At 39.3% G+C, this 72,089-nt stretch overlaps 6 protein-coding genes and 1 long non-coding RNA gene across 12 annotated transcripts in view; 2 read left to right on the top strand and 5 right to left on the bottom strand.

The window, feature by feature from the left end:
* Nucleotides 1-450, bottom strand: part of LOC124302801 (uncharacterized) — a 1,035-nt gene extending 585 nt beyond the window's left edge. Inside the window, exons 1-2 of the long non-coding RNA XR_006907782.1 lie at nt 400-450; nt 1-247 (exon numbers count right to left, since the gene is read on the bottom strand). The exon at nt 1-247 is cut by the window's left edge and continues 585 nt beyond it. This is a non-coding gene — a long non-coding RNA (uncharacterized LOC124302801). The remainder of the gene's footprint in view (nt 248-399) is intronic.
* The window catches only part of LOC124302903 (uncharacterized), a 592,781-nt gene extending 568,525 nt beyond the window's left edge, over nt 1-24,256 (bottom strand). Inside the window, exons 1-5 of the mRNA XM_046759472.1 lie at nt 24,133-24,256; nt 21,414-21,956; nt 9,718-10,124; nt 8,730-8,829; nt 8,513-8,617 (exon numbers count right to left, since the gene is read on the bottom strand). Of these exons, the coding sequence (XP_046615428.1) occupies nt 8,513-8,617; nt 8,730-8,829; nt 9,718-10,124; nt 21,414-21,536 (735 nt within the window). The 5' untranslated portion in view covers nt 21,537-21,956; nt 24,133-24,256. The remainder of the gene's footprint in view (nt 1-8,512; nt 8,618-8,729; nt 8,830-9,717; nt 10,125-21,413; nt 21,957-24,132) is intronic.
* On the bottom strand, nt 10,767-18,568 carry LOC124302760 (uncharacterized). Of its 6 annotated transcripts, none has more exons than XM_046759278.1 (6): nt 17,951-18,568; nt 16,384-16,455; nt 13,477-13,693; nt 12,475-13,295; nt 11,631-11,800; nt 10,767-11,417 (listed from the first exon to the last, which is right to left on the bottom strand). In XM_046759278.1, the coding sequence occupies exons 3-6, from the start codon at nt 13,676-13,678 to the stop codon at nt 11,375-11,377; spliced, it is 1,236 nt and encodes a 411-aa protein (XP_046615234.1). In that variant the 5' UTR covers nt 13,679-13,693; nt 16,384-16,455; nt 17,951-18,568; the 3' UTR covers nt 10,767-11,374. The 6 variants fall into 6 exon arrangements, 5 of the variants coding, with proteins under 5 accessions (XP_046615234.1, XP_046615231.1, XP_046615232.1 ...); XM_046759275.1 differs by having other exon boundaries at nt 11,014-11,417; nt 11,631-11,787; nt 17,951-18,554; XM_046759276.1 differs by lacking the exon at nt 16,384-16,455 and having other exon boundaries at nt 11,014-11,417; nt 11,631-11,787; nt 17,951-18,554.
* Nucleotides 24,257-35,626: 11,370 nt separating the features above from the next.
* LOC124302790 (odorant receptor 46a-like) lies at nt 35,627-47,327 on the bottom strand. Its single transcript, XM_046759351.1, has 5 exons — nt 47,090-47,327; nt 46,102-46,201; nt 45,884-45,988; nt 43,990-44,148; nt 35,627-35,740 (listed from the first exon to the last, which is right to left on the bottom strand). The coding sequence occupies exons 1-5, from the start codon at nt 47,218-47,220 to the stop codon at nt 35,684-35,686; spliced, it is 552 nt and encodes a 183-aa protein (XP_046615307.1). The 5' UTR covers nt 47,221-47,327; the 3' UTR covers nt 35,627-35,683.
* A 9,983-nt stretch (nt 47,328-57,310) lies between these two features.
* Nucleotides 57,311-58,256, top strand: LOC124302788 (uncharacterized). The gene is made up of 2 exons (XM_046759349.1): nt 57,311-57,763; nt 57,863-58,256. The coding sequence occupies exons 1-2, from the start codon at nt 57,541-57,543 to the stop codon at nt 58,231-58,233; spliced, it is 594 nt and encodes a 197-aa protein (XP_046615305.1). The 5' UTR covers nt 57,311-57,540; the 3' UTR covers nt 58,234-58,256.
* A 2,428-nt stretch (nt 58,257-60,684) lies between these two features.
* LOC124302902 (uncharacterized) lies at nt 60,685-66,410 on the bottom strand. The gene is made up of 4 exons (XM_046759470.1): nt 66,346-66,410; nt 64,848-64,972; nt 61,335-63,917; nt 60,685-61,253 (listed from the first exon to the last, which is right to left on the bottom strand). The coding sequence occupies exons 1-4, from the start codon at nt 66,408-66,410 to the stop codon at nt 60,685-60,687; spliced, it is 3,342 nt and encodes a 1,113-aa protein (XP_046615426.1).
* Nucleotides 66,411-69,998: 3,588 nt separating this feature from the next.
* LOC124302901 (uncharacterized) lies at nt 69,999-70,667 on the top strand. Its single transcript, XM_046759469.1, has one exon. It carries the CDS (start codon nt 69,999-70,001, stop codon nt 70,665-70,667), a length of 669 nt encoding a protein of 222 aa, XP_046615425.1.
* The last annotated feature ends 1,422 nt before the right edge of the window (nt 70,668-72,089 follow it).

Here is a 72,089-nt window from a genome sequence, read left to right as displayed (position 1 = left end):
GGTCAAGCAAACTACGTTACACAATCCGCTTACTGTGATTCTCAATCTTCCATTCGTCTGGTATATTCGAGTCATCGCCGCACAGCATATGAATGAAAAGATTCTTCGATGCAAGTTTCAGATTGGTTTTCCGTGTCTTCACTGAACCCGGTTTATTTAAAATGGAATTAATTACCTGGGCTTGTAGTAAGTGACTAACTGATTGTTGTGCTAAGCTCCTCATTTTATAAGTAGTATCTGGATACATCTGCAACGATCAAAGTTGCCTTATTATAGTATTTGATTCGTTATTGCATAAATTTCATCTTTATCTGGAAGACATTGAGTTAATTTTATATTTCTGTGAAAAACGCTCAATAAATTTTAGATTCACAATTGGTATTGCAGATTAATAATTACATCCTTGACGAATCATTTGCTGCATCCTGAAATGAAACAGGCTGTCCGGCACGGATGATCGCTATCACTCTTTCTAACGTGATATACCGTGAGTTTCTGTATACTTATATGTATACGTGTCCCTGCGCCTGACCACTGAGAAAGGCAACTGGCAATAATTTTTTAAATTTAAGTTGAACTCCGCGTCCGGTGCATTGAATTTGAAAAACAATAATTGACGTTTGGATGCGGTACTCAACCTGAATATGAGTGATAGTAATTCCAGTTGCTTTTTTCAGTGCATCAAGCGCACGACTGTTCCGCATATACGGAAACTCACGGTATACCACGGATTGGAAATCTACAACATCTTTTGGCCCTGAAAATGGAACAAAACTGTACTTCAATATATGCTACACGCTAGTATTGAGCTAAGCTATATTTTGACTGGACGAACTGCGTGCATAGAAAGGTCGGATTTTTCTCGAGATTTTGTTAGCTCAAACGCTGTTGCGGTGCCAGTTGACAGATTCTACACGGCCTAAATCTCACCGTGGAGCGTATTATAAGTATAAATGAAAATGTTCGCGACGACGTCGCACATTTCTTTCTGTTTCAAGATGACATATATGTACCAAAGATATAGCGAGATTCGTCAGTTGAACAAATGAAAAAATAATCAAGAAGGTAGTGATTTGATCGTTTGTCGTTTGTTTGTACTCAGACGCCACAGATTAGTCCGTACACCATTGAATTGGGTATTTGCATGGTTTTTATATTTCTTAACTTTTGATGTTTTTCGATTCTATAAATTTTTTTAGAATTTTTGAAAAAAAAATATTTTGTTTTTGTTTATAAGTATTTAAATAATTTAATAAATAAAAAAAAGGCAATATTTAAATGAATAAGTAGCTCCATCTCGCGTATGTGACGTCACAATGCTGAATTTTTTTGAAATTTTTAGCGCCAAGTTCTCCTGTAAGCACGCCGTACGTGTAATCAGCTGTTGCTCTGTGTTGTGATTGATGAAAAGAACGTCTGATAGTGCTGTTTATTATAAACTAAAGTTATTAAATTATTTAATATGTTATTAAAAAACGATTTTTGTTGGTGTATAGTACCATTTTGTGAAAATACTCAAACTAATGCTTGCTTAACATTCTTAGTATAATAACATTGACGTGATCATAACCTCCACACAATTATCCGTGTGAGTTAAAAAAAAAAAAACACCACACAAAAATTGATTTCTATTTTAATTATTTTCACCGAAGTCTGACATTAATTATACAATGTATCAAACTTAAAGTTTAAAAAACTTACTTAAAATTTTTTTAGCGCTAGAAAATATTGTACATTACTCTTTGAGGATTCAAATAAACGCGCCAGTAGCAGCACAATGACGTCAAACCAATCACATTCCGTTTTATGTCACGTGACTTTTATGTGATTTAGGACCACTTTTATTTATTAAATTATTTAAATATTTATAAACAAAAACAAAATATTTTTTTTTCAAAAATTCTAAAAAAATTTATAGAATCGAAAAACATCAAAAGTTAAGAAATATAAAAATTATGCAAATACCCAATTGTAGAGAATTTTCCATCGTCAAGTTTGTTGGTTCGACCGTTGACTGAAGACTGTAAAGACAGTTACCCCTGGGTAAATTTTTGTGTACCAGTTTTCGACGGGCAAGTGGGCCCAGGTGGGTCTGGGAGCGTAGGAGGTTTCTGCTCTATCGACTCTACCTAATGGGCTTCTACCGACATTCGGAGCAGCCAAAGTAGCGTCGGTATGGAAGCTTCAGATTGAGACGGTACGAAGTGAGTACGTAAAACTATGTACCGATTGTGAATGCTAGTAAGATATCTTTATCGACACAGTCATTATTTTATTCCAATAATACGGATATGCCTTTCCAATGTGACATAATTTTCCTAAAATCGCTTGCCCTTATTTCTCTGTATTCGACCAAAATGCCTTGCAGAATTAAATACAGCGAATTAATATGAGACATGAAAAATTTTCATAATTATCCAAATAATTATATTTGTTACAATCATTATATAAAAACAACAGTTTCGATTCCTGGCTCCGTCGTTAATTTTTCAAATCACCAAAAATTTTCGAATTTACATTCTCTAGCTTTTCTCTTCTCGCTAAAATGGATATGACGTATTTTCGTATCACTTCATAGACGGCCGGGACCGTCTTATGTGGCTTTTAACAAGTAGTGTCATACACTTGTAAACATGTCACATACGCACAAAGATTTATAATTGTGCTTTTTGAGACGAATTTCATAATGTATACTTATTATTAGTTCCTTATTCATCTGAATTGTATAATATAAAAGATCATGCAATAGATTGTGAGGTAAATACTTGAAACTTATAATTGTGATTACTGTTTCGCATATTGATGACGTACTTATGATGTCAATTATTAGCTACTCGTTTGCTCTCGAGCATTTCCAGGGGACGCCACGAGGAGGCCAACTGACATTGCCTCCCATAGGTCGATTAGCTCGATCATCCCCGTGAGGAGACGTGAAACCGCGACCTAAAAATGTCGATCAGGTGGGGGGGGGGGAAATTTCTTTTTAATATCATAATTAATAACTCCTATTGATTTACAGAATTCCCATTATAAATTGCGAATATTCCGAGATTTCTTTTTAATATCATAATTAATAACTCCTATTGATTTACAGAATTCCCATTTTAAATCGCGAATATTCCGAGAACAGTGATGGATAAGGCGAGTTCTATTTCCAGCACCACTGAGAGAGTTACGTAAATGTTAACAACTGCAATGAATTCAACGTGAAGAAAATACGTATGTAACATATTTTCAAAAAAGTTGATTGTTCAAGAGCCGTTTAACAAGTTACATTGACGGGTATCCCTCGAATACTAATAAGTATTTTCAGTAAAAATTAGGACAAATCAAGAATATAGTGTAAGGATTATTATCATTTTTATTTTGTTACATTTTACCAAGAAGATTATGAGAAAATTATAAACAATTATAGAAATTGTATTAGCGCATTGATAGCTACTGAATTTAGGTTTGCGCGAAAAATGAAACAAAATATTTTATTGTAAACATGACAAGTTTAAAAAATTTTAGATAAAATAAAATTACAATTGCCATTACATTTAATAAAAATGTTATACTCACCGTGCACAAATAGTAAGATAGCTTTTTAACTTCCCGTTTCTCTGATTTGAGAGAAAATAGGAAGTTATTGTAATCACCCCGAAAATGAAAAGCTGAGTTCTCACTAGATCACCACGTTTTGAGGTCCGGAGAATCACCTCCAATCATTTTCAAATGGACGTCTGTGTGTGTGTTTGTATGTACGGATGTATGTAAGTATGTAGTACGTGCGCGATCAATTTTTTGTCCGATATTTCGGGAACGAGTGGTTAGATTTTGATGAACTTGGTCTTAATCGACGCACCTCTTTCAGACTTAGACCTGACTAGATTTTGGCTGTGATTGGTTTAGTGGTTTTCGAATATTTTGAAATACCGAATTCTTTTTTTGTGATTTTCATATACAATATCGAATGGGCGTCAATTTTGGTACAAGAAATTATTATAACGTCGAATAATGTGCACTGAGAGAAATTTTTAATTCAGGTTATCGCTCACTCCTTAACTATTTTTATTTTTTACCGCAATCGAAAAATATAGTTCTAGGTAGAGAAAGAAAATTAGATTTCTAGCTGTTACCGGAAAGTCCAGTATACGTTACTATTCTTTCTCATTGCGACCACTGTTAGTATATTTTCTTGCAACTGTTGCGAAAATTGAACGCTTGTGCAACGATAAATCGACGTTACAGCCTAGTTTAGCTAAAAAAGTAGAGTAAACCGGACAAACTGATTTTGAGTTGCAATAACCAAAAAAGGAGCGACGATAGCGCAAAATGGTTAGGCGTACCTCGTTTTTCGTAATTCCGGCAATATTCAAACAGTTTTTTTTTTAACGATACCTGTTTCACAGAATTTTTCTAGTTACTGTAACAAACGAAATTTTTCTCAGTGCATAATCAAAAAAAGCGATGAGCTTTTTGCTGAGATTCGGTCTGCTGCTACTATATACCTTCCATTCGTCGTATTCTTACATGCGACAGTCTTTATTACAAACAAATCGAGTCACTGAAATGATTTAATTAGTACAATGACAACTAAAAAGGCCAATCGGTACTGTTAGAATGGTTGGGAAAAAACGAGACTCCAATAATTCTATTGGTATATTTATTATACAGAAATACGTTAAGTTAATATTCGAATATTCGGGACAACACCTGACATTCGTGGCGCTTTCTCTGCGATCTTGTTTTTGACTCCGTGTACGGAAAAACAACACTCTTGCTTCTCACACACTCACTCGGTATTAGAATACATACGTGTAGGTCAGATTCGGTTTCCGCAATGTCAGTATACATTACAGAGTGTAGATATATGTGTGTACAATATAAATGTATAGTACATACATCAACAGGTACAATAGAACAAAGTTGAATCTGAATATAATACAGTATACTGGTTTCGTCGACATTGTATAATAACTTGTAAGATACTTGACGTTTCATTTTTAACTACAAATGCACCAGCAGCAAATTTCTTCCCATATTGAGATTATGAGAACTTTACGCCAAGGTTTGAGTGAAACTCGACAACGAAGCGGAACTCATAATTTACGTATCGATCACTTATTTCCCAGCACGGCGTTAATTTTGCAGCCCTGATATTATTCTTCAAAGTAACAGGTGGCGAGGGTGCGTAAAGTGAGAAAATTATCATTCGCCGATCTGATTGACCGCTTTTTAAACTTGTCGACTCTGAAGAACGCCTGACAGACAGGCTATGATCAGGGCAATACAGGCGAGGCTCTTGATGCCAAGGACGCGATACGATCTAAGGAAACATCTGGCCCGTTAGAACATGACCATTATCAGCGCCGGCGACTTCTCATAATTTCTAGTGTGGAGCTGCGGCACGCCGGCGGGGGGAAGAGGAGTCGAATATTATTTTTTGGGTCTTATTTCTTTATTGCGAAGGTAGAACTTCTGACGGGGTTTTTCAATATAAATTCATCAATCATTTTATGGATGCTCAGATTTCCTGCGATTTCTCCATGTATATGGAGAATCGCAACGCTGTTCAAACGGTACTGCAGCATGGTTGACCTGAGATACGTTTTTAGTCGACCGAGAGCGGAAAAGGACCTCGATCACCGCACTGCAAGATGATGCAGGAATTGTTAGCGGAATTCTAATGAATTTCGAAAATGACGTAAGAATGTCGGCTGCAGATTTATGTTCTTTAAAAAATGTGACGACATCTTTCAAATTACGGACTTTCAAATTTCGAGTTTCAATTAAGTCGAGAAACATTTCGCGATGGCGTTGCGGCATGTCTCCATCAAAATCGTCTTTGTAAAATTCAACAACTTCTGCTACATTCTTTGTTCTGGCAGTGACAAAGTCTTCGCAAGTATTCAAAAATCGCATTGTTTCTGAACGATACCTCAATTGCAACGAAGTAATGACTTGGTCAAGAATCTCGTAGAAAATTTTTCGGTTGTATTATTCAGGTGTCTTAAACACGTGCACTTGAGCTTTCTCCAAACGTTTTGGGGCTCTACGGACGCGCGGTAATTTGGGTTCCTGCAAATCTAGATCTTTTGCCTCGTCTATCGCTTTTTTCCATATCGAATCAAGCAGGAAAAGCAAACAGAAAATTGTTATGATCATACTTGTGTAATTCAATGTGAGTCAGGAGAATTTTTGAGTGTGGAATTTCACACTCCAGGCATTTCGAGTGTGGAGATCTCCACACCTTCCACATAAGTGTAAGTCGCCTGCGGTGACGATTATATCTTCAAGTTTCTGGTAAATGGAAAGGCGTAAAAGAAGGAAGATTGACCGATTTTCCTATCCTTATATGTGCGCCTAATAACACATCAAATTTGCGGCCCAATGAAAATTTCGACACCGTAACGTTTTTACCAGTGATCGGCCAATTGATGTTCGTACGTAATGTGTAACTAATTTCGGTATATTTCACGCTGTCGAGTTTCTTCAATAATCTGTCGGGTTGCACCGAATCTGAGTCATGCTCGAATACAAATATCGTCCTGGTTTTATAGTTATTATTATTTGAACCGGACATACGGCAGAAAATCACGAAGGACGCAAATTCATGTCATGAGATACCGTCATTCCGGGAACGTTTGACGAAAAAATTCTTTCTTGTTTGTTATTACGCAGAATGATTTATATATAAACATGTAATTGTATTTTTTTCAGAACCTTTGGTGAGAAAATCTATTGTTTTCGATCACTGATTCGTCTTTGGTAGCTTCTCATATATTATGATCATATGTTCACGAAATGATATCAATGCTCGCGAATTGGCGAAACATGAAAAAACATTAATTTTTGGCGGTACATTCAAAATGTACAAACGTTTTTTACCACACCTAGCACTATTTATGATTGTTACGGTTATTCATTCTTCCTAAGGTTGATGCGTACCAACTACTGTAATCACGTGAGACCAAGTTACATTCGATATTTCAGGTTCCTGTTATGTTTTATTGAAAAGTATCGTTACAATACACCGGCTATTCCCCAAATGTTCACCAAGCAATTCAAAGACGAATGAAAAATTTGAACCGTCTGCTTTTCCTCTTATACCTCAGACTAGGTGGGTATGATCACCTCGTCATGTGAAATGAAATCGGAGAATCACAGTCGAATGAAATTTTCGATGCCCGACTGCTGGGTTTGAATTACTAGACCAGCGGATATACAGAAAATTGGGTACATGGCGTGATGCAGCAAAATCGTTGCGATCCTGCGGATTATCTGCTTCCGTATTCACTCGCCGAAAATAGCGAGAAGCGTTGCGATATACGAGAAAGCGGTTGATAACCCCTGGAATAAAGAATGGAAATCAGCAGGTTGAGCTAGTTTGTGAAAAAGTGAAAAGTATCCTGCAGGCTCGTCATGTACGTACAACTCCAAACGTTTCCAGGTTCAAGGGAGGAAGCAAGCCGTCGACTTTGATTATGACTGGATCATTGGCCCTCTGCATCATAATCAATACCGTGCGTTGCATCTTAGGCGATTTGCCCAGCCACTGGCCATGTAAAACGGATTCCGATACTCGTTGACTCTTCGGGGGAATTTGAAATTTATCATCGATTTCAATGACTAACCAACGTGCAGGTAATAACAACACATCGGTAATTCGATTGAGCTAAAAAAATGGTACGCAAAATTTTTTGATGATTTTTGAAGTACGGCAGAAAAATTGAAACAAGATATTCCATAAGTATCCAAGGTGGTCATGCCCCAATAAAATGACCGAAGGTGAGCTATCCTGTTTATTATCACTATCATTATCACGATCATTTTCGTTGTCGTTATTGTTACCATTATTATCATCATTGTTACATATGTGCCAAACGTGCTGCCGCAGAGCACAATTGGCCAAGTGATGCAATTGGCTGATTGTTGGAATTTTTCAGTTCACACGTGTACAAGTATTTCTGCCAATATTGCGAATTGGTTTCTTCCGGTGAACCTTGCAATTGGATTCTTCGATCGCAATCCGGGGATCGCCAGACTTCACAATTCAGCTGAGCATCAGCGCTAGTTTAGTGTTTGAATGAATATCACCAAGGTTGTTCCGTGTGATTGCTGTACCCTTATAATGATTACCCGATTCGTATACGCGCTACCCAATGCTCAATAACCAAAAACTGGTAATCCGGTACGTTCTCCGATGTGTAACGACTCACATGTATGTTTACGTCCATTGGTCACAGCACCGTGAATGTATCAACAGTGGAGGTTATCGCGTCGGATATTGATACAAGCTTTCATCTTTCGCAATAAAATCGAAAAAATGCCTCACCGTTGACACAACTTTCTCACATTCTCCTGATTCCCGTGAACAATGTCAAATTCTCTGATAGTTTCATGTTTATCCTGACTGTGGACACTGTTGTTGGATGACTGACAATATATTTGTACACATCCAACATTATACTCAACTCTTGCCAGACCTGATTAGAGAAACTCGACAAGAAAAACTGAAGTCACTTACCAACTCAGCCAAGTAGTCCGCTGGCCAGGCGTACAGAAAAAGATGGACCATGGACATCATCTCGAAGGCGATCACCTTGACGAAATCAAGTGAGTAGAATTGCCTCTGTATTGACATGGAATGCACAATAAAATTAAAAAATTTGACCCACTGCACAGATAATAGGCACCCAACGTTTCGGACCATATTAATTTTATGCGTCACAAATCAATCTTACAAAAGTGATCACGACTCCTCCAAACATAACGGCAGCGAAGTTCGATGCGGCCACCGCTAAAGCCATACGACCCACAGTCTTCGACAGTCTGCTCGCAAACCTGGATATTGTAAAAACGTTATCTAAACCCATTTGATTTTCTAGGAAATATCAACATTTTCAAGCTGGTGGCGTAGTAACAAAAGAGTTGACAACCTTTTTTTTCAACGCGACATCGATCATTTGAATTGCCCATGATTCCTCATTTCACCTGCTATACGAATAAACCGAAAAGACAAGCTGAACGCTTGTTTCGCAAAAACTAAAGTGTGTATTTCTCCGCAGAAAATAAAACTGCGAAGCAGGGAAATGTTGGAGAACACGCTTTTAATGTTGAGGCTTACATTGATGCTCTACTGCAGAATGCAGGGAAAGGTAATCGGCCTCGGAATGTAATTGCTGGAGATCTGTGACTTTTTCATTTTTTATGAAAAAATATCAAACTCACGAATGAATGTTTCTCGAGGTTTCATGCACCTGTCAAAAGTATTCCAGAGGGCAAAAGAAAAGAGGATGCTTCCAAACGACGATATTTCGCAATGTTCCATTTGCCCGAGGTACAAATCCGTCAAGTACCTTGGCACAACAGGACAACAGATGCATTTGTTGTTACAAATGATGTTTTTCCCGAAAATTCGAACATGGAAAATAGGCGATGGTGAAATTTTATTATACACGACACTCGATCTATTGGAATTTTGTCAGATTTTCAAGTTGCGTCGATCAATAAAATCGTTCTAAAAAATTGTGGAAAATTCAAGTCGAGTCGAAAGAATATTTTTTGAAAACTGAACGCCTTTCAACGTGAGAACAATCACATGAATAATCACGAGCCCAATTCGATAGCTCAAGGGTCAGGCCCAGGTCGGAATGGTATGGAATGCCCCGTTTATTCTTGTGAAAGGTGCATAAAAAAACTGAAATCGACACGGATACAAATTAATCATACTCTAGCGATTCTTGGTGACGTAGAACACATTTGTTGACTTCGTTCAGGTTGCTCGCCCTTTCGATTTCCGTGTTCACGATATCAAATCTGGCAGCGGCGAACCAGGTTAAATCAACGAAGATCAGGCTCATGCACACTGCGGATGCAACTTGGAGAATAGCGAAAAGATTTTCGCCGTACAGAAGAGCCCAAATCCAAAATGGCTCTATTGAAAACGGGTATGCGGTCTTAATCGGTAAGGACTGAGATAGAACAATGGGTGCCAAAAGGTACACAATCAGACCGAGAATGTCCACTGCGATAACCATTGTATGGAGTAATGAACACTTTCTCATGTAGAACCGAATCACAGCTAATTCTTGATCCGTAGCATTTCTCACGAACGTCGTCATTTCGGTTATCAATGCCTGGTAAAAAGTTTTTGAAATGAAAACACTTTTTTGTTACCATGACAAAGAATGTAAAATGCGACTTTTGACGGCAAGTTTGGGAAATATGCGTACAGTTTTCAACCAGTAATTTTCCATAAGCCCCGTATTTTCGTAAATAATTTAACACGGCATTATAATAGGTAATTTGTGCGTACAATCACTCAGTGCGCGAGTCTGCAAATAATTGAATTATGAGTAGTTTCATGTATTCGTCACGTGAGACACTTCACTGATATTGCGACAAGTAGATTGGAAAATTCCATCCCAATAAACAATGCCAGTATATAAAGCGTATGAAATTCGTCAAAAAAGAACGTTTTATTCTGTAGAATAAACGTGCAGCACCTACGTATTTTATTGCGAAGAATGTCCGCCGTGATTTCGGTTTATTAAACGTTTTTGGTGGACGTCTTACGATAGTTGTTCATATGCAAATTTTATACGTTTGAAACCAAACATTTATAAATCGTATCTCAATTTGTTGATAAAACGTATCGAAAATCCGTTATTTTAATATTTATGGTAATCGTCTAATATTTGGATATTGATGACTACTAAGAGACGTTTCGCAAGTACGTTTTAAAACTCAAATTATGAAGGAAATTTTTTCTATTAAAATGTGTTGACAATGTCCGTTTAACTAACGTGACAAAATGTTTTCTGTTAATGACGCTTTAATCTTTCATTATTTATGTCTAAACGAATATTATACAGTGTTAAAAAACGTTTTTAATTGGACCTCTAGACTTGAATACATAACGTATCTTGGATGTGTAATTGAAAGCGTATATAGTACACTGCTATAGAGGAAGATCATTTCACGTTAGCTAGAAACAAGTCTGGGTTGAGTTAGAAAGCGTACGAATTTAGTTTATATATGTGAATCGATTTTATTATATCTTTGTTAGAACGTTACACAAATATCTTATATCTATAAATACTCATTTATCAAAAAAAAAGGTACATCTTGTAGCTCATAGACACAGCTCAACCTACACTATACTTTCGTCTTCACGGTAGTTACAACTAACAGAAAACGCTAAGAATATTACACTTATATCAGAAATATTTATATGCCTGTATGATTTGTACTTTTATATGACTGTTTTTAAAATTAGTTGACGTTTACCACAGTTTCTTAGCCCTTCTTTCGTACATAGGTATGCCGTGATCGAGCTAGTTTTAACCAGTCTTTCACGGCACACGAAACACTGGTTTCGGTTGCATCACCAATTTCCTTCTTGCCAAGAAAGGTTTGTTTCACAGCCTCTGAGAAAAAATACATCAAAAGGAAGGTACAATATCACGATATTGATAACTGATAAGGAATAATTTCAATGTAAATTGTGATGAATCTCGAATATATTGGGAAAAAAGTTAACAGTTTGCATAATTTGAATAATAATGTGTGAATAATATTGTTTTCACACGATAAATCCAAGTAATAACTGTTTCTCGAAAATTTCATGAATTATTCATTACCGTAAACAGTTTCCATTGTCAATGTCTTTTGAAATGAGACTTTGTCCCTCCCTGCCCAATTGAATTGCATCGCTAATTCGTTTGTGAGTAGTGACCTCATTATAGCCAACACACATTGGCGACCGCTTGTCCCTCCAATAGAAGCCAGTTTCCCGGTCTGCAACAAAATACTAAAATGAATGAATGTCGAATTGAATTCAAAATATTCTTACTGTTATCAACATCGATAACAATTTTGACTAGTTGGAGATTGTCGATTCCTAATATTTTTTCAGCATTTTTTAACGTTAACCCTCTCGATCAGACCGAGACCGATTTCATGTTGAATGAAAATCTCTCACCATATTGATATTTCGATGGGTGAAAGCAGTTTACCTCAGGGTTTAGGAGTATCTATAAGGCCATCTGACCTTGCTTAATGGAACTATGCAGTTAGAACCCTGACCTTGCGACCGATACAGTTTTATGAAGCCTCAAAGTGCGTGTTGCGTAGAAGCAACATACGGTCCGAGAGGGTTAAAACGTTACGAACCGCAATTCTGTATGCCTGTAGTAATTTTCATTATTCCTTTGCAGTCAACACATACCGAGCGTATTCTTCAATGAGAGACAACCCCCTCCCTAGTGCTAAGCCAACTCAGGCACATGACGCGTACGTGAAGTTCGGTCGAGTGGAGACTAACATGGCCACTGGCATTCTATCCCCTCCCGGCCGAGCCTCATGTGCCTGTGTTGGTTTGCGCTAGGGAGGGGGTTGGCCCTCATTGAAGAATACGCTCGGTATTAGTACCTATCCGTATGTCATGACATACATATTTTGAATATGATTGCAAGGTCTACTCACTAAATAAGTTCGATGCTCTTCGGATTTCAGGATATTTTCGAGGTTGGAGAAGTCTTCCATGGAGTTAAGAGGAAGTTTTGGGAATTCGGCTGGTTTCTTTGTTACGTCGATGCTGACTTCCTTCTGTTTTGAGAAGATTTTACGTAGTAGCAGATGGTTTTGTTCAGTGTAGGATTTAATGTGTTCTAAATACTGCAGAGTTTTTTCTTCAAAGGTATTCTGTTCGCGTGATGTGGTCGGGGTTGAAGGTTCAAGTTGTGAAAAGGATCTTGATAAGTCATATTGCGTGGTAGACCTGATGATCCTACTAGAAATGTTTCTATTTGATGTTTCATATCCAGACAACTGATTCGGTGACTCATGGGAATTATCATTATACTGGTGCTGTACGATCTTGTGGGCCAAGTTTTTCTTTGGTGTCTGATTTTTGGTAGATCCTTTGGCTGAGTTAATGTAGCGAGTATTCTTATTACGGTTAGAAGTCGATTCATCGACTTCGGACGGTGGCAAATTCTCGTCAGCTGAAGAGGTGTAACCTAAACTACTTGAACTTTCACGAGAACGCTTCGTTTTTTTTTTTTTGTTACTAACGTGTCGATTTTTAGCCTTCTTCTTGTCGGTTTTGTGTTTACGTTTTTTCTTTTGCGGCTCAGGTTCGACATCATCACTGTTCGTAGCTTCATTCTCGTCCACGTCATTGGTAATATCTTGCTGAGGTATTACAGTGGATTTTTTAGCGATGTTGCGAATTATTCCGGATTCATCGGACGTGCCCAGCTCCAGTAGGCGCGCCATCGTTGCTTCGGTGTCGTGGTAGTCATCTGTTAGTTAATCAAGGAATATCAATCAATACCGAATGCTCATTGATTAGCAAAATTAATCACAAATGTACAATATGATCAAAATATATCGTCGTAACTCTTATCCAAGTGAAAATTAATATGATTGAAACATTCAATCCGTATACAATTGTAAAAAAAAGTTCTACGTTCCAATAATCACCTCCGGTATGCAGTACTTTGTGAATGGCAAACTTTGGCCATGTTTTTTCATAGGCAGCCTTTGATTTTACAAGTTTTGTAAAATGATCTTCAGTTTTTGTCCGTGGCCAGTAACATTGGGTGTTGTTTTCGACCAGCCAAAGAACTGGTACCAATGCGCATTCTCTATCTTCGCCAACCAAGAATTCAATCACCGCATACATAGTTCTGCAGCACGACTGAGTAAAAACATCGTTAAATGTATCATATTCTCTAGTCTGGTGTATAAATTTATATTTGATCAAAATTCAAGCACTTTTATTCCACTCTGAGCAAAAAGTGCCAGTTTAAAAGTTTTTAATTAGGACATCAACATAGGAATATGCAAGGTAGTATATAAGTTAAAAGATGAATCGATCATGAAACATTATGAAGATTTTGGGAACGCATGTCTAACCAATACTTGAACGTCAATGTGACGTACAAAACTATAATAAATCAGCTCAAAAGTGATGTTATGAACATATGGTAGAGTTGGGTATATTGGACTACTAGGTAAATTAGACTCGGCATATACGGTATATGGTAATAGGTATACGATAATGTTATTTTTTGCTAAACATCTCAATTGAAGCAAACTTTTAATATAAAAGAGATAATGAACCTACGATTCTCGGGAATGTGTGCGAGGTAGACATAGACATACTATACATGTCTTGAACGAATCCCTCTTCCTCGTACACATTGCCGAGAATCGTAGGTTCATCATCTGTTTTTTGTCGAGAGCTCGTTTCGTTGAGATGTTTAACAAAAAATAAAAATTTTATTTCATTTCGTGTAGTATCGGAGTTACTGCGAAACCATCTTTAAATGGAAGACAGACGAATTTATGTAATATATCATCGACGCGATAAGATTTCGCTACGTTGAAACTTCTTACGAAAAAAATCCCTAGTTTGGAAGATTTAATAGGTTTCTGATAAAGGTCTCGCTTGTACTTGAACGGAGTACCTATAATTCTATATTCTCCGGCAATGAAAAGGATTGATTTGATCACTAATATTTCTGTCCCACAAGCTACTACATTATCCGGCCTTTTTATTGATATTTTGAATTTTTTCGTTTCCAGAGCCTGACATTCACGAGAATTTCCAATAAATTTGGGTTTAGGAATAAATTTTTCCTGACAATTAGTTTTACGAATAGAACTTAGTTCTTCAAGTCGATTACTCAGCTGCTGCAGCGGCAAGCGTTTCGATCGAATAAGTCGTTTCAAATGGCCCAAATGATTTTCATACACAAAGCAACTGTATTCTTCTAATGGGCCAAATCGTTCTACGTCGTCTATGACATGCAGCAGCGAATGTACATTATATACGACAAAGTTTTGTCCGTATATCTTAGCACCTTGAGTAACGAATTTTTCGATCATATCTTGCGCGATGTTTCGAAAACGCGAGAACAAGGCTGTATTCGATAGAATATACACGGCGGCAGACAATAATAAAAAATGTTTGTACTTTTTTCGATCTAGCACATCCCGCATTACAACAGGGCCGGAATATAACAAGAAAAATCTAAATTCTGTCGCTTTCCATCGATGCAAATCCAAAAATCCACGGGGCTTTCGAGGAAACTCTGCCGGAACATATCGCGCCAATAGTTTCATTATACGTTCAATTTCTAACAAAATATCCTTAGACAATTTGCAATCACGTGAACCCTCGACCCAGTATTTAAGGAGCAACCTCTTCAAAATTCCCAGGTAGATTAAATGCATGGGATCTAAAGGAAATTGGGAGACTAGTCCCACGTAAAGATCTAAAAGAGGCGAACGTCCTTTAACGTGACGATCGTTTTCACTAGGTGCAACAAAATCACTATCTTTTCGCTTCTGGAATTCGGTGTCACATGGATAACACAGTTTACGGTTGAGATGAACTGCGCGAATCTTACACCTCTCGCAAGCATCCTTACCCGAATGTCCTAAACACATTTTCAACATAGATCTCGCGGGCGCGTCACACGCGAATAAACCAACTCTGACAAAGTATTTGGTGCCATTAAACTCAAAACCATTGGTGCTTAAACGTGACGTTTCTTTAATTAAATCTCGTAAATATGAAGATAGTGGCATCGGTTTACCCGTACCATAATAAACACCAATTACAAATGGGCTATCATCGATCATTGAAATACTGCGTCCCAAAATTGGCCAAAATGATGTTCCGCTACTTTTATAAACGGGAATCCCATCAATATTAAAATCAACTCGCAACGTATGTTCAGGTGACAGTCCTTTTTTGAGACCTGACTCGAGTTTTTGTCTCAAGCATTTCTCCAAACCGAAATAACACATTTCTCCGTTGTCTAAATTTAACGTTTCAATACGTCGTGACGTGTGAAGTAGAGTCCTAGCACTTAAGGGTAAGATAGGATGTGCTGGTTTCAATAATGCTAGCAATTGATCGATCGCGTTATGTGTGATGTTATTTGAAGATGCCCAGTCGCGCAAATTTTCAACAAAGTTCGTTTCATCATCTAAATGCACTTCATCGCTGACGGAACTTGAATTATCTTCAGAACTGTACAACGTAGCTTTGATGCTATCTATGTCACTTTCGATGTCTTTGAAATCTTTATTATCGCGGTTCGAATTAGAGTTTTCTTCATTCTGTTCATTACTTTGATGGATATGATCAACATCATAATCGCTATCTATAGAGTGCACATATTCTCCGATACAAGACACATGTTCATGACTAGCATCTTTTAATTGTGATTTCGTAAGGTGCTCGAGTGCACAATTATTGCCTGCAATACTCAGTAATACTTTACGAGTATTTATAGCTGTTTTGCGACGCAAATGTCGTTTACTCAGAACTTTTAAATCATGAGGCATGTTATAAAACTAAATAATAATACACACCAGACAAGAAATGATGTACGCTTTAACGTGCTTGCCTTATTTGTCGTAAATATCCGCACACCACTCTGAAAACTAAAAGTTAAATGAACCTAATGAACGTAGTACGTGAGTCAATACAGAAGATTCATAGCAATAAAGCTTTTACACGAGTTAGCGCAACAATTTATATAAAATTTTATTGAAAATTAAGTAATTTGATCAAAAATGCTGTTTCGTGTATATTTTCTTGGATTTGGGCTAAATAAATATTAAAAAGGCATTTGTAGCCGAACAATTTTGTAAACACGAATAAAAAACGTGGTCAGCTACCCATCGAACGTATATAATACGCAGGTAATGAGTAGTTTCATTCTATTGGATTTGACTCTGACATTTACCGATAAACGCATAGTATACTCATGATTTACGTTCAGTAGTAGGAATCGTGATATATTTCAGGACTAGATAGTACTGTTACTAATATTATTATTCTATAGTACTTATAGTTCTATGTATCGCTATTTATTGTTACTACAAATTAAACAAGATCGTAGTTTAACGTTGAACCAATTCTGGGCCGATGTCCTGCTTATATTCTAATACTTTTCGAATAGTATATCATGACGCCTACTACTGAACGTAAATCATGAGTATACTATACGTTTATCGGTAAAGATCAAAGTCAAATCCAATGGAATAAAATTACTTGTTACGAATTTCCTGCGTATTATATACGTTTGATGGGTAGATGACCACTATTTTTACCAGTGTTTACAAAATTATTCAGGTGCAAATCCCTTTTTAATATTTATTCAGCCCAAATCCAAGAAAATATACACAAAACAGAATTTTGGATCAAAATACATAATTTTTAATAAACCTCTATATAAGTTGTTGCACTAACTGGTGAAAAAGCTTTATTGCTACGGATCTTCTCTATTGTCTCTATTGTCTAACATGACCGTCTTCTTCTGATGGATAATAATTGTTATTTTCAATTGAAGGGAAAAGAAAATAAAAAATATTGTCAAAATAATATTTCTGTGATTTCGATGGCACAGAAATATTTACGTGGCTGTATTACTATACTTTGTTACTTTGGAAGATGCTACGAGTTCATATGTATGTTATAGATATGTTGAAACGGTATCTAAAAAAATAATAAACACGAAACCGATTTCAAACAATACAGAGCAAAAGTTACTAATAACCGCATGATCACATGGGATGATTATTAACATGAAGTTTTCCTCAAATTCGACAAGAACTAATATAATTAACCTATAATATACGTATCATAGTAAACTTAACACATATAAATAACGTTTAAAAACAGTTCAAAAATATTCATGAACGTTATATAATAAACAATAAACTATTCCATATTTTTATGGTACATCGTTTGGTTTAGAGAAAAAGACGCAGAACATTACACATAGTTTCTTTTGAAGAAAGAAAAGAAAGGAAAGAAAAAAATACAGAAGAGACAGAATTTGAGTTGCAAAACACATTATTTTTTCAACCAAGAATGCTCGATGTATTAAGACAAAATACCACCATATTTGGAAAAATATGTAGTTGTACTTACCAGCGTTATTTAATGACGAATTTGCTTCTTCCGTCTAGGCCGCAGATTAACAATAGCTTCTCACCTTTTTTGCTACACGATCACCGATCGATCCGAGCACCTCCGCATTCGGTTGACGAATAACGCCATAACCAGCGCCTGAGGCCAGTTGCAAGGGTGGGGATGAATATAGGCTCCCAGACAAAGACAAAGATAGAGGAGACGCAAGAGCGACAGAGAGATCGTGCCCAAAAGGGAATCAACTTTGCCATATATGCCCGTGTTATTCCGAGCTGTCCTTGTCTTACCACTCGCTATACTTACACTTACTGTATGAATGCGCGGTCCATGGGATAAGTTCTGTCTCTACATATAATTATTGCGCTCTTACTCTAGCTTGCAGCGTTACCGACGCTGACGCACCAGAGCAGGAGAATAATATATCAGTAGTGACACAATGTATAACGCACAGAACTCCGATAAAATAGCGCGAAAAATAAACGTACAAACGACGTTAAAAATGCGACAGGATATGATGAACGCTTGTTTTAGCAAGTACTCATACAAGATATTGAAGTCTTGACGTAATTCGTGCCAAATAATGAGATTTAATATATTATAATATGATAACCAATATTGTGAAATAATTATAAAAATGTACAATAAATTATTATTCTTGGTACGAAATTATTCACGTTTCGGACACTTCTTTATTCTCTTCCTTTTATTGGTTATATCTATGTTCCATGCACCGGTAAATGAATACAAGATCAGTGTTCAGCTTTAGTTACCACATAATATTGGCATCAAAATAACGGGTAATTAAAGTCCATTTTTCGGAAACTAATTATAAGATAATCAACTGATTTGGCCACCGCTTGGCATCAGGCGGTTCCGCATACATGAATACTAAAAGTGCGTTCATAATCTGAATATTGTACTCAACGTTGAATTTTCCTCAATCGTGTTGAAGTAAAACAAGTATGAACCCATTTGATCAAATATACATATTATACAATTCAATGTATCTTGAAAATAGTCCGATATTGAATAAATTTCATAAACGGTTATTGAACGTAGATCACAAGTAGCAGTAAAACGTGAACAATAATCGTTGAAAAAATACGTTCATCAAACGATGAATATATTTCTGTGCAATAGTGGAAAACCGCAATAATTAAGCGCTTAATTGGGGTTGCTGGTAGTTGTATGATGAATGTACAATATATATATATATATATATATATATATATATATATATTAGGGTGTGTCGAAAATGAACTTTTTTTTTTCTTCGCTCCTACCACTCAAAACTTTAGGTTTTGACATTAAAGAGGTCCTCGTTCAAGGAGGGCGCTGTAGCTTGAAGTTTAGAAGTCGCTCAACGAGGATTTAGGTTTCCCATCTAATTAACACGTAAAAAATATTGTTTTTCGTTCAAAATGATGTCAGGCATCCAAAAAATTGGCGATTTCTGTGCTTCTTGGCTTATTTGAAAGCATGACTCATCCCCTAAACGATGATAGGTCGTTTTTCGACTTACCTTGTACCAATTTTTTTTACGCCACTTTTCGACCACAATAGTCACTTTTTCAAGTTTACAAAGTCTCCAATGTATCAATGAGTTCAAAATGAATTGCTACAAGTATTGATTCTTGATTCGAATATAAATAACCAATTCCAAAAATTAGTGAAACATACAAAATTTCTCAAAATAAACATGGTTTTTTGAATAAAATTGAAGATACGGAATTTACCAATTTTTAGAATTGGTTATTTATATTCGAATCAAGAATCAATACTTGTAGCAATTCATTTTGGACTCATTGATACCTTGGAGACTTTGTAAACTTGAAAAAGTGACTATTGTGGTCGAAAAGTGGCGTAAAAAAAAATTGGAACAAGGTAAGTCGAAAAACGACCTATCATCGTTTAGGGGATGAGTCATGCTTTCAAATAAGCCAAGAAATACAGACATCGCCAATTTTATGGTTGCCTGACATCATTTTGAACGAAAAACAATATTTTTTACGTGTTAATTAGATGGGAAACCTAAATCCTCGTTGAGCGACTTCTAAACTTCAAGCTACAGCGCCCTCCTTGAACGAGGACCTCTTTAATGTCAAAACCTAAAGTTTTGAGTGGTAGGAGCGAAGAAAAAAAAAAAGTTCATTTTCGACACACCCTAATATATATATATATAGATGTTGTAGACACCAAGATTGAAAATGAATTTCATAAACGTCTATCACGCGTAGATCAGAAATACCAATAAAACGTACATTATAATAGTCGAAGATATACGTTCATAAAACAATCAATATACTGCTGTGCAATGGTGAATAGGAAGTATGATAAACGTCTAATTAAAGTTGCTGGCAGTTGTGTCATGAATGAATATTATATGTTGTGATTACCAAAATCATAAACGAATTTCGTGAACGTTAATAGCTCGTAATTTGTAAATTCAAATGAAACGATTCTGATAAAACGTTGAAAGATGGAGTACCAACATCGTTAAACATATAAGTTTTAAACGATTTTCGTACGAATAATGAACAAATATACTATACGTTGCTTTTGCTATAATAATACGTATTTTAAACTTCTGTATAATGAAATACGCATAATAAACAGAGTAATCATACGAATAATATCCATCCGAAATATTACAGTATATGTGATACGGTTGAATTTTATACTTATACCATTATTAAACGACTTCGACGTTTCATATACGAAATTTATACTGGTGTGTGTTTATTGGGATCGAATCATCTGAAACATTATGCATCCGTACCAAACTTGCACAGTTTTCATCCGACGCAACGGCTATTTTCAGAACATGAATCACAGAACCGACAATCAGTTTGTGCAACTTTGACGTGTCTATAAGACGTGGACACTTCTGCGTATCGTAAGTTGAGAAATTCGGAAACTGCTTGGGCATAAAAAAGACAGGCAGGATGGAAATTCACCGAATATGTGGCGACTATCTTTGCAAAGACCCAAATGTTTCCAAGTACTTGGTGATGGGTGGTGTACAGAAATGCGAAAGTCCAAAGAGTCGACGGGACGAAACCCCGAAAGTTAAACTAACGACGGTTAAAAACCTATGAAGACCATAAATGCGAAAAGATGACTTGTAGAAAAATAAAAGTTGCGAACGGAAAAATGTACCTACGATTAAACTTATACCGACAGATTTGTTTTTTTTTATCACGATTCGAGAATGGGCAATATCACGAAGGGAAAAATATTGAGTTGCGAAAATATCTAACCATCAAAAAGTCGACTTTGCAAATGTCACAATCGGGCCTTTTTCGAAAGTTGGCAAATCCGGATTTATCAGTAACGACCGAACAAAGATTCGAAAGCTCGAAATCCCGAGACCCACTAAGGCAGAATGGACAAAATACCGTAAAGTCACATCAGTCACATAAATTGCTGCGGTAAAAATATCCAGTCACTTTGTACTACGTACAGCGAAAGCTTTCAAAGTTGTTATAATTTTCATCGACCATAACTGAGACACGGAATTTCCCTCCGCGTGAAATTTACCATGCACGTTCACTGTCAGAAAATTAAACATCGGCCTGTAACTCATTTTCTTTCAACAGAGATTGATAGGGCAATGAAGAGCCGTTTATACTCAACTAGAACGAGGTCTTCGTCGATATGACAGATGACGATGAATGCCATCAGACCACATGCTGCCGACATCTCTGTCATGCACAAGAACAAGTTGAGGCGGTCTTCTCTGTTGCGGTAAATATAGAACATCAGTGCTAAAAGTATAATTATCATATGAGCCATCGATAAGATCCTCAAAATCCGACGTCTCAGGATCATGATACGCTTAGTGCCAAGAGGCAACGGCCAACCGAAGATCGGTCTCGACGATATTTTTACGAAGCGAATCGTCGTCTCTAGCGACAAGTACATCTTCATAAGTTCGTCTTTCTGTCGAACTTTCTCTGGATTTCAAATTCTTCTTTGGTTGGTGAGGAGCCACCAATGGATTATTCTGTTCCAATTGTCAAATAGACTTGACGTTAGCTAATGGATACCGGTGCATGTCGTAAGTAATGGGCACCAAGCGTCGGTACAAGTGAGAACTCAGGGAATACTTAATCGGTGATATCGGATGAAAATGCGAGCTGTCTATCGTAAATCATCGTCGAGATGAAGTGGCATCGACGTAAGTTGAGAACTCTTGTTAAAATTACCTTCGTGAGAATGTTGCAAGGATACGGGTCATCGTCAGCCGATTTCGGTACGTGTGGACCCGCACAACAAGAGAAGTGACAAAATTTGACAAAAACCTTACAACCGTTATGCCGACGTTTGAGTAACTTTGTGAGGTTTTTTGTGATTCTGTTATCTCTGTTAACGCAGTATACGAAACGAAATGCGAGAATGGAGTTGAAGCTGTGACGTTGCCGGGTTGAAGAAACAGAATCGTATGATTATTACATTCGACGATCAAATAAATCAGCGAAGAACACGAAGAAAATTAATCAAAGATTCCATACAATCGGATAGAAATTATAGGGTGAAATTGAACAAATAATGTGAAATAAATTCCTAAAGTATTCCTAGGTATAACAGAATCGCGCCTTGTTGAAATACATTGCGGTTTGTGCGTGAGGTTCAAAACTGCACATTTACGACGTCTAATTTTCTACTGATAATTAATCGTCACATGTTCGCATATTGACGAATAAAGTGAGCGAACTGGAAAGCTTGCGTTGTAAACTTTCCATTTGGATACTTTTATCAACGAATGTGCAGCGCGAGAAGTGGTGCTTCAACTTTCACGTTTTGATTGATTACAAAGAATACTCGGAAAGGAATATTATTTCCGAACGTAACGCTCATCCGTAATTCTGTTGATTTGATTGAAAGCAGAAAATGGATAATCCGTTACTGAAAAATTATACCCTTCTTGATTACAAATTCGTCAAATCAATTGTTGTGTTTCGAAAACTATCAGATTCCAGATAAAATATTGAAGAGAAAAAACTTCAAGCTTTTGAACTTGATTCTTCACGCATGAAAAAAGAAAATAGTCAATCGCGTCTCTCACCTCATCTGTATGAGATTTTTGTTGTAAATAAATAATTGCATTCACGCCGACCAGCCCATATTCATCGATACAATAATTTTTCAACGATGATTAGATATGACATGCCTTGATTACGTACAGTAATAATCATGTCTCGTTTTTAAATATGAAGTTCTTTATATTTAGCCAATTTTACACGTTAAAACTTTTCCAATATGAACCTGTGCAACCTTTTGCCCTCGAGAAATTTTCTCTGAAACCCCCTAGTTATTGATTCACAGCTTTGTTTCTAAAACATGTCTTTCTCCGTTAAAAATTGAATCCTCGGGCGAATAAATTTCGGCCGAATCTTTTTCAGAAACGGAATTGCGGGTTAAGGTATCCTTTTTAAATTTACCATAGAGAAAACGGAGGGTCAAATTTTTTATCAAGATATGGAGTTATTTTCCGACGGCTATAAAACAGTCAACAACAAGCGTGCTCAAAAATACGTACCGAGGCCAAAAAAAATTGAATTCGTACACTAAATAATTGTGGCAGTGACAATTCGCTTGTAAGATTTCCGCAACTTCAACCTGTCGGAGCTTTGACAATTCGGAACTTCGACAGCACACCCGCAGAATAGTAGCTAAAACTAGCTTCACTAACAACGACAAGCGCACACGAATGAGTGTTGGCTCGAAGTGCTATGAGAAGAATTGGAAACTGGATTGTCATAATTGTGGTCAAGTTGAGCGCCTGCGATGTATTCCACGAGAATATCCCAAGTGCCGTGCGACTGAAGAATGGTAATGCATTGAATGTTTTAGCAGAGAGGAGGATTCAGATTCACGGATTTTAAAAAACTTTGTCAATTTGTAAATTATGCGGTGAGAAGGATTCCATAGAATGCCAAACTAACGATGCGTCAGTGAAAGAATCATATACGTCGAACAATTGGGTTTGTTTTTCAACGAACGGATTCAAATTCGTTGTAACATTCGGTGAATAAAATGATGGAGACTTCATGAGTAATATTCATGAACACATTATCGAACTTTACAATGATTGCATGTACCATGATTGGCGCCCATTGGACATTTTTTATGAAGATCAACGTGAATATTTTTTGTTCAAATATTCACCAGCTACTTACTCGTTATTCAGGGATTACGAAATTCAGTCAGAATACTCCAAGATCCATCGCTCGTACAGTAATTTCATTTCACAGTAAATATTTGAGAGAAATGAAACTCAAGGTCTGCTACTCCGTTCTTTCCTTTTCCGACAATGAGAACGCAATGAATCTTACTTATCGTTTCGTTCTACGCTGATCGTGAGAAATATCTGCTTCGTGTTTTGCGCAGTCCGTCGACAGAACGGCACGCAGCTGAAAGCCGTTTGATTCCAACGAGGTAGAACTCGGCGATTCCTGGCTAACTATTGGCTGAAACAAGTATGCGGAGGGGGCCTTCTGGTTCGCAGACTTGAAGCCAAGGATACATTGTACGCAACGTAACCGTTAAGTCACGCCTTGTTTTTAACCACAACGGCGATAAATGATTAGCCAATATACACATGCGAGTGTGACTCGTCTGGATGACAGGTCGATTACAACACTTAATAATGCGGGAAAAATGATTGTCTGTGTTAATTCTGCCGCATTACGGACGAATTTTTGCACTTTGAAACATCAAATGTGACAAGAGGATATAATAGAAGTTGAAGTTAGTAACGTCGTCATACCGAAAGACGAAGAAAAAATCGACTATTTCGCGATTTTCGAATGACTTTGAAGGAGTCGAGTTTTCGCAATATTAGGAACTGACAATACGATATCCGTGGAGTCTCGTTTTGACAATTGATTATTGATCACCGAGATAATGAGAATTTGAAGAGTAAAAAATTGCCGTTTAGACTTCCTTAAGGAGATAACCACAACACACTATGGTAAGTGTACCAGTTATCGACACGTTTAGACCCAACTACCGAACCCTTTATCCTCCAAAATTATAAATTAACGGTAGAAATTGCGGACTTCTCGATGACTAAAACCAATTGCTAGAGAGTTACACACTTGAAATTCATTTTTTGGTAACTTTAGATCCAAGGATTAAACAGATACAACCAAAAAAGGTCAATAATTGGGACAGGGTCAGTAACTGGTGCACTTACCGTATTCCGTACGGAAAACACGGAATTCCCAGTCGAAGCCCAAAGGTTAGAATGAGCTCGGCTTTCGTATGACAGGGGACTCGCTGTTGGCCTGGATACGGAAAAAAAATGGTGAAAAAGAGAGGGAAAAAGGCACATGAAATATCAGATCGACTTCACCTTCCGCGGTGCGTAATTTTGGCGTACCTATTTCGAATTTTGAACCGATGTTCCACATCAGAGTCTAACAACCCTTTGACAAATCGAAATATTTTATCGAGTTGAATGTATTTTAATTTTTCATGAAAATTTTCTTCTCAAAATTCATTATTGACAAGACAAAAGGCAGGGAGATGAACTTATTTACACAAATCATCATTATTTGATAGTATCCTCGAATCATGTACCAGATTTACTTCTGGGAAAGTGAAATTTATACTATCATTTTCAAGGTCCAGAGATTCAGTATTGATTTGATATCGAGAGACGCTGTCTCCACCAACAGCATTGCGTTACGTCCCAGCACTTACGTTATTAAAATTATTCCGTATTTATGCGGACCCTGTCAACTCATGTCTCGACACGTGTCTTTCCTCACGCTACGTTTCTCAATTTTCTTCGCAAGGTCCAACGTTTCCACCGTCCCGTACGACATTCTTTGTACTCTATGTTATTTTCGTATGATAGTACGAACGTGTTAGAGTGGCCGTTGTCGCTCGATAAGTCATATCCTTTTTGGGTCAAGATCAGCGGTCGTCGATCGCACCAAGTACAATAAAAACATGAACGCGTACGAGCCGACGCACTATCATCAACCGCGAGGAGATCCCTACAAGTTTTACAACGGCATGGATGTTTGGAAAAAAAGGAAATTTATTCTCTCTTCAACTTCGACCTAAGAACCATCGAGTTCTTATACTTCTCGAGAATCAACGGAGCCACACATCTGGAAAACCATCGGCTCATTCTGCTACGTTGAATATGGTTATGGTCGTACCCTTTCAGTCTCTGTCACATACAGTCGTTGTCATCAACGGTTGATTGGGAAACTTGGAATTACTCGGCTCAATTGCAGAGCTGACTGGAATTCGCACTTGTGTGGGAACACGGGAGCTGCGAAGTTGAAGTTTATTGATAAATTGTTCGCTGATTAATGTACATTCAATTATATGTTACGAGATACTTACGGACTTGATAATTTATCAGATTGATTTGTTGCTTTTATTTTACACATGAATGCAGCGACTCGAAAAGATTCGTCGGACGTAACGTCGTACGTGGACACATAATTCACGGGGATACAACTTTACAGAATAACATGAGAGCTTCGCTGTCAAATTGCACATTCAATCACAATGTGCAGAAAAAGAGTGACTAAGAATAATGTAACGATTCGAAACGATGTCCCACCAAATCGAATCCGTCGAGATACTCGAAGAAGTCTCACGCCAAATGGACGCCGCAGAAGCTCGAAGGGAATAGCAGCCATCTACTTCTCCGTAATTCTTCGACGCCGTTCAGTATCGCGTATCGGAAGATCTTCCCAATCGACAAAGATTCGAAACTTTCCATTAAGACCTAGATCAAAATGTTATCGGTGTCCGAAGAGCAGCGACGTGACAACTTGTAGAAAGCTTCGCCTACAGTGTCTTGGCGGCGATTTGACTCCGCGAATATCGAACGCGACATCGAATAATATCGTTTTCATTTTGTTGAGACGTTGCCACGGCCCCAACCAACAATAAGTCACGCTGGTTACAAGTAGCCCAATGAAATGCTGTACTCGTGCTCAACTGCCTTAGTGTATTCGGAGTATGCTTGTAATCTGAGATCACGTTCTAATGGTTTTTTTTTTCAAAAACGAAGTTTACATAATGGAACAGTTTTTGATCAATTCACAATAACTGTATCTTCTGTTTTACTTAATTGCAATTCGCTTTCTGACGAATTCGATCGTTTGTCTTCCAAGTTTCTGGAGCGCTTTGGTGATTTTCATCGATTAGAATGTAGACGAGGTTGTAAACCTTCAAGATTTTCGAATGATTCTGAAAAATTGGAGTCGCCTTTCACAACATATTATATTACATTACGCAAACTGAAGAATCCCAACAAGAACACGATTGTTGATTAAACGTAGAAAAATTCACACAACCAAACGCTTACAACGGATCAGACCCAACCGTTTAATAAATCGAAAAATGTCCGCCTGGTAGACGATAATTTTTACGTATGTCCAGAATGTTTTAAATACGTGGAAAATAGTCGTTGAATTCGCATATACTCACCACGAGGGAATAAACGAGTACAATATACGGATATTCGTGACATCCATGTATTCGTATATAAGACGCCGTAGAAATACGTTTAAAATTTCACAGATGAATTCGTTGAAGATACTGAAAAATGTCCGCTTGATAGACGATAATTTTTACGTTTTCCCAGAATGTTTTATATACGTGTAAAATAATCGTTGAATTCGCGTATACTCACCACGAGGGAATAAACGAGTACAATATACGGATATTCGTGACATCCATGTATTCGTATGTAAGACGCAAAAGAAAAACGTTTAAAATTTGACATATGCGTCGACGGTGAAATTTTGCCACATCTATACGTTTAAAATGTCACAGCTGAATTCGTTGAATAAACTGAAAAATTTCCCCTCCGCATACGTGAAACTAAACGTATTATCAACACGTGTCATATACGCGGTGTATGGTCGTACAAATTATGACCATTTACTTGAAGGAATATACGATTGGAGTACATTTACATAGAGTATTTATTTCGTGTACATATTCGTTTACTAGATGTCGTGGAGATGCCCCACGTTGGAAAAACTCTAAGATTGAACCGTTGAATGGATCGAAAAGTATCGGCGAAATATGCTGCCATAACAACGTTTTCCCCGAATGTTTTAAATACGATGCGGATATTTGTAGAATTCACATACATTCATCAGAATATTGGTAATATATACAGATATGATGTTATTTATACATAGTTATAACCGTATATAAGACGCAGGGAAAACGTATTCAAAATTTGAAGTATAATTCGGTGAAAAATTCCGCGTATCTATACGTTTAAAATATTAGGTTAGAATAATCGAAACTTGGGTGATCTGAGTAAGGTAAGTATTATGTATTGATTTTTTAAATCGATGAATTACAGATATAACAGGACTAGGTGATTCGTAACAATGCATTATATCTTAAATGCTGAAAAGAGTACAAAATATCATACTATAATATATTATACTGTATCGGAAAGTTGTATTTTTTTTCTTAATTCAAAGAGCAAAGATTGTTTGAAATGACGAAAAAGAAATGTTGTCAAAGTTTGAGCTCTTAATATTAATATTTGAAGGTGCATCATTGTGATTTTCCATTTCCCACTTGAATAACATAGGAAATTTTTTTTTTAAGCTTAGAATTTTATAACTTGTCAACGCATTAGCGTTCTGATAAGTCCAGAACAGAATTTTGAATGGAATTGAATGCTCTACAAAGAAAGACCCTTATTATTTTATGATAAATCTACTCTTTCAAAAAGTGATTTACCATCATAAATACCTTAGACACCTTAAATAACTTTTGAAAGAGAAGATTCATCATAAAATGACTACGTTTTTGTAGAGCGTTTGATTCACTTCAAAAATACGTTATGTCTCATCAGTACACTAAAGCCTTGACGAGTTATAAGATTCCAAAGTTCAAAAAAAAAAATTTCATGTTATGTAAATGGGAAATACAAAATCGCGACGATGCACCTCTAAATATTAATATTGAGTGCTTAAACTTAGACAGCATTCTTTTTTCGTCATTCGGAACAACATTTGCCATATATACACATGTACACACTATATTTCTCTGCTATACTAAAATAAAATACTATATACTATATAACATATATAGATTGTGAAACAAAAAAAGAGATGCATTTTACATTTCAAGTACTTGAACATTTAAGAAAAAGATTTTCAAAAGTAACAAAAATAATATAACACAAGAAGTTGACTATTCATATATCACATTCATGTTTGCACCGATTAGATTAATAATACATAGAACGCGTTGGTTCACCGACTTACGATTTTGCGAATCATAAAGTTGAGTGAGTTGTTGCAAAACCCTAATATATTATATAAAGCTTAAAACAAAAAACGGTACATTTTACATTTTCGATAGTGATAGCATGTACGGTTATGATAATGTAGTACTTGACCATTTTACAAAAAGATTTCCAAAAGTAGAAAAAAAAACCAAAAAAAAAACAACAAACACAAGTAGTTAACTATTGATATATCATATTCATTTTACGCCATTTATATTTTTATTACATATAGAACGCATTGGATCAACGAGTTACATGTGTTATCGCCAATCACAAGGCTAGGTAATTTGTAAACAAATATCATATATCCCGAAGGTTCGAAAAAATATCAAATATGTAATGTACATACCATAGCACATACATTTACATACAATATACATTTTAATAGGGTATCACATGTACGGATATGATAATGTAACTCTAAAACGATTCATGAAATGATTTAGAAAATTGAAAAAAAAGTAGAACGCGTATGAGCGCCAGCTATATTTTGATTATATAGATCACCAACACCGTAGTAAAAATTTATCCAAAATAAAAATAGAACTGTTTGTCAACATAAAGTAGCATGGTAAAACTTTCTTGGCAAATAAGTATTACGACTGATGAAAGTGCAAAATCGTTTGATGCAATAAGGTAGATAAATTAGATACACTTTTGAAAATTGTGTACTTGTTTCGTTGTGGTTAAAAGAAAAACTCAAATTTAATATAAAATAATAGGATGCAAGAAGTGAATCGGACTTATACTTTCAAAGAAGAAATTAAATGTGAAAAATTGTTAGTATTACGAACAAGTGAGGTACTACGAATAACTCAACTAAACTTAAAAAATATTGGTACGAACAGAGTGCATGTAGCCAAAATTAAAAGAAGAAAAAAATGATGCAAACAACTAAAATAGTTTTAAAATGGCACGCAAGAAGAAGAACTGCAATGAAACGATATAGCGGACTATCTTTTAACGTTTTGTTGCTATACCCTGCGATTGTTGGGTGAATTCGGCGGCAGTGGAGGGGCGGTGATGGCGGATGCTGCGTGGGTCCATTTCCGGATTTTTTTCCCGCAATTGAATATGTATACCTACTTGTGGCTAGCTTCAACCAGTCTTTTATCGCATTTTCTATAATTAAATCTAAAGATTCGACTGGATTATCTTTACACGCCAATTTTGCAGCCTCTGAAACAAGATGTGAAAAAAAAATTGTTTATTATCTGGTGGCTCAATTATGTGCACTAATAGACATCATTTCTACTCAACGCAGCAGAACCACTCACAATCACAAGTTCAGAGTTAATTATGCCAAAGTGCTCGAAAAGGCTTATTCAGTTATCCTTGAATTATTTGTTGAAGAGTGAACAAAGGAGATTAAGAATAACAAATGAGTGAAAAGAATCTAATGCAGTTATAAAGCATTAAAACAAGCAAAATATTATATGTATACATGTTTCCACCACATCGTGCAAAAAGAAGGCAGCAGCAGCACCTTACGAAATTTAATTGTAATAAACTGATTAGGTACAGGATTCCGATCGTGAGGAGTTTATACTATTGGAAAGCTGAATTCACCATTTGCCTATTATATGTGTGTGAATGTCTTATTTTTCCAATCTTCTATCTCTAAGCTCTGTACAGGACGTATTGTGGAACCGCTGAGTCTACACCATCGAAGATTAAAGGTTATTCTTTTTCGATGTCAAAATAGTCATGCTATTATTTAAAATGATCATAAATACTTGTATCAACGTTTACTGAACGTGAGTTGTAAGATAACATTTGAATGAGGATAAAAATCAAAATTCTATTCGAATTGAATTGATTTTCTCAGTATTACTGCTTTGCAAGAACACTATGCAATTCTAGGGCATAACCTCTCATGAAGTAAAAGTCGTGCTAAATGTAAATAGTTCATAATAATAAATCGAGTCAATACGTATTAAACGGTGCTTATTTCATTGGAATTCGACATATAGCTGGAACTAGCTGCGCTTTCGGCTTACTGGCCTTACATTCTCCATTTCAAACACTATTGTTCACGATTTGATTCAACATTTTTTGATAATTTTTTTTCATAGTTTCAAATGTTGTAGGTTTAGATCGAAGGAGCATCAGTTAATATTCAAAAATGTTGAATTACTTGAGAGGTGTTAGCATATGCGCTCTTGCCTGAAATAAAATATATATTGCCTGAAATGGGGGTCAAATAGAATATTAAATAAAAAGCACAAGTTTATTAATGATGATTAAAAAAATTAGTATTAAGAAATTTGTATCCCAACCAGTATAATGCAGGTCGTTGAATAGACGTGAAATAAACCAATTTTCCCACGAGGTACCGTATAATACGCGTCTATTCGACGCATTACTGTACGAGCGAACGAATTCCCGCGAACAAGATAACAAAATGTCTCTTCTTAAAACTTCGATAGAAATGCCTATTTTCAGCATTGAGACAATGTATTTTTCATTCACCGATTGTTTTTTTCAACAATAATTTTGCAAATAAGGGTCGAGTATTTCGAACGCGCCAGGCACTAGGTACACGCTAGAAAAAAAAGAAAAAAAATCTGTTCCAAACATGGTTTTCAACCAACTGTAATTCTAATCATTTCGGAAAACATACTATTTGTTTCCTGTTATTCCAAAGAAATTCATCGTCCATGTTAATATATCGCGGAATCGACATCAAGGCCGTTGAATAGACGTGAAATAAACCATTTTTTCCACGAGGTATCGTTTAATATGCGTCTATTCGACGCATTACTGTACAAACTAACGAATTCCCGCGAACAAGACAAAGAAAATGTCTCTTCTTGAAACTTCAATAGAAATGCCTATTTTCAGCATTGAGACAATGTATTTTTTATTCACCGATTGTTTTTCTCAACAATAATTTTGCAAATAACGGTCGAGTATTTCGAACGCGCCAGGCACTACGTACACGCTAGAAAAAAAAGAAAAAAAATCTGTTCCAAACATGGTTTTCAACCAACTGTAATTCTAATTATTTCGGAAAACATACTATTTGTTTCCTGTTATTCCAAAAAAATTCATTGAGAGCACGTGAGGCAATCGCGTACAGCGCCCCCCCTCCATCGCACCTTGCTCACTACCGAGGCCCGCCGTCAACGGCCTGTTGAACCCAAAAGCGTTGCCGAATCTTCACGGACGTTCACGATCCGGATAGATTTTACTTATTTGATCATTATTTGCCCGTTCAACGACAGCAGCGCCATAGTCGGGAGCAGAATCGAATCCTAATACTCTAATCTGTGCAGTATCATCACGAGTGTCGAAATTATTAGTACTGAAAACGGTTTTCAAATTTCTAATAATCAAGGGGATGATTTTGTAGCGAAAAAAATACACATCATTGTATAACAACTCAATGGACTGTTTGGTCCCAGGCCAGTGTCATGGCACTGTCTGGATTTTCAAACTGGAAGAGAATGTCGGCTCGGAAAACATCATTCGATTCAATACACATAAGTATAATACATCGGTTTCCAACATTCTTCAATTTATTATCAGTGTACTATTGTAAGTCATAAAAACAACTTTCTACGTATGTTTGTTGTTCTTTTTTCTGAGATACGATAGCTCATATATTATGAAATTTTGAATGAAACTTATGTGATTCCTTACTTTACATTACCCAGACAGCTCAAAGTTGTCTGAAAGATGTCTGAAAGATAACAAATTTTTCGACAAGTCGTCTTTTAGCGAAAGCGTTAAGTCACCTAAAAGATGACGAAGAGATGTCTTATGACCTACTTTTTAACGTCTTTTAGCCATGCCTAGAAGACATCTTGTAGCCAAATCTATAAAATGTTTTTTAGGCATGGCTAAAAGACGTTGTTTCGTCGCCTTTTATGCGATTATGTGTTTTCGGTAAATGTGAAATAAATGTCGTCAACCAAAATTAGTCAGATACAGATTTTATTATCCAGCATAGAACTTGGACGCATTCTATAATATTATTCAAAAGATTAAATTTCAGATGTAAACTCAAATCAACCTTATATCTAAACATGTATCACATCAAAACATCTCACCTTATAAACTCTAAATTAATCAACCTATCTAATTAATACATATCACAGCAGAGATCGAAACAAAATATAAAATTATGTTGCACGTTCAGATTTCAGGTGATACCGATATCTGTTCCCTAGTCGGCAATATTTAATTCTTTTCGGGTAATTGTATCTGAAAACTTTTTTCAACCGACATAATAGAAATGAGAAGAGGTTATGTGGATTTGATAGATCATACCCTACATGCATCAATTGATTATATGTAGCACTCGATAATCACATATCGGATATTGAATAATGAACAAAAGTTATTTAATCATATGTTCAACTAGTTTTATAATAATCTAACATACTTTTTCTCCAGCTCACGAAATCACGTGCACATCAATCACGCGCACTTCGTATAACGAGTTATCAAGCAGCCATCTTGCAATCTTTGCTTAACCACACGCTGCAGTTGGCGGCGTTGGCGCTAGCTGACTTATCTTCTGAAAGACGTCTTTTAGACAGCTTCTCGTCAAGTTGACAAAAGTCATCCTGGAATAGACATCTTTCAGTCGACTATAATTATTATGTCCATTAGACAATTTCAAATAGACGTCGTTGAGTCAACTACGATTAGTCGTCTTTTGAAAGACATCTATTAGACATCATTTCGCCTTGCCGAAAAGACGACTTCGTCAAGATACCTTTTCGTCATCTTTAGGACCTATGTCCTAAAAAAAAAGTGCCTAGATACAATGACGAAAAACGCAATCAAAATTTTTTCGCAAGTTTTCGACCAGAACGTATCTGAAGTATATAAATTAAAAACTTGAAAAAAAACCTCAACCTTTTAATATCCAAAAAAAAAATAAGAAAAATCTTATAAAATATAACAAAATTTGAAACACCTATTATAAGAGGATGGAGATTTCATAACTTTGAAAGATGAATAAGAAGAATGAAAAAAAATTATAAAAAAAACCAGCTAGCATATAACTATGAATTTAATATAATACATTCACTCCTTTACATTCTCTGGAGTAGTTGGTTCTAAAAAAAAATATATAAAATATAATAAAAAATTCAAAAAATTCGTTAAATAAACGGGTTTCGGGGAAAATTGGTAACTAAAAGTTGTTTGGCTTGCTGATAACGAACGTCAGGCTAGATTTGCAAAAAATGTAGTGGCAGATTCAGTATGGCGGAGGTCTAAAATCCAAAACTCCTCAGATTCTCATGGGATACGGTATCAAAGGGTTTTTAAGTCGCACTGATCACGGATTTGACGTTGGACTTCCCAAAACGCTATTAAACGCATCGAATAAACGTTTGTGACCGGTATAAAGTTTACTTTCCTTCAACGTTTATCGATTGTCTCAGAAACCACGATTTATATTCCTCACACGGAAACGTAGTTTATTTGTTAACTTGATACAAGTAAAAGACGTTTGTCGACTTACGCTGACTATTCGTTTAAATCGGGTATTATCTACGTTGATAAGACGGAATTTAATTGCGATAAAATAAACATTTAATAAGTGTGTTCTTTGGAATAGTATTATACGAGTAATATTTGTTGAGCAAAAATACACCTACAATATACGTATTCCTGGAACGTACATGATACGTTTGTTTAAGAACCGTATATAAGAAACGACTATTTTTTATACCTATACCAAATATATACTGTTGAAACGGATTTTTAACGTTTGATTGACGGTCCTGTTCTTATTGGGATTATACATCTTATATTCTCGACTCTTTCGAAACATTATATAATCTCCGATTGTTACACACCGACATTTCTTACACGTACTGGGTCATTTAGTCGTCGCGGAACACGAGTATGACCGACGCAACCGTTTCACCCGGGTCTCACGATCTGCAACGATTCGGCCGATCAGCCACTTTTATAAAAGTATTCGAAGGATTTGTGCACAAACGTGTGTGATGTGGGCGAAGTCTGGTTGAAATTTGCTGCAAAATTCACCAAGATTTCTACTACACTTGACGCTCTTTATAGTGGTTTCGATTATTCGTTTATTCTATGATTTCCAGTGTATTCTACGTTCCAGCTATTGCGATCACACGAACCAAAGTTGCATTCGATCTTTCATATACCTACTATGTTTTACTGAAAAAGATCTCCACAATACACCTGCCAGATTCCAAAGTCTCAATGAGCAATACCTCCTTAAAAACTTGATTTGTTTGCTTTTCGCATTATATCTCATATTAGGTATAACGATTTAATCACGTAAAGTGAAAAAGGGGAACAACGGACGAATCAAATTCTCGTCGCCTGGCTGCTGGGTGTAAATCACTAGACGGACTGGCGCATACGCGGAAGATGGTGTACATATCTTGATGCAACAAAAGCATTGCGATCCTGCGGATTATCTGCTTCCATATTCACTCGTCGAAAATGGCGAGCAGCGTTGCGATGTACGAGAAACTGGTAGATAACCCCTGAAACAAAAAAAACGAAAATCCGAAGGTTAAGCTAGGTTGTGAAAAAGTGAAAATTATACTACGGGCTCGTCATATGCGTCCAACTCCAAACGTTTCCTGGATGTCCCCTGAACTCCGTCAATTACTGTCATCGTGTGATCGTGCCCGCGCAAAATGGCGTCGTACTCAATGTGCAGCCGTGCATCTTGTGTACAAAGATCTAAGACAACGGGCGCGAGCATTATTAATGCGTACCAAAGCGGATTACTATCTGCAACGAATCGCGGGTATTACTGAACCTAAAAGTTTATGGTCAGAGCTTCGACGTCTAGGAGTAATCGCGAACAGGTCCCATCCTGTAATTACCTTTCCACCTGAAGAACTCAACACATACTTCTGTTCTGTATTCAATACAGGGTCGGTTATGCCTGTTTCGCTTCGTCAAACAAGGAGAACTTTTGACGACAGACAGTTTTTCCTCGGACACATCACGCCAGACACTCTCAAACGTCACATTTCTCTGGCCGACACGCATGTGTCTGGTCCAGATGGTTTTTCTGGGTTTCTCCTGCGGCATTGTACACTCCCTCTCTTTCCATTAATTCTCGACATATTCAATTGCTCCTTGATGACCTCCGTGTTTCCTTCTCCGTGGAAATCTTCCTATATCACCCCTGTTGCTAAAGTTCGAAACCCGTCTACACCGTCAGATTTCAGACCTATCTCTTTACTATGTCAGCTCTCAAAAATTCTGAAGAGAATCGTGCTCGACGATCTAATAAAATATCTTCGAAACTCTGCTCTTATCGACCAACACCAGTATGGTTTTGTCACGGGTGGCTCCACCCAAGCCGCTCTTGTCAGGGTACTGGATGCTGTGCGTCATGCAACCGATCGTCGCGAGGTCACGATTCTCGTCCTGTTCGATTTCTCAAAGGCATTCGATACCGTTGGTCACGCTGAACTCATTGACAAACTCGCAGCTTTCAACCTTTCTTGCTCAGTGCTACAGTGGATTTGGTCCTATCTTACAGGTCGTCGTCAGGCAGTTCGCACAACCCAGGGCTTATCTAACTATCTCCCGGTTACATCTGGTGTACCACAAGGGTCGGTGCTGGGGCCAGTGCTTTTCTCTCTATATGCAACCGATGTCAACAATGTCGTTAAGCACTGCTCGATCGTTAAATATGCAGACGATCTGCAAATATTTGCTCATTGCTCTCCCGATCGAATTGACGAATGCGTCGCTCGTATTAATGAGGATATTGCTCGAATCTGTGGCTGGGCAGATCAAAACCTTTTGCGCTTGAATCCGGCCAAAACGCAAGCGATGCTTTTAGGTTCGGCTCGAATTATTAACACGCTGCGACCAGCCCAGCTTCCAGAAATAAATGTGCAGGGTTCTCACATCCCGTTGGTCAATGTAGTTAAAAACTTAGGCATTACAATCACGCCATCTCTCAACTGGCGAGATCAAGTCACGAGCATTCTAAACCGCGTATATAAAACGCTGTACCAACTGAAGGCTAATGGTCAGGCACTCACTTATAGTCTAAGACGGCTTCTCGTATCAGCGCTGATTTTTCCAATATTTGACTATTGCTCACTCCTCCTGTTGGACATTACGGTTGTTGAAGATATCCGCCTACAACGAGCTCTTAATGCCTGCGTTCGCTTCGTTTTTAACGTGCGCAAATGCGAACATATTACGCCCTACTATGAGCAACTTAAATGGCTTAAGGTCCCCTAACGCCGGCACTATTTCCTCGGTCTTTTTGTGTTCCGCGCCCTGAAGTTGGGTGTTCCTCCATGCTTCGCGGCCCAATTGAAGCTACGCTCCGTCGAATCCACGCGGGCTCACTCGTCCCGAGCACCCCCCTCCGACCTCTGCGTACCGTCATGTAGGACTTCGGCATACCAGAAATCTACGTTGGTCTCGGCCACGAGATTCTGGAATTATTGGGCTGTTAATTTATACTTTTGGGTTCGCTACCCTAGTATGATGAAATTTGTTCTATTCTATTCTATTCTTGCAGTTGTGCTGCGCGAGCCACGTGGGCTCGTATCTTATTCTTTTCTATTTCTTATCTTATCCCTTTCGATTTCTCATTGCAAGTAACTTCGCGACTGGTTGACTCTTACTTACGCATTGTTAGTGCTAGATAGACTTATGATAAAACCGTATTAATTGTTACCTCGAATAATAGTATCGCGAGCCTACGCACATCTCTCCTTTATGCTGAAAACGTTCTATTATTTGTCAAATCTCTCGCTTAACTTTTCTCTGTCTGTAAACTAATCGTCTCACATATCTTAACTGTATCTGAATCTCTTCAGTTATTCGCTTGTTATTAATATTTATTGCTTCTTGGTCAATATGCCTGATACTGTTTCTGCTTCACCTGTCTCTCATTTTATCTGTTGGATTCAACCCCTCCCCTCTGCCATTATCTTGCCTCTACTGAGCAAGCTGTGCAAAACCGTCGTAGAACCTGATCTTGTCTTCATCTATATCCTTTCTTCTAATTATCTATTTTCTGACGCATATGTGCGTCTGGCGCCCAACGATCATATCTTTCTCTCTCATCATCTCTCAATATCTAATTATTCAGGTTAGTAACTGCGCCGTAGGGTAACCTATCTTTAACCCTCGCACTTTATCTTAAAGTTAAAGTTTAAATAAAGAAGTATTGGTTACAGTGTGTATGTACGTGCGTGATCAATTTTTTGTCCGACGATATCTCGAGAACGAGTAGTTAGATTTTGACGAACTTGGTCTTAATCGACGCACCTCTTTCAGACTTAGACCTGACTAGACTTGGCTGTGATTGGTTTAGTAGTTTTCGAACATTTTGAAAAACCAAATTCTTTTCTTGTGATTTTCGTATACAATATCGAATGGGCGTCAATTTTGGTACAAGGAATTATTATAACGTCGAATAATGTGTACTGAGAAAAACTTTTAGTTCCGGTTATCGCTCAGTCCTTAACTATTTTTATTTTCTACCACAATCGAGAAATATATATATTATAGAGTCTTGGTGATCGGTCAATTAAGAAAACGTAATTTTAGTTAACGTTTCGACCCGGATATGGGCCCTCCTCAGAACGATTTATTTAAAAAACTGTCAAAAAACAAAAAAGAAAAGAAAAATAGGATTTTATAATATAAATAATGGTACTAGTAGTAATCGGACATAAATATTGTAGATGTAATATTCTTAGAGCTATTAAATATTGTTGATAGTAAGAACCTTATGATTAATTGTGATAAGGATGTTTTTTGGTGTTATTTACCTTATGAGTTAAGTAAGTGTAATAAGATGTAGTCGAATTCACAATTACAATTGGCGGAAACAGTGTTCTTTTGAGTGACGGTAGACAATGTCAATCTTCCAGTTGTTTTTGTAGGAGTTAAAGGTTGGTAGTCATTTATTTAAAAAAGATTAAAGAACTATGTTTTTTCACAGTCAATATGTCATAGTGTTAAAAGGTTATTAAAGAAGGTCAATTAGCAATGAAATTAATTCACAGGTGTCAATTAGGTGGAGGTAAGCTCTTTATAATTAAGTTCTACATGTCTAACGAAATATTGTTGGTTGAACCACTTGGGTCAACAGGTGAATAACGACTGATGGGGGAAAACAAAATAATCCAGAGTGAAGGTGAACATATTATAAACATTATACAGAAAGAACAATAAATATTTGGTACGAAAGGTTATGTAGAAAGAACTGTAAATGGAGACTAAATAATTTTTTTTAAAAAAATAAAAAAAAATTAGTTTAGGTTAAACAATATTTGTTGTGTGGGCAGAGATTAGAGGTTTGTAAATATTGCTTAAATGTTCAACGTCTTGTCTGAGGTTAACCGTATTGGTATGACCTACAATGTTGCACATTTCTAAAAGCAATCTTCTGTAATAATTTTGTTCTTCACAAAGGATGTTTGTGTTGTCGTAATTGAATGTGTGTTGTTTATCAATCCTATGTTTCGTTAGAGCTGTGTGCCGTTCATCTGTCTCATGTATGTTACGTTGGTGTTCCCTAATTCTGGTGTTGAGATGTCGACCCGTTTGACCTATGTAGACTTGATTACAGTCCTTACATGGTATTTTATACACTACATTTGAACGTTTGCCTATGGGGATCTTATCCTTACCGGTATCAAAAACAAGTTTTAGGTCTTTTGAATTTTTTCCAACAAAACTTAAATTTAAATAACAACAAAATTTAAATAAATCGTTCTGAGGAGGGCCCATATCCGGGTCGAAACGTTAACTAAAATTACGTTTTCTTAATTGACCGATCACCAAGACTCTATAATATATTACATACGAGGTCGAGAATTCTTATTCATCAGATCGAGAAATATAGTTCTAGGTAGAGAAAGAAAATTAGATTTCTAGCTGTTACCGGAGAGTCCAGTGAACGTTACTATTCTTTCTCATTGCGATCACTGTTACTATATCTTCTTGCAACTGTCGCGAAAATTTAACGCTTGTGCAACGATAAATTGACGTTGAAGCCTAGTTTGGCTAAAAAAGTAAAGTAAACCGGACAAACTTATTTTGAGTTGCAATAACCAAAAAAGGAGCGACGATAGCGCAAAATGGTTAGGCGTACCTCGTTTTTCGTGATTCCGGCAATATTCAAACAGTTTTTTTTTTCAACGATACCTGTTTCACAGAATTTTTCTAGTTACTGTAACAAATGAAATTTTTCTTAGTGCATAATCAAAAAAAGCGATGAGCTTTTTGCTGAGATTCGGTCTGTTGCTACTTTATACCTGCCATTCGTCGTATTCTTACATGCGACAGTCTTTATCACAAACAAATCGAGTCACTGAAATGATTTAATTAGTACAATGACAACTAAAAAGGCCAATCGGTACAATAGAACAAAGTTGAATCTGAATATAATACAGTATACTGGTTTCGTCGACATTGTATAATAACTTGTAAGATACTTGACGTTTCATTTTTAACTACAAATGCACCAGCAGCAAATTTCTTCCCATATTGAGATTATGAGAACTTTACGCCAAGGTTTGAGTGAAACTCGACAACGAAGCGGAACTCATAATTTACGTATCGATCACTTATTTCCCAGCACGGCGTTAATTTTGCAGCCCTGATATTATTCTTCAAAGTAACAGGTGGCGAGGGTGCGTAAAGTGAGAAAATTATCATTCGCCGATCTGATTGACCGCTTTTTAAACTTGTCGACTCTGAAGAACGCCTGACAGACAGGCCATGATCAGGGCAATACAGGCGAGGCTCTTGATGCCAAGGACGCGATACGATCTAAGGAAACATCTGGCCCGTTAGAACATGACGATTAGGGGCCGTACTTAAATTACGTAACGGAATTTGAAGAACTTTTCAACCCCTCCCCCCCCTGTGTATCAGATCATAACAAAATGTCAACCCCCCCTCCCCCCGTCCCAAATTGTACGTAATTTTTCGGAATCAAATAACGAAATAGCATAAAATTTCATTAAAATCATTTGTATTTTTCATTATTCTTTTATTTATTAATTATTAATTAATTATTAAGTGTTTTAATTACTGTAAGTTGAGTGATCTAATGCCAAGAGCTACCGCAGCGCGCTAGTTTCAAAATGTTAAAGGTTTGGCTATAACAGAATCTGGCGCGGGAATTCAGTTTGAATTTTTTTATTAATTATCAAAAAATTTTACATTTAATTCAAAAAATTACGTACAAGCATCAAAAGACCCCCTCCCCCGTATCGTAACAAAGTGTAACAATCGAGTCTGACCCCTCCCCTCCCTTACGTTTGTTACGTAATTTAAGTATGGCCCCTTATCAGCGCCGGCGACTTCTCATAATTTCTAGTGTGGAGCTGCGGCACGCCGGCGGGGGGGAAGAGAAGTCGAATACTATTTTTTGGGTCTTATTTCTTTATTGCAAAGGTAGAACTTCTGACAAGGTTTTTCAATATAAATTCATCAATCATTTTATGGATGCTCAGATTTCCTGCGATTTCTCCATGTATATGGAGAATCGCAACGCTGTTCAAACGGTACTGCAGCATGGTTGACCTGAGATACGTTTTTAGTCGACGGAGAGCGGAAAAGGACCTCTCCGCAGTGCAAGATGATGCAGGAATTGTTAGCGGAATTCTAATGAATTTCGAAAATCACGTAAGAATGTCGGCTGCAGATTTATGTTCTTTAAAAAATGTGACGACATCTTTCAAATTACGGACTTTCAAATTTCGAGTTTCAATTAAGTCGAGAAACATTTCGCGATGGCGTTGCGGCATGTCTCCATCAAAATCGTCTTTGTAAAATTCAACAACTTCTGCTACATTCTTTGTTCTGGCAGTGACAAAGTCTTCGCAAGTATTCAAAAATCGCATTGTTTCTGAACGATATCTAAATTGCAACGAAGTAATGACTTGGTCAAGAATCTCGTAGAAAATTTTTCGGTTGTATTATTCAGGTGTCTTAAACACGTGCACTTGAGCTTTCTCCAAACGTTTTGGGGCTCTACGGACGCGCGGTAATTTGGGTTCCTGCAAATCTAGATCTTTTGCATCGTCTATCGCTTTTTTATACATCTAATCAAGCAGGAAAAGCAAACAGAAAATTGTTATGATCATACCTGTGAAATTCAATGTTAGTCAGGAGAATTTTCGAGTGTGGAATTTCACACTCCAGGCATTTCGAGTTCGGAGATCTCCACACCTTCCACATAAGTGTAAGTCGCCTGCGGTGACGATTATATCTTCAAGTTTCTGGTAATTGGAAAGGCGTAAAAGAAGGAAGATTGACCGATTTTCCTATCCTTATATGTACGCCTAATAACACATCAAATTTGCGACCCGATGAAAATTTCGACAGCATAACGTTTTTACCAGTGATCGGCCAATTGATGTTCGTACGTGATGTGTAACTAATTTCGGTATATTTCACGCTGTCGAGTTTCTTCAATAATCTGTCGGGTTGCACCGAATGTGAGTCATGCTCCAATAGAAATATCGTCCTGGTTTTATGGTTATTATTATTTGAACCGGACATATAGCAGAAAATCACGAAGGACGCAAATTCCGACTTGGAATTCACGGATGGAAATATCTTTTGAAGCAATCTTCTTGCAAACTGGCTTGGATCGTTGCTAGATGGGTTGATACGTCTATAACATTAAAGAGAAACATGCTTAGAATTTAGAATTACGTTAGTTAACCCTTTATTACATACGAAACCATGTTTGTTTGTAATATTTTTTCAGTATATTGAAAGATTTTGTTCAAAACCAACTTTGAATACTAATTACATATTTTTTCGTGTATCGCAAGGTATTTTTCTTTTTTGTTTTCTAGATTGAGTGCAAACTGTCAAATTATTTGAGTAAATGTAACATTTTTATTTCATCTTCTTCGTAATTCGTGGCACAAGGGGTTGAGAGCTCTTTATGGAGAACATGTCATGAGATACCGTCATTCCGGGAACGTTTGATAAAAAAATTCTTTCTTGTTTGTTAATACGCAGAATGATTTATATATAAACATGTGATTGTATTTTTTTCAGAACCTTTGGTGAGAAAATCTATTGTTGTTGATCACCGATTCGTCTTTGGTAGCTTCTCATATATTATGATCTTATGTTCACGAAATGATATCGATGCTCGCGAATTGGCGAAACATGAAAGAACATCCATTTTTGGCGATACATTCAAAATGTACGGACGTTTTTTGCCACACCTGGCACCATTTATGATTGTTACAGTTATTCATTCTTCATAAGGTTGATGCGTACCAACTACTGTAATCACGTGAGACCAAGTTACATTCGATATTTCACGTTCCTGTTATGTTTTATTGAAAAGTATCGTTACAATACACCGACTATTCTCCAAATTTTCACCAAGCAATTCGAAGACGAATGAAAAATTTGAACCGTCTGCTTTTCCTCTTATACCTCAGACTAGGTGGGTATGATCACCTCGTCATGTGAAATGAAATCGGAGAATCACAGACGAATGAAATTTTTGATGCCCGACTGCTGGGTTTGAATTACTAGACCAGCGGATATACAGAAAATTGGGTACGTGTCGTGATGCAACAAAATCGTTGCGATCCTGCGGATTATCTGCTTCCGTATTCACTCGCCGAAAATAGCGAGAAGCGTTGCGATATACGAGAAAGCGGTTGATAACCCCTGGAATAAAGAATGAATATCAGAAGGTTGAGCTAGTTTGTGAAAAAGTTAAAATTATACCACAGGCTCGTCATGTACGTACAACTCCAAACGTTTCCAGGTTCAAGGCAGGAAGCAGGCCGTCGACTTTGATTATGACTGGATCATTGGCCCTTTGCATCATAATCAATACCGAGCGTTGCATCTTAGGCGATTTGCCTAGCCACTGGCCATGTAAAACGGATTCCGATACTCGTTGACTCTTCGGGGGAAATTGAAATTAATCATCGATTATAATGTTGAATGAAGAAAAATTGAAACAAGATATTCCATAAGTATCCAAGGTGGTCATGCCCCGATAAAATGACCGAAGGTGAGCTATCCTGTTTATTATCACTATCATTATCACGATCATTTTCGTTGTCGTTATTGTTACCATTATTATCGTCATTGCTACATACGTGCCAAACGTGCTGCCGCAGAGCACAATTGGCCAAGTTGTGCAATTGGCTGATCGTTGGAATTTTTCAGTTCACACGTGTACAAGTATTTCATCCAATATTGCGAATTGGTTTCCTTCGAAGAACTTTGCAATTGGATTTTTCGATCGCAATCCGGGGATCACCAGACTTCACAATTCTGCTGAGCATCAGCGCCAGTTTAGAGTTTAAATGAATATTACCAAGGTTGTTCCGCGTGATTCCTGTATCCTTGTGCTGATTACTCGCTTCGTATTCGCGCTACCTAATGCTCAATAACCAAATACTGGTAATCCGGTACGTTCTCCGATGTGTAACGACTCACATGTATGTTCACGTTCATTGGTCAAATCACCGTAAATGTATCAACGGTGGAGGCTATCGCGTCGGATATTGATACAAGCTTTCATCCTTCGGAATAAAATCGAAAAAATGCCTCACCGTTGACATAAGTTTCTGACATTTTCATGATATCCATGACCAATGTCAAATTCTCTGATATTTTCATGTTGACCCTGACTGTGGACACTATTGTTGAATGACTGACGATATATTTGTACACATCCAACATTATACTCAACTCTAATGACTTTGCAACGAGCAAACTTCCGGTACCGTGACAACTTCTTGCCTTCGCAAATATAGCTTTTGAACGAGAACATTTCGTGTCATATTGCAAAGGAATGATCAAAAATTGATCCGGGCTTTAATACAGTCATTCGACACCTTCACGCTCACTTAGAGCCTAATAACATTAACCCTGGAGAGAAGGTGAGGATATTTTATTAAATTTTCGTGAAAGTTTGTGCTCGCGAAACTTCTCGAAACGAAGGGTGAGACATTTTTCGTTTACTCCTACTTCGCCAAGCACCAAAGATGCCGAGCAAAATGTTTGCCATGTGCGTACCAAAACGTTAACCTGCATTTGTTAAGCTGCAGTATTAAACGGCGTACGATCATATGAATCCTCTGCGTTTTATTCGGCCACCTTCTGTGGATGTTGAAAGTTCAACACCATTTAATCATGTTAATCACCAACGTTTCGATGGAGATCGGACTTCAATTCTACATATTTCTCACCGGAGATACATTCATGTGACACGCCGTATGCGCTCACGCTACAAATCCTATTTTCCGTGCCACCTTCTCTCAAAAACAAGAACACTGGTACTTTTAATAAGCGTCACTACTTGATAGTTGACTTTCAAGCACTGGTGGTCATGAAAACTACAAAGTAGCCTAGTTGTCGACGTAGGTAACGCAGAATAGTCTTTCTTGAAAATTTGTGTTCAACAGGCGCAGACGCTCGTCTGAGACTCACATCGCAAACTTACCCTCGGCGTAAAAAGACCTTCTTTGCCTCCGCTATGGACAATCTACTGTTGAGCTTCAATCATTTCATTTATAACGATTGCTGACGTACGATTTCGGTCAGTTCGAAAATCACGAGCATTACAAAACTGAAGTCTTGCCAGACGTGATTAGAAAAACTCGACAAGCAAATCTGAAGTCATTTACCAACTGAGCCATGTAGTCCGCTGGCCAGGCGTACAAAAAAAGATGGACCACGGATACCATCTCGATGACCACCACCTTGACGAAATCAAGTGAGTAGAATTGCCTCTGTATTGACATGAAATGCAAAATAAAATTGAAAAATTTTGACTGATTGCACGGATAATAGGCACCCAACGTTTCGAACCATATTACTTTTATCCGTTACAAATCAATCTTACGAAAGTGATCACGACTCCTCCAAACATAACTGCAGCGAAGTTCGATGCGGCCACCGCTAAAGCTGTACGACCCACAGTCTCCGACAGTCTGCTCGCAAACCTGGAAATTGTAAAAACGTTAACTAAACCCATTTAATTTTCTAGGAAATATCAACATTTTCAAGCTGGTGGCGTAGTAACAAAAGAGTTGACAACATTTTTCTTTCAACGCGACATGGATCATTTGAATTGCCCATGATTCCTCATTTCACCTGCTATACGACTAAACCGAAAAGACAAGCTGAACGTTTGTTTCGCAAAAACTAAACTGTGTATTTCCCCGCAGAAAATAAAACTGCGAAGCAGGGAAATGTTGGAAAACAGGCTTTTCATGTTAGGGCGTACATTGATGCTCTACTGCAAAATTCAGGGAAAGCTAATCGGCCTTGGAATGTAAATGCTGGAGATCTGCGACTTTTTTATTTTTTACGAAAAAATTATCAAACTCACGAATGAATGTTTCTCGAGGTTTCATGCACCTGCCAAAAATATTTCAGAGGGCAAAAGAAAAGAGGATGCTTCCAAACGACCATATTTCGCAATGTTCCATTTGCCCGAGTCGTATTAGTCAAGTACCTTGGCACAAGAGGACAATTGATGCATTTGTTGTTACAAATGTTGTTTTTCCCGAAAATTCGAACATGGAAAATAGGCGATGGTGAAATTTTATTATACACGACACTCGATCTATTGGAATTTTGTTAGATCGTCAAATTGCGTCGATGAATAAAATCGTTCTAAAAAATTGTAGAAAATTCCAGTCGAGTCGAAAAAATATTTTTTGAAAACTGAACGCTTTTCAACGTGAGAACAATCACGTGAATAATCACGAGACCAATTCGAGAGCTCAAGGGTCAGGCCCAGGTCGGAATGGTATGGAATGCCCCATTTATTCTTGTGAAAGGTGCATGAAAAAATTGAAATTGACACGAACACGAATTAATCATACTTTAGCGATTCTTGGTGATGTCGAACACATCTGTTGACTTCATTCAGGTTGCTTGCCCTTTCGATTTCCGTGTTCAGGATATCAAATCTGGCAGCGGCGAACCAGGTTAAAACAACGAAGATCAGGCTCATACACAATGCGGATGCAACTTGGAGAATAGTGAGAACATGTGTGCCGTACAGAAGAGCCCAAATCCAAAATGGCTCCGTTGAAAACGGGTATGCGGTCTTGAGCGGTAAGGGCTGAGGTAGTACAATGGGTGACAAAAAGTACATACACATACCGAGACCGACGATTATGATAACCATTGTATGGAGTAATGAACACTTTCTCATGTAGAACCGAATCACAGCTAATTCTTGATCCGTAGCATTTCTCACGAACGTCGTCATTTCGGTTATCAATGCCTGGTAAAAAGTTTTTGAAATGAAAACACTGTTTTGTTACCGTGACAAAGAATGTAAAATGCGACTTTTGACGGCAAGTTTGGGAAATATGCGTACAGTTTTCAACCAGTAATTTTCCATAAGCCCCGTATTTTCGTAAATAATTTAACACGGCATTATAATAGGTAATTTGTGCGTACAATCACTCAGTGCGCGAGTCTGCAAATAATTGAATTATGAGTAGTTTCATGTATTCGTCATGTGAGACACTTCACTGATATTGCGACAAGTAGATTGGAAAATTCCATCGAATCATCTGAAACATTATGCATCCGTACCAAACTTGCACAGTTTTCATCCGACGCAACGGCTATTTTCAGAACATGAATTACAGAACCGACAATCAGTTTGTGCAACTTTGACGTGTCTATAAGACGTGGACACTTCTGCGTATCGTAAGTTGAGAAATTCGGAGACTGCTTGGGCATAAAAAAGACAGGCAGGATGGAAATTCACCGAATATGTGGCGACTATCTTTGCAAAGACCCAAATGTTTCCAAGTACTTGGTGATGGGTGGTGTACAGAAATGCGAAAGTCCAAAGAGTCGACGGGACGAAACCCCGAAAGTTAAACTAACGATAGTCAAAATTCTATGAAGACCATAAATACGAGAAGGTGACTTGTAGAAAAATAAAAGTTGAGAACGGAAAAATGTACCTACGATTAAACTTATACCGACAGATTTGTTTTTTTTTATCACGATTCGAGAATGGGCAATATCACGAAGGGAAAAATATTGAGTTGCGAAAATATCTAACCATCAAAAAGTCGACTTTTCAAATGTCAGAATCGGGCCTTTTTCGAAAGTTGGCGAATCCGAATTTATCAGTAGCGACCGAACAAAGGTTCGAAAGCTCGAAATCCCGAGACCCTCTAAGGCAGAATGGACAAAATACCGTAAAGTCACATCAGTCACATAAATTGCTGCAGTAAAAATATCCAGTCAGTTTGTACTACGTACAGCGAAAGATTTAAAAGTTGTTATAATTTGCATCGACCATAACTGTGAGACGGAATTTCCCTCCGCGTGGAATTTATCATGCACGTTCACTGTCAGAAAATTAAACATCGGCCTGTAACTCATTTTCTTTGACCACAGATTAATAGGGCAATGAAGAGCCGTTTATACTCAACTCGAAGGCGTTCTTCGTCGATATGACAGATGAAGATAAATGCCATCGTAGCAAGGAATGCTGTCGACTCTGTCATGCATGAGAACATGTTGAAGCGGTCCTCTCTGTTGCGGTAAATATTGAATATCAGTGCTAGAACTATAATTATTATATGAGCCGTCGATAAGACCCTCCAAATCTGACGTTTCAGGGTGATGATACGCTCAGTGCCAAGAGGCAACGGCCAACCGAACATTGGTCTTGACAATATTTTTATTAAGCGAATCGTCGTCTCTAGCGACAAGTACATCTTCGTAAGTTCTTCTTTCTGTCGAACTTTCTGTGGATTTCAAATTCTTCTTTGGTTGGTGAGGAGCCACCGATGGATTAGTCTGTTCCAATTGTCAAATAGACTTGACGTGAGCTAATGGATACCGGTGCATGTCGTAAGTAATGGGCGCCAAGCGTCGGTACAAGTGAGAACTCAGGGAATACTTAATCGGTGATATCGTATGAAAATGCGAGCTGTCTATCGTAAATCATCGTCGAAATGAAGTGGCATCGACGTAAGTTGAGAACTCTTGTTAAAATTACCTTCGTGAAAATATTGCGAGGATACGGGTCATCGTCAGCCGATTTCGGTACGTGTGGACCCACACAACACGAGAAGTGACAAAATTTTACGAAAACTTTACAACCGTTATGCCGACGTTTGAGTAACTTTGCGAGGTTTTTTGTGTTTCGGTTATCTCTGTTAACGTAGTATACGAAACGAAATGCGAGAATGAAGTTGAAGCTGTGACGTCGCCGGGTTAAAGAAATAGAATCGTATGATTATTACATTTGACGATCAAATGAATCAGCGAAGAACACGAAGAAAATTAATCAGAGATTCCATACAATCGGATAGAAATTATAGGGTGAAATTGAACAAATAATGTGAAATAAATTCCTAAATTATTGCTAGGTATGACAGAATCGCGCCTTGTTGAAATACATTGCGGGTTGTGCGTGAGGTTCAAAAATGCATATTTACGACGTCTAATTTTCTACTGATAATTAATCATCAAATGTCGACATATTGACGAATATAGTGAGCGAACTGGAAAGCATGCATTGTAAACTTTTTATTTGGATACTTTTATCAACGAATGTGCAGCGCGAGAAGTAGTGCTTCAACTTTCACGTTTTGATTGATTACAAAGAATACTCGAAAAGGAATATTATTTCCGAACGTAACGCTCATCCGTAATTCTGTTGATTTGATTGAAAGCAGAGAATAGATAATCCTCTAATGAAAACTTATACCTTTTTCAATTACAAATTTGTCAGTTAAATTGTTGTGTTTCGAAAACTATTAGACTCAAAATAGAATATTGAAGAAAAGAAACTTGAAGCTTTTGCACTTGATTCTTTACTCATTAAAAAAGAAAATAGTCAATCGCGTCTCTCACCTCATCAGTATGAGATTTTTGTTGTAAATAAATAATTGCATTTTCGCCGACCAGCCCACAATCATGGATACATTCATTTTTTAACGATGATTAGATATGACATGCCTTGATCACGTACAGTAATAATCATGCCTCGTTTTTAAATACGAAGTTCTTTATATTTGGACAATTTTACACGTTAAAACTTTTCCAATATGAACCCGTGCAACCTTTTACCCTCCAGAAATTTTCTCTGAAACCCCCTAGTTATTGATTCGCAGCTTTGTTTCTAAAACATGTCTTTCTCCGTCAAAAATTGAATCCTTGGGCGCACAAATTTCGTCCGAAACTTTCTCAGAAACGGAATTGCAGGTTGAGGTATCCTTTTCAAATTTAACATAGAAAAAACCGAGGAGAAAATTTCCCATCAAGATGTGGAGTTGTTTTCCGACGGCTATAAAACAGTCAACAACGAGCGTGTTTAAAAATACGTACCAAGGCCAAAAAAAATCGAATTCGTACACTAAATAATTGTGGCAGAGACAATTCGCTTGTAAGATTTCCGGAACTTCAACCTGTCGGAGATTTCACAATTCGGAACTTCGACAGCACACCGCAGAATAGTAGCCAAAACAAGCTTCACTAACAACGACAAGTGCACACGAATGAATGTTGACTCGAAGTGCTATGAGAAGAATCGGAAACTGGATTGTCATAATTGTGGTCAGGTTGAGCGTCTGTGATGTATTCCACGAGAATATCCCAAGTGCCGTGCGACTGAAGAATGGTAATGCATTGAATGTTTTAGCAGAGAGGAGGATTCAGATTCACGGATTTTAAAAAACTTTGTCAATTTGTAAATTATGCGGTGAGAAGGATTTCATAGAATGCCAAACTAACGATGCGTGAGTTAAAGAATCATATACGTCGAACAACTGGTTTTGTTTTTCAACGAACGGATGCAACTTCGTTGCAACATTCGAAAAATAAAATGATGGAGATTTCATGAGTAATATTCATGAACACATTATTGAACTTTACAATGATTCCATGTACCACGATTGACGCCCATTAGACATTTTTTATGAAGATCAACGTGAATATTTTTTGTTCAAATATTCACCAGCTACTTACTCGTTATTCAGGGTTTACGAAATTCAGTCAGAATACTCCAAGATCCATCGCTCGTACAGTAATTTCATTTCACAGTAAATGTTTGAGAAAAATGAAACTCAAGGTCTGCTACTCCGTTCTTTCCTTCTCCGACAATGAGAAGGCAATGAATCTTACTTGCCGTTTCGATCTACGCTGATCGTAAGAAATATCTGCTTCGTGTTTTGCGCAGTCCGTCGACAGAACGGCACGCAGCTAAAAGCCGTATGATTCCAACGAGGTAGAACTCGGCGATTCCTGGCTAACTATTGGCTGAAACAAGTATGCGGAGGGGGCCTTCTGGTTCGCAGACTTGAAGCCAAGGATACATTGTACGCAACGTAACCGTTAAGTCACGCCTTGTTTTTAACCACAACGGCGATAAATGATTAGCCAATATACACATGCGAGTGTGACTCGTCTGGATGACAGGTCGATTACAACACTTAATAATGCGGGAAAAATGATTGTCTGTGTTAATTCTGCCGCATTACGGACGAATTTTTGCACTTTGAAACATCAAACGTGACAAGAGGATATAATAGAAGTTGAAGTTAGTAACGTCGTCATACCGAAAGACGAAGAAAAAATCGACTATTTCGCGATTTTCGAATGACTTTGAAGGAGTCGAGTTTTCGCAATATCAGGAACTGACAATACGATATCCGTGGCGTCCCGTTTTGACAATTGATTATTGATCACCGAGATAATGAGAATTTGAAGAGTAAAAAGTTGCCGTTTAGACTTCCTTAAGGAGATAACCACAACACATTATGGTAAGCGTACCAGTTATCAACACGTTTGGACCCAACTACCGAACCCTTTATTCTCCAAAATTATAAATTGGCGGTAGAAATTGCGAACTTCTCGATGACTAAGACCAATTGCTAGAGAGTTACACAGTAGAAATTCATTTTTTGGTAACTTTAGATCCAAGGATTAAACAGATACAATTAATAAAGGTCAATAATTGGGACAGGGTCAGTAACTGGTGCACTTACCGTATTCCGTACGGAAAACACGGAAGTCCCAGTCGAAGCCCAAAGGTTAAAATGAGCTCGGCCTTCGTATGACAGGAGACTCGGTGTTGGCCTGAATACGGGAAAAAAATGGTGAAAAAGAGAGGGAAAAAGGCACATGAAATATCAGATCGACTTCACCTTCCGCGGTGCGTAATTTTGGCGTACCTATTTCGAATTTTGAACCGATGTTCCACATCAGAGTCTAACAACCGTATGAAAAATCGAAATATTTCATCAAGTTGAATGTATTTTAATTTTTCGTGAAAATTTTCTTCTCAAAATTCATTATTGACAAGACAAAAGGCAGGGAGATGAACTTATTTACACAAATCATCATTATTTGATAGCATCCTCGAATCATGTACCAGATTTACTTCTGGGAAAGTGAAATTTATACTATCATTTTCAACGTCCAGAGATTCAGTATTGATTTGATATCGAGAGACGCTGTCTCCATCAACAGCATTGCGTTACGTCCCAGCACTTACGTTATTAAAATTATTCCGTATTGATGCGGACCCTGTCAACTCATGTCTCGACACGTGTCTTTCCTCACGCTACGTTTCTCAATTTTCTTCGCAAGGTCCAACGTTTTCGCAGTCCCGTACGACATTCTTCGTACTCTATGTTTTTTTCATATGACAGTACGAACTTGTTAGGGTGGCCGTTGTCGCTCGATAAGTTATATCCTTTTTGGGTCAAGATCAGCGGTCGTCGATCGCACCAAGTACAATAAAAACATGAACGCGTACGAGCCGACGCACTATCTTTAACCGCGAGGAGATCCCTACAAGTTTAACAACGGCATGGATGTTTGAAAAAATAGAAAATTTTTTCTCTCGTCAACTTCGACCTACCACCCATCGAGTTCTTATACTTCTCGAGAATCAACGGAACCACACATCTGGAAAACCATCGGCTCATTCTGCTACGTTGAATATGGTTATGGTTGTACCCTTTCAGTCTCGTGTCACATACAGTCGTTGTCATCAACGGTTGATTGGGAAACTTGGAATTACTCGGCTCAATTGCAGAGCTGACTGGAATTCGCACTTGTGTGGGAACACGGGAGCTGCGAAGTTGAAGCTTATTGATAAATTGTTCGCTGATTAATGTACATTCAATTATATGTTACGAGATACTTACGGACTTGATAATTTATCAGATTGATTTGTTGCTTTTATTTTACACATGAATGCAGCGACTCAAAAAGATTCGTCGGACGTAACGTCATACGTGGACACATTATTCACGGGGATACAACTTTACAGAATAACATGAGAGCTTTGCTGTCAAATTGCACATTCAATCACAATGTGAAGAAAAAGAGTGACTAAGAATAATGTAACGATACGAAACGATGTCCGACCAAATCGAATCCGTTGAGATACTCGAAGAAGTCTCACGACAAATGGACGCCGCAGGAGCTCGAAGGGAATAGCAGCCATCGACTTCTCCGTAATTCTTCGACGCCGTTCAATATCGCGTATCGGAAGATCTTCCTAATCGACAAAGATTCGAAACTTTCGATTAAGACCTAGATCAAAATGTTATCGGTGCCCGAAGAGCAGCGACGTGATAACTTGTAGAAAGCTTCGCCTACAGTGTCTTGGCGGCGATTTGACTCCGCGAATATTGAACGCGACATCGAATAATATCGTTTACATTTTGTTGAGACGTTGCCACGGTTCCAACTAACAATAAGTCACGCTGGTTACAAGTAACCCAATGAAATGGTGTACTCGTGCTCAACTGCCTCAGTGTATTCGGAGTATGCTTGTAATCTGAGATCACGTTCTAATGGTTTTTTTCTTCAAAAACGAAGTTTACATAATAGAACAGGTTTTGATCAATTCACAATTACTGTATCTTCTGTTTTACTTAATTGCAATTCGCTTTCTGATGAATTCGATCGTTTGTCTTTCAAGTTTCTGGAGCGCTTTGGTGATTTTCATCGATTAGAATGTAGACGAGGTTGTAAACCTTCAAGATTTTCGAATGATTCTGAAAAATTGGAGTCGCCTTTCTCATCATTTTATAATACATTACGCAAACTGTAGAATTATATATCTTATATTCTCGACTCTTTCGAAACATTATATAATCTCCGATTGTTACACACCGACATTTCTTACACGTACTGGGTCATTTATTCGTCGCGGAACACGAGTATGACCGTCGCAACCGTTTCACCGGGGTCTCACGATCTGCAACGATTCGGCCGATCAGCCACTTTTATAAAAGTATTCGAAGGATTTGTGCACAAACGTGTGTGATGTGGGCGAAGTCTGGATGAAATTTGCTGCAAAATTTACCAAGATTTCTACTACACTTGACGCTCTTTATAGTGGTTCTGATTATTCGTTTATTCTATGGTTTCCAGTGTATTCTACGTTCCAGCTATTGCGATCACACGAACCAAAGTTGCATTTGATCTTTCATATACCTATTATGTTTCACTGAAAAAGATCTCCACAATACACCTGCCAGATTCCAAAGTCTCAATGAGCAATACCTCGTTAAAAACTTGATTTGTTTGCTTTTCGCATTATATCTCATATTAGGTATAACGATTTAATCACGTAAAGTGAAAAAGGGGAACAACGGACGAATCAAATTTTCGTCGCCTGGCTGCTGGGTGTAAATCACTAGACGGACTGGCGCATACGCGGAAGATGGTGTACATATCTTGATGCAACAAAAGCATTGCGATCCTGCGGATTATCTGCTTCCATATTCACTCGTCGAAAATGGCGAGCAGCGTTGCGATGTACGAGAAACTGGTAGATAACCCCTGAAACAAAAAAAACGAAAATCCGAAGGTTAAGCTAGGTTGTGAAAAAGTGAAAATTATACTACAGGCTCGTCATTTACGTACAACTCCAAACGTTTCCAGGTTCAAGGCAGGGAGCAGGCCGTCGACTCAGATTATAGTTGGATCATTGGCCCTTTGCATCATAAGCAATACCGAGCTATGCACTCTAGGCGATTTGCCTATCCACTGGCTATGTAAAACGGATTCCGTTACGCCTTGGCTCTACGGGAGAAATTGAATGCTATCAACGATTCTAATGACTTTGTAATGATTCAAATATAACCGCTCATTGTACACGGCACGATCGGATGAGGTTAGACCCAGGGAGTGGGGCACCTGGTCGCAAATTTAAGGAGAAAATTAGGAGGCTTGGTCTACGTCTCTCCAGGAGGAAGGAGGTGCGGAGGTTTTCCTCTCTGAAAAGGACTCGTAATCGATCCAAAATCGACCATTTAAAAATAATAAAGTAAATCTAAACTACGAGGACATACCTATTAAATTAAAAATTAAACACTCCAAAACCCAAGCCCAAATTTGAAACGAGACGATATAGAACGAAAAATAATAAAAGTGCAATACACATACAAATATAGTGCCTTGACGAAAGACGGTTATTGACAATTATTTATAATCTCAAGCATATCCACCAGTTTTAACCATATACACTGTTTTAAACCATGTACACCTGGAATGAATGAATTGTGGAATGGATGAATGAATTAATTTTAAACCTAATGACGGCTCATGTGTGGATATATTTATGAATAAATTAAAATTTTCACTCTACTACTCATAGTTTATAAAAGATTCTTAATATCGATTTCGAATAATTTTTAATCTTTAAATAAGCTTATAACTTGCGAAGGTGCAGGTGATAACAACACATCGACCATTTGAGTGAGCTAAGAAAATGGTACGAAAAATTTTTTGATGATTTTTGAAGAACGGCAGAAAAATTGAAACAAGATATTCCATAAGTATCCAAGGTGGTCATGCCCCAATAAAATGACCGAAGGTGAGCTATCCTGTTCATTAACACTATCATTATCACGATCATTTTCGTTGTCGTTATTGTTACCATTATTATCGTCATTGCTACATACGTGCCAAACGTGCTGCCGCAGAGCACAATTGGCCAAGTGGTGCAATTGGCTGATCGTTGGAATTTTTCAGTTCACACGTGTACAAGTATTTCATCCAATATTGCGAATTGGTTTCCTTCGAAGAACTTTGCGATTGGATTCTTCGATCGCAATCCGGGGATCACCAGACTTCACAATTCAGCTGAGCATCAGCGCTAGTTTAGAGTTCGAATGAATATCACCAAGGTTGTTCCGTGTGATTCCTGTATCCTTATAATGATTACCCGATTTGTATACGCGCTACCCAATGCTCAATAACCAAAAACTGGTAATCCAGTACGTTCTTCGATGTGTACCGTCTCGCACGTATGCGGCATTCGGTTAAAATGCGTCCGAAGAAACTATCAGCAACAGGGTACCGGAAAGTTAGAAGAGAAACTGAACAGAATAATGAAAAATTAGCCAAACAACGGGCTAATTGGTGGATTCGGACCTCCGGTTCGCCTAACAATAGCTCGCAATCAGGTGAAATTTCGCGTCCAATAAAGACGTTATCAATGAACCAAACGACCAGATATTTAATTATTTTATTTCTAATGCTAGTTATGTCACATTCAGGACAAATTGTTGGTAAAGTAGAGGCCCTGGAACCCCTGGACATCCGAAATTCCGAAAGGGGGCACTGTAGCGAGTATATAGCGAATAAGATATTTCAGGCTTCTTGTCTTTTTATTATTTTTCGAGTTCCAACGGCATCAAGCGGTTAAGTCGGCAATGAATCCGAGGAAATTGCGGAGTGACGGAATAGCGACGATTTCGAAGGAAGATTTTGTTCGGTTGAGGTAAGTAGAGAATAACGTTTATCTTAATTCAAGTTGTCAAGTTTAGATTTAAGTCCACTCGCGGTAGCGTCGAAGCTCCGAGTCGGGTGATATTGAGAACGCCGTCTGAAAGCAGATGTCACCTCCTTCCCTCTTGAATCGTATCGCGTGTCGTAGATGAAATTTTTTCGACACCTCGTGTTTTCGGATCTCTGAAACGTGAAAAAGGCGAAAATAGGTTTCAGCTGCGACAATGCCAAATGGTTTTCAAACGTGAATCCCACCTGTCGATTGTCGCTAACCTTCGTTTAATTCTCCCTTATTTTACTCTCTTTTCAGAAACACCTGGACAAGGGTAGCGACCTCGCGGAGGCGGCGAACACGAGCGGTCTCCGGGAGTTGGCGCGTTCCCTGAAACAGCATCTACGTGGTTTCGGTTCGCGTCTAGAGGACACGAGGGAGCGTCTGGAGGACACTTCGCGATGTTTTCTGCTCCTGGACCGAGCCTACGAATGGGCACTGGAGGCTACGAGGGTGGTCGGCGATCGTCGTGCCCAGCAGTTTCTTATGGCGAGGCCGCCGCTTCCCCAGGAACATTTCGCCGAGATGGTTACCCTCGCTGAAAAACTCGGCAACGAATCACTCCTGGAGCAGTGTCGCGTAGCCAAAAACAGGTGCGCCGAAGCTCTCGAGCTGACGAGGTCTCAATCAGCTCCCGGAAGTCCTGCCAGGAGAAGATCCTTCGCCGCTACCGGATCTGCCGCTTCCTGGGACGACAGCCTGACGAAACGTTAGTTATCGGAGATTTTTCTTTATGGAAACAATGCTGCGATTAATCGCCGAATAATAATTATACTGTAATTAATTCTCTTATTTCGACTTACTTCAGGCACTTCCTGGGACGACAGCGACAGCGCTTCCTGTTCCTGTCCCGTTGACGGCGGCGTCGGTTCGGGATCAGGAAATGGCGGTCGTCCTGCCCTCGACAACATCGCCGAGCTTCGCGAAAGCGCCGAACAGCTTCTTGACTCCTCTCCACCACGTTCACCGCCCCGATCACCGGCGCCTCGACGCCTTGCAAAACCACCCGTCAATTCGCACCTGCACCGAGCACCCAGTATTGCGCCTGGAATGAAAGCTAAGAAGTATGTTGTGACGCAAATATTAAAACATCTTACGTGTAAACGTTTTTATAAAGTAAATTTCTTCATCGATTATTGCTGGAAGCTATTGTCTCTTCGACATTTTCTATCTCCATGACGCTTTCTATGAAGTAGAAGATTTTTTTTTTTTTATTCTCTTGGGACCTGTACGTGGAAAAATATCCAATTTTTGTATGTTCATAAGACGCAGAGAAACGTTAAATAATTATTTGTTTTTATTTCTTTCAATTTTCTCTACCAACGGATGGATTACGGATTTTATACGAGCAATTGAATCTTATTGCTTGATAATACAAGTACCTACATATAGTTTACTTATTAATCTACTTCGATACTCCGGCGGCGCACCGTCGAGAAATTAGTTATAGTTTCGGTTTCGAGCAATTATTGCTGTGGCGCTAAAGTTTCTAGGTTTTGAATTGAGAGTTGCGCGCTTGTGACTCGTAAATATTGAGTTAGATTTTAGTCAAGGAGCTGCAAGCTCAGTAGATCAAGAAATAGCGTAGGTTACGAATAATTTTCTGTTGTTTAATTTTGTATCACAAAGAGCGAATTCCGAATCACTTCTTTTATATTTTAACTTCCCGTTTCTCTGATTTCAGAGAAAATAGGAAGTTATTGTAATCACCCTGAAAATGAAAAGTTGAGTTCTCACTAGATCTCCACGTTTTGAGGTTCGGAAAATCACCTCCAATCATTTTCAAATGGACGTCTGTGTGTGTGTATGTATGTATCGTGACGTGGTAGTTCGTAGCCCGTCACATTTGTTAACCTATCGCACTTCCCTACGCACAGAATTTCGCTAAAAATACCGAAAGCACGTCTGAGGCCAATACTCCAAAAAGAACGACTTGTTATCTTCAAGTGAAATTCTCTTTATTAAGCTTATTCTATTATAGTTTCTAATTTTGTAACGCTCTACAAGAACCGACCACGAGACTTCCGCTTCGAGATACCAGGACACTGTCTGACAGGGGTCACGTACCAGCTCAACACCGACCACCACCGACTACGGACTAACGAATACCGCTGAAGCCACTTCCGATGGATGCCTACACAAGTTGTGAACAGGGTCGCGCGTGATGCACAAACAGTACCTCCAACTATTTAGACTTATCGGCCAGGAGCCGAACCACGAATCAACGCTTCCACCGCTCGGATGCATCGCCGACGGCGTACAGGGCTGTTTGACAAAAACACAATAAAGCCTCCTGTCGACGATACTCATCAGCCTGGAGCTGAACCGACCATGACATCTACGAACTCGTTGTCTATAGAAAAAAAGGACGGTTGTCTCCTATTGAACCGTCTTATCTGTGGCGCGGGTTACGCTCGACTATGCGGACCACGTGGATCTGGTGGATACAGTGTGGGGATCCGGGTTGAGAGCCATCACCACCAGATCGTTCCGGCATGAGGGCTCCGATGGGCGAGTGCCGGGATGCAGCGCCAACGAAATAGCCACAACGGGGAGTACGTTCGTAAATGTTGATGGGTCGATCCGAGAAGGATAATGAAGGAATTCGTACACTTTATATTGATAATAATAACTTCAATAAGAAAATAATGGTAACAAAAAGATCGCGCGTGCTGGACTCGATGCCATGTTTTCTTTTTCTATCGGTCGTCGGTCTTTGCTTCGCCGCGAGAGGCGCTCACGGGGAAAAACGATGCCCGCGAAGTTCGGTGCTCGAACATCCCGCCGGCCTTGACAATACGTACTTGTCAACAAGTAAAAATAAAACAAAAGAGAAACAAACATAGAATAATCGTGCTTACAACTAATACATGTCAAATCTTATGTCTAATTGGAGGCAGGGAGAACACATATTTTTGGCAGACTGCGTTGGGTAATTCCGTTGGAGGTTTTACACTTGTCGTCTTTCAACGGAACGAGACTATCGATTTGTAGCTCGCTATTCGCGTTACGTTCTCTCCACTTCGATCGTGTTTGAAGTTGAGTCAAGTATTCGCGGCTCCAACGCGCCCAACAATGTTGCTGTAACTTAATCAAAAGTTGATATCGCGTGAGCCGATTGGAAGAAATTTCCTGTAAATCGACTTGCGGTATCGCAGTTAAAGGCGCACCAATTAAAAAATGCCCGGGCGTGAGTGCTGACAGATCGGAAGGATCGCTCGACATCGGCACTAGCGGTCGCGAATTTAGAATCGCTTCGATTTCCGTGAACAACGTATACAACTCTTCGAACGTCAATAACGCCTCGCCGAGAACTCTCTTCAAGTGCGTTTTTGCAGATTTAATTCCGGCCTCTCATATTCCACCCATGTGTGGAGAATACGGCGGAATAAAATGCCATTGAATTGAGTTGTCCGCAGCGAAATCGATAACATTTCTCTTATGAGCTTCGGTTTGGAGTAATTTCGCTAGTTCTTTGAGTTCATTGTTAGCTCCTGTAAAATTGGTTCCATTATCGGAGTACACGTGGGCGCACTTGCCACGTCGTGCTATGAATCGCTTAAAAGAATTAAGGAACGCTACAGTTGTTAAGCCGGAGACCAATTCCAAGTGAATCGCGCGCGTTGCGAGTCATACGAAGAGACATAAATATGCCTTGTCTGTCTTATTCCTCGAGATTTTGATTCGGAACGGACCGCCGTAGTCAACCCCTACGTTCAAAAATGCTCGAGACGGGTTGACTCGAACGGAAGGAAGGTTGCCCGTGATTTGCTGCAAAGCTTTGGGTCGAAATCTGAAGCACGTAACGCATTTGCTTAAAACTTGTTTAACTGTGGATCTCGCCGAAAGTATCCAAAAGGTTTCGTTAAGAGTGCCCAAGAGTGCTTGCAACCCCGCGTGTAAATTTCTAAGATGAGCATCGCGAATTATGAGACGTGTCAACGCGCTGCTAGGCGCAAGAACGATGGGAAATCTTTGTGCGTAGGGCAATTCTGCTTCTTGTAGTCTTCCTCCAACTCTTATGAGTCCGTCGACGTCGATGAATGGGAGTAACGATGCGAGCTTGCTGTTTGTGGGTACCGGAAGTTCCTTACGTAGGTTGTGGATTGCTCGTGGGAATCGTTCCGCTTGGCTGATCGCTATGACGGTTTTCTCGGCTGATTTGAGTTCGTCGACCGAAAGAGGACCATTTCTGCGTTCTGTCACGTGTCGTCAGTTGTATGCAAACCGTTGACAGTAGGCGACAACACGTTTTAATTTGCGTAACGAGGAAAATCTGCCCAGTAAATCAAAGTCGTTGACGATGGCAGTGAGAGACGAAAGACCTTGTTTTGCTTCGAGCAATGTAGTATCGGTGACGTCTTCATTTTGGATTTCCGTACTTGAACCATGATAATCTTCCACGGGTCCCAGCAACCACGCTGGGCCGATCCACCACAGCTCGTGTGTTCGCAGCTGATCGGGCGTAGTTCCACGGGAAATCACGTCGGCCGGGTTTTCTTCTGAGCGTACATGTCGCCAGCGTGCTTTGTCTGTTAACTCGTGAATCTCTGCCACCCTGTTGGCGACAAATGTCTTCCACTGACACGCCTCGCCTGCGATCCAGCTGAGCGCGATTTTTGAGTCTGACCAGTAATATTTCGTGTCGATTTGGAGCGTAAACGCTTGTGTAATTTTTTGCGCAAGTCGCGCGAGCAGAACGGCGCCGCAAAGTTCAAGTCTTGGGAGACTGACGTTCTTGAGTGGAGCTACTCGTGATTTCGCACAGAGTAAGCGTGTCGTATATTGATTGCCTTGTGAACAAGATCGAATGTAGATACAAGCTCCATAGGCTGCTTCCGAGGCATCGCAGAACCCGTGCAGTTCGATGTTCGTGGGCTCTTGGCACACGCCTGCACGAGGAATCGAGATTTCTTTAATAGCCGTTAAATGCGTGTGATACCTTTTCCATGCTTCGTGTAAGTCATTTAGGAGCGACTCATCCCATCCTATTTTTAGCTTCCAAAGTTGCTGCAAAATAATCTTTGCTGAGATGTACGCTGGACCGATCAAACCTAGTGAATCATAGATTTGAGAAATTGTTGAGAGAACATTCCTTTTCGTGGGTCGCGAGCTGATGTCTCCGAGTTTTGTACGATACCGAAAAGTGTCGTCTCGGGGATTCCAAATCAATCCGAGTGTCGTTACCTCTTCACCGATGGGGCGCTCGGTGTTCCCATCGTCCTCGGGTGATGCGTTCACGATCGATGGCACGTTTGAAGCCCATTTGCACAGTGGAAATCCACCGGACAGCAGGACCCGCTCAAGCTCTTGCTTCGTCATCTTGAGGTTAGTCACGTCGTCGCAGCCTGTCAGCAGGTCATCTACATAAAAATCCCGCAAAATGATATCGCTAATTTCGGGAAATTCTTCTTTGCAATCGTAGGCCAGCTGGCGCAGACTGCGTATGGCGAGAAATGGCGCGGTAGCTGTGCCGTACGTCACAGTGTTAAGTTTGTACTCTTTGATAGTTTGTTGGGAGTCGGCACGCCAAACAATTCGTTGGAAATCTCGATGGACCTCACAAGTTTTTATTTGACGATACATCTTTTGAATAACTGCGCTCAACACGTACTGATGCTGTCTAAAACGTGCGAGAATTGCGAACAGATCTTGCTGGATCGTGGGTCCGACTCTGAGAATCTCATTGAGTGATTTCCCGGACGTTGTTTTACATGATGCATCGAAAACCACCCGCACTTTTGTGGTCGTGCTCGACTCCTTCACTACACAATGATGAGGGATGTAGCAACGAGGTTTGTCTATCGTTTTTTCCGTGTCAGAAATCTCCGTCATGTGTCCGAGAGCAATGTATTCGTCCAAAAAAGCTTCATATTGTTTTTTCAACTCGGGCTGTTTTTCGAGTTTGCGATTCAGAGCGCGTAGGCGTTTGATCGCGATGTCCTTCGACTCACCGAGTTGCTCCGGACTCTCGCGGAATGACAGTGCGACTGTGAAACGCCCATGTTCGTCTCTGTGGTGCGCTGCTACGAAATCTTCCTCGCAACGTAATTCTTCTTCAGAAAAATGTTTCGTTGGCTGGTACTCTTCAATGCTCCATAAACGCTCGATTTGCTTGTGCAGTGTTGTTTCGGTTGTGAAACAGCAAATCGCCGATCGCGCGTTTTCCGACTGCGTGTTTGGAGCCGCCATTGAGCCTCCGACGATCCATCCAAGTTTGGTTTTGTGTAGACGCGGTTGATTTCGACTGACAATGTGTTGCCCTACACACAAGAGATCCCAAAACACGCCGGCACCCAGCAGCACGTCAATTTCACCTGGAATGTTGAATGAAGGGTCAGCGAGCGTTATGTTATCCGGAATTCGGAATTCTTGAGTGCGTATCATTGTCGTAGGTAACGCTTGCGTAATATTATCGATGACGAGAAAGGGTAATTTAATTTTGAACGCGTTCACTCGAGATTTAATCGTTGCATTGACCGATTGCTTCGTGTGAGCCTGACTCAAATTTACGCCTGAGATTGACACGTTTTCGGAACGTTCTGGCAGCTGCAATCGGCTATGTAACGCCTTAGTGAGAAAATTTGATTGCGAGCCGCAGTCCAACACCGCTCTGCATACATGAGGCTCGCCAAATTTATCGTTTACAAGTATTAATGTCGTTGACAACATCGCACTCGTCTTGTTCGTTCGCACGCTTGACAATGTTACATTATTCGAGAGCTCGCCGCTGTTCGACGGTCCTCCCGACCCGGTGGTCGATTGATCACTGTTCGAGTTGTTCTTGGGATGAAACTCCTCAATGTGAAGAGCCGTGTTGTGTCTTTTTCCACAACGTTTGCAATTACTCGATCGACATGAATCTGCAGTATGATTTTCGCGTAACAGTTAAAGCAAATCTTTATACGTTTGACTTCGCTCCACTTTGCTTGCGTATTGAGTCCCTTAAACTTCGTACAGTGATAAATCGAGTGTTCACCTCCGCAACTCGGACACGTTTTTGTATCGTTCGAACGTTACTCGCCTTTACTGCTAATACATGCAATTGACTCTTCGGCTTTCTTTGACGCGTTCGAGGGTTTTACTGGTTTGCCGGAAGTTGATTTTGCGGGGTGAAGAGTCTCCAACATTGAACAATGCTGCGTTAAGAAATCAGTGAGCGAGTTTCGCGTTGGAACTGTCCCGTTATTGATACCCGCTTCCCATTTTCGACGCGTGAAAGGATCGAGCTTCGTGGTAATCATGTAAATAATTAAGCTTTCCCAACTATCAACCGGCTGACCGAGGGTCTTGAGAGCACGGAGATGCTTTAACGCGTCGTCCACAAGCCTGCGCAATTGAGTTGCCGATTCTTTCTGAATTGACTCGAGACCGATCAATGCCTGGACGTGATAATGAATTAACAAACGTTTGTTTTCGAATCTGTCTTTGAGCAATACCCACGCTTCTCTGTAATTTCCCGCGCTAATCTCTAACGACTGAATGACTTGACTCGCAGTTCCCTGCAGAGAAGACCGCAAATAATAAAATTTCTGAATATCCGTTAGATTTATGTTTTTGTCAATTAATGCGTCGAACGTGTCACGGAATGGAAGCCACTGAGCTTACGCTCCATCGAATTTGGGAAGACTGAGCGTCGGAAGCTTTATATTTGATACGGTACCGAGCTCGTCGTCGTCATGGTCGACTGACGGTGTACGTTGCCTACTAGTGCTCGCCGTCGGAGGCGGAGCGAGAAACCTTTTGCCCATTGCGACCGTCTTGTAATACGCGTTTTCAAATTGCTCGCGCACCCTCGATTCGAGCCTCCGTTTCATCGATTTCTTCGATACTTGACTGCGTGATATTAAACGTCTCCCACAGATCGTAGACTTTCTGAAGTCCCGCTTCCACCTCCGTCGGGTCTGCTTCACCTAACCTGAAACCCGACAAAGTCTGAGTGCGCGTTAGCTGACTTTTAATAGTCGCTCTGCTTTTTTTTAATTGAGTTAATGACACCATATTCTCGTCAGATTCCCCCTGTTCATCCGACAACAAAGAGTTCGTGGTCTTATTTTTCTCCTTGGCGGGTGGTGACCTCAGAGTCATTTGAGACGACTCGTCGTCGATGCTGATTGTGGACTACGAAGTATCGCTGATTGCTGTCGTGTCGTTGATTCTGCTGCTCTCCTGAGCTGCGAAATATCCGGCTCGAACGACCAAATTATGTTCGTAGATGTTGATGGGTCGATCCGAAAAGGATAATAAAGGAATTCGTGCACTTTATATTGATAATAATAACTTTAATAAGAAAATAATGGTAACAAAAAGATGGCGCGTGCTGGACTCGATGCCATGTTTTCTTTTTCTATCGGTCGTCGGTCTTTGCTTCGCCGCGAGAGGCGCTCACGGGGAAAAACGATGCCCGCGAAGTTCGGTGCTCGAACAGAGCACCAGTAAAGCAAGGAGTGAAGTATAATCGGTCGCAAGTCCAAAATATCGATAACGCAATATTCTCGCACACTTCAATATCGCAACACACGAGTGGTACGACTTCCCCTTTCACCAACGATACCGCACAGATGAGTGAAAACATCTCCGACCATCGTCCGACGTCCCGATACCTCGATACCTGTCGGCGAAGAAGAAGAAAGCAAACAACGAGGGATTATCGCCGCCTACCTGTAGACCCGACCTACGCGACGTACTGGCCCAATTAGAATAACGCAGATTTGAGGAAGAAGCACGTGACAGCAGCACGAGGAAAATCAGGATCATCGCTCGTCTCGACACTCTACGTTCAGTTTTCAACTAAGCCAGACGTGTCATCGCTATCGCTAGTAAAATTTTCTCGCTATTGTATCGCATTTTCCAGTACCTGTTCCATCTTCTTTTCACGTAAGTGAGGTTCCTTTTCTATTTTGCGGAGCCACGAAATTACTTACAGTATATCGTATCTCTTTCTCTCTCTCTCTCTCTCTATCTCTCTCTGTGGATAAACTAGCTACAATGACGTCGCGCCTTGTACCCTTCAGAGACGGTAACTTTTATTTTAATTCAGTAACTACGGAATGTCTTATGCGTAATTTTTTCAAGTCAAAATCTAATGCTAAGGGCATTGATGCTATTCCACTTGCCTTTCTGAAACTATGCATGCCTGCTATACTCCTTCCTATACTTGATAATTTAACTTCTCGTTGACAAACAGTGTCTATCCCACACTCTGGAAAAGCTCGCTTGTTCGGCCTGTTCCAAAGATTAAACACCCTGGTAGTAAGCAGGACTTTCGGCCTATATCCATTGGCTGCTCACTTTCCAAATCGCTCGAGCGAATAGTCTTCGACCAAGTTTCTGATTATCTTGACCTTTATGGTCATCGTGATCCGTACCAATCGGGATTCAGGAAGGGGTATAGTGCGCAGTCTGCACTTATTAGGGTCACCGACGATATAAGGCGTGCCATCGATGATAGGAAATGCACAGTGCTTGTCCTCTTCGATTTAAGAAAAGCTTTCGATATGGTAAACCATCCACTCCTTGTCACTAAGCTTGCGGACCTTGGATTATCTAGCTCGGCCTTGAATTGGTTTCTCTCTTATCTATGCGACAGAAAACGGGCTACTGTAGGACATGACGGCAATCTCTCTTCATGGCAAGATGTCTCATGCGGTGTACCTCAGGGTACTGTTCTAGGGCCTCTCCTCTTCTCTATTTTTATTAAGGATATGCCCCTCGCGCTGAAACACTGTAAGCATATGATGTATGCGGATGACCTACAGATATATTTACATTGTTATCCTGATAACCTTCCTCAGGCTGTGGAGAGAGTTAACGAGGACGTCGCGATGATTCATGACTGGGTGCTGAAGAATATGCTATCACTCAATACCTCTAAAACGAAAGCACTCATAATTAGCAGTGCTCGGTACCGCAGCTCAATTGAATCATCGTATGTTCCTCCTATCCGGGTTAAAGATGAGGTTATCCCGTACGTCGTCCAGGCCAAGAATCTGGGTGTTATCATTAACAATACTCTGACTTGGTCGGAACATGTGCTGTTTATCTCGCGGAGAGTGCATAATACTCTTTGGCAATTAAAATCCAATAAAGAACTTCTGCCAACTCGCCTGCGGTCCTCGTTGGTAAACTCGCTAATTTCACCTCTTTTCGACTACTGTGCATTAGTTTATTGCGATTTAACAGCTGGTCTGGAGCTTAAGCTAAAGCGCGCCCTCAATTCTTGCGTGCGATTCGTATTTGATGTGCACAAATCTGAGCATATCAGCCCATACTACCGTATGCTTGGATGGCTTGATTTGGCTGATAGGCGCAAGTACCTGTTGGGAACTTTTCTGATCAATACTATGAGTCTCGGGTCACCTAGTTATATCTCTGATGAGTTGGTTTTCTTGTCAGCAATACGTCACCGATTCACTAGAGGTGACCCAAAGGATCTGTTTGTTCCTTTACACCGAACAACTGTATACCAAAGATCGTTTCTTGTATCGGCTTGTGTCCTCTGGAACACATTGCCTACCTCAATTCGCGAATCATCTTCCGTAAATGTCTTTAGGCTAAAACTTAGGGAATATTTGGCCAGTAATACTGTTTAATTCTATTCAATAAGCGCAAATTTGATTTAAATATTTTCTATATATTGTTGTATGTTTATATAACACTTTATTTTATTTATATTTCATTTTATTCAATTTTTATTTTATTTTATTTTATTCTATTTTATTTTATTTTATTTTTTGTTTTTTTTCATAGAGAGCTGTATATGTTCAGCGCATTTGTGTTGTCCTTAGGGGGCACATTGCTCCAGGACATTTTTAATAAACGCTTTTCTCTCTCTCTCTCTCTCTCTCTCTGTCTTTTTGATGCTTGGTGAACAACGTCTACCCGTTATCGCTCGTCACATTTTCTGGCCGTTTTTTGAGTTTTTCTTTTGTGAGTTCGGTCTGTCTAGTATTGATCGGTTCGCGCTGTGCCGGCTCTTAAGTGGTATAAAACTCTTTGCGCCATGTAGTGCAGCTATTAAATAATTGAGACACACAGTGCATTATAACCCGTTAAAATTTCACGGACGGTTTGACTTTGTTGTTTCTTTCTGGAGCTGTCAGTGTCAGTGTCAGACTAGTGAGGTTGAACGCAGCCTTTGTTGACTGTTGACTGTTTTGGGATTACCTTCGTGTTATCTATAGACGTCTATTTATACCAATCTGTGATACCGACTTGCTGATAGTATGGCTCCTCCAAACTGTGCTTTGTGCTATGCCTCTATAGATGTCCCTAGTAGTGCCATTACGACTGGCGACAAATGTAAACATTCATTTCATGCTATCTGTCTCAAAATACGGTTTCAAGTCGAAACTAGCAGGGCTGCGACAGATCGTGTACGTAGTTGCTGCCCTATTTGTACGAGAGATGAGACAACCGCTATTGGAGCAGAAATTCAAAAAATTTCAACTTTACTCGTGGCTATGAACACTCGCCTTGGTGCGTTTGAAGCCACAGCGGCCAAGGTCAACACGCTCGTAACGGTTATCGAGGATCTTCGAGGAAAATTTGACAGCATGCTAGCCGATAATGTAGCTCTCAAATCAGGTCTCGAAACTGTCAATGCCACCGTAACAGAGGTAAAGAAAGATGTTGATTCGCTGGCTGAGGTAGCGTCTCGCCATTCAGCGGAGATTAGCGAAATTGGAAGCAAGCTTGCCATCAGGCAGACTGGCGTGCTGGCACCTGCTGATGAGGCTATGTTGTTGCGGGTAGCATGCAATGAAGTTGCGAACCAACTAATTATTACAGGGATTCGAGATGGTGGTGATCGCGAGCGTCTAGATGAAACATTGACCAAACTGCTAGCGGCTCTTAATATACAGCTGCTTCCTGATGCCATAATCCGCTTCGAACGAATGGGCCGCTATAGAGCTCAGAGTGCCCCTAGTGCTTCAACCTTGCGTTTGGATGCAACTGCTCCTGGCTCTCCTCCTGCCTTCACTGCGCGTCCTCTTCTGTTAACACTTGGGTCTCCTGCTTGGTGCGATCAAGTAATTGCGGCTAAGAAGCTGAAGCCTCAACTCCGCGCTGCAGAAATTGATGCCGCCCTCTCGGACCGAAAGGTCTATATTAACAAAAGGCATCCTGTACAACTGCACCGATATCGGAGTCAGATCTTGAAGAAGTTCCCGTCGCTGAGCCCGAGGTCTGTGTGGATATCTGACGCTGCGTTGTTTGTTCGACCTGGACCGGGGATCAAACCGTTACGCTTGCAGCCTTCTTCCGACTTGTCGACCCTAACCGGAGCCCTACAATGACTCACACCTGCGACTGTTCTCAAACCTAAACGCTCACTGACCCGCCCGGAGCTCCTCAATGTCTGCGGCCTTAACGCCCAGTCGCTGCCTGCCTGCAAAGGATTGCCCATGCCTGCCCGTGACGTATCAAAAGTCTTTTGCGTATGTTGGCGTTAACTTTTGGAACTCTTTGCCTCCGTCAATTACATCAGCGTCCACTTTGCCGGTGTTTCGTATTGGCCTGCTAGAAGATCTGCGAGCGGAAGAGGCTGAGCGTGTGCAGCGAGGGTGATGCTTGTGAAACTATTGAAATCAACAGATGTATTGTATGATGTATGATGTATGCTGTATGATGTATGATGAATGCTGTATGATGTATTATGCGCGCAGAATGTGGCTGCCCTCTCTGTATGTACGCTTTTCATTCGGTTTGTGTCTATTTCTATTTCTATTTTTATTTTTATCTTATTTTAATTTTTTTATTATCTTATATTATTTTGGTATTGTTCACCAACCACCATATGTGTGTGTGTGCCTATGGTTGCTAGGGGGTATTACCCCGCGATCAAATAAATACTTTTTCTCTCTCTCTCTCTCTCTCTCTCTAAAGCTAAATTAGAATCGTTGACATCCAAGTTTGATCAGCTCTCAATATCCACAACGGAGATGTTCAGCAGCCTCACGGCAAAAGTAGAGGATCTCACCAACAAAAATGCACTTCTTAGTACTCGTATCGACAACCTCGAGGATACCAGTAAATCACAGGCGGCTGAGATCACCCGTCTTGTGACATCAAATATCGAGATAAAATTGTGCAACACAAATCTGACGGACAGGCTGGCGTCTCTGGAGCGAAACTCTTTAAACAGCGACTTAATTATCTCTGCAGTTCCCGAGCTAGAAGGCGAGGATCTCATGGCTACATTTGGCGCCCTTACAACCCAACTCTCTGTTGACGTGCCGCCTACCGATGTTCTGGAGATTGGGCGCATCAAAAGCACATTGGATTCCAACAAGCCCCGATTGATTCTATGCAAACTCAGATCCGTCCAATGTCGAAATCGCCTACTTGCCGCCAAAAGAGCTAAAGGCCCCATTTATGCAAATCAGCTTGGCTTGCCGCACGATCAGCTCCGGACTCCTATATTCATCAACGAGCATCTGCCCCCTACTCTTTCCAAATTTCTTGGAAAGGTGAGAGCCTATGCCAAGGAGAGAGGCTATCGCTTCATCTGGACCCGAAATGGACTGGTATACGTCAAGCGGGATGCGTCCTCTGATCACATCCTGATAAAATCTGAGGCCGATCTTCAACTACTCTCGCATCGTACTTGACTAACGTCGAAGCCATCTGAATCTACCCTCGTTGGATTGGATTGCGGCTCCACCTCTTCTATTCCTGATGCCACTCTCGACTGCAGTTTCTTTAATGTAGCCAATTTTAATGCAAATTCTCTCCTAGGGCATATCGATATTGTTAGGGAATTCTTCGCCGATGGCCGATTTCATGTGATTTCTGTCTCCGAAACATGGCTGCATGATAATATTTCTTCCCATTGCGTTTCATTAAATGGTTATTATCTGATAAGAAATGACAGAATTGGAAAAGTGGGGGGCGGAGTGGGTGTTTTTGTTCACAACTCTCTTAAGTCTAAGATTCTAGCTTCCTCCCCTCCCCAGTTTTCAAATTCACCTGAGTTCCTTATCCTGGAAATCAGCCTGCACGGTAAAAAACTTCTGTTCTCCATCATTTACAGGAGGCCGAAGGGTCAACTACTAGACCTGTTTATCGACAAGTTTGAAAATCTCCTTCATGCCTATAGTGAAATAATTATTACCGGAGACTTAAATTGCAATTTAAGTTCCTCCAATTTTGAGGCCAAGTACCTTCAAGATTTCATTTTTAGTCATTCCTTATATCTTATCCCTTACGGGAACACCCATCATACAGGTTCCTCTGACTCCTGGTTAGATGTTGTTATAGTCAACTCATCTCAAAAGATTCATTCATTTGTGAAATCATCTGCACCCTTTATTGCAGGGCACGACTTACTTGAGTTTCAGTACAAACTTTTAGCTCCGAACCGGCCCACTCGGTTAAGAAAATGCCGTAATTTTCGAAACTGCGACCCCATAGCTTTGAAAAACGATCTTTGCTCTATCGCCACTATACCACCCTCTGACTCCTCATCGGATATAAATAGACAGGCAGAGTTCTTATGCTCATCTATTGTTCACGTGCTAGATACCCATGCACCGCTGGTCATGCGCGAATTTAGGGGACCTCCAGCGGGCTGGTTTACGCCAGAAATTAAGCGGCGTATAAGCGCTAGAAATTATTTATATACCTCGGCGAAACGTCTGAAATCAGCTGATTTGATGTCTCAATATCGCGCTCTACGCCGCGCTATCAAAGTCGAGATTAAAAGAGCAAAAAACGTATATTTTAATGATCGCTTATCGAATCTCCCCAATGTATCGAGCGTCTGGCGCGAACTTGGCCGCCTTGGGCTTATTGTATCAAAGGGTCCGCGGGCCTCCCCCTTACATCATTTCGGGGCTGACCAACTAAACATTTTTTATACTTCCATCACAAATGCCCATCCTCCTTGCTCAACTCATGAGTTAGATCAGCTGCTAGAAGACGTTCTACCTACGGTTAAATCTCAGTTTTCGTTTTCACCTGTTCCTGAATCCGAAGTCCTGCGCCTACTCTCATCCTGTCTTACTAAATCGCGCGGTCAGAGCCCTGACGAT

Source organism: Neodiprion virginianus, chromosome 4 (assembly GCF_021901495.1).
Source record: "Neodiprion virginianus isolate iyNeoVirg1 chromosome 4, iyNeoVirg1.1, whole genome shotgun sequence".
Classification (NCBI taxonomy): domain Eukaryota; kingdom Metazoa; phylum Arthropoda; class Insecta; order Hymenoptera; family Diprionidae; genus Neodiprion; species Neodiprion virginianus.
This window is presented reverse-complemented; position numbering and strand designations above follow the sequence as displayed.

Coding starts and splice junctions, on each gene's coding strand:
- LOC124302760 (XM_046759275.1), bottom strand. CDS start 13,678: ATGTATGCGGTGATTGAATTCTTGGTTGGCGAAGATAGAGAATGCGCA. Junction 13,296..13,476: donor CAAAGTACTGCATACCGGAG/GTGATTATTGGA, acceptor ATTAACTAACAG/ATGACTACCACGACACCGAA. Junction 11,788..12,474: donor AAGAGCATCGAACTTATTTA/GTGAGTAGACCT, acceptor ATTTTGTTGCAG/ACCGGGAAACTGGCTTCTAT.
- LOC124302790 (XM_046759351.1), bottom strand. CDS start 47,220: ATGAGCCTGATCTTCGTTGTTTTAACCTGGTTCGCCGCTGCCAGATTT. Junction 45,989..46,101: donor GAGGAGTCGTGATCACTTTC/GTAAGATTGATT, acceptor ATGTCAATACAG/AGGCAATTCTACTCACTTGA. Junction 44,149..45,883: donor CGGACTACATGGCTCAGTTG/GTAAATGACTTC, acceptor TTTCCCCCGAAG/AGTCAACGAGTATCGGAATC.
- LOC124302788 (XM_046759349.1), top strand. CDS start 57,541: ATGGCGAGGCCGCCGCTTCCCCAGGAACATTTCGCCGAGATGGTTACC. Junction 57,764..57,862: donor GGACGACAGCCTGACGAAAC/GTTAGTTATCGG, acceptor GACTTACTTCAG/GCACTTCCTGGGACGACAGC.
- LOC124302902 (XM_046759470.1), bottom strand. CDS start 66,410: ATGACCATAAAGGTCAAGATAATCAGAAACTTGGTCGAAGACTATTCG. Junction 63,918..64,847: donor AACGGAGGCTCGAATCGAGG/GTGCGCGAGCAA, acceptor ATCATACTGCAG/ATTCATGTCGATCGAGTAAT. Junction 61,254..61,334: donor CAACGACTTTGATTTACTGG/GCAGATTTTCCT, acceptor GACACGTGACAG/AACGCAGAAATGGTCCTCTT.
- LOC124302901 (XM_046759469.1), top strand. CDS start 69,999: ATGTTCAGCAGCCTCACGGCAAAAGTAGAGGATCTCACCAACAAAAAT.